Source organism: Dipteris shenzhenensis, chromosome 27, assembly GCF_047967505.1.
Source record: "Dipteris shenzhenensis isolate YYH24624 ecotype China chromosome 27, Dip_SZ_1.0, whole genome shotgun sequence".
In the NCBI taxonomy this organism is placed as follows: Eukaryota; Viridiplantae; Streptophyta; class Polypodiopsida; order Gleicheniales; family Dipteridaceae; genus Dipteris; species Dipteris shenzhenensis.
This window is the reverse complement of record NC_141622.1, coordinates 38,372,587-38,444,354: the sequence shown is the minus strand read 5'-3', so window position 1 is coordinate 38,444,354 and position 71,768 is coordinate 38,372,587. Positions and strand designations below refer to the sequence as shown.

The 71,768-nt window shown below is 43.1% G+C and overlaps 3 protein-coding genes across 4 annotated transcripts; 1 reads left to right on the top strand and 2 right to left on the bottom strand.

Annotated features, from left to right (window-relative positions):
* Positions 1–22,863: 22,863 nt before the first annotated feature.
* LOC147884259 (signal peptide peptidase-like 1) lies at positions 22,864–34,124 on the top strand. The gene is made up of 3 exons (XM_087398918.1): positions 22,864–24,272; positions 24,462–24,659; positions 33,466–34,124. The coding sequence occupies exons 1-3, from the start codon at positions 23,475–23,477 to the stop codon at positions 33,580–33,582; spliced, it is 1,113 nt and encodes a 370-aa protein (XP_087255044.1). The 5' UTR covers positions 22,864–23,474; the 3' UTR covers positions 33,583–34,124.
* A 12,542-nt stretch (positions 34,125–46,666) lies between these two features.
* LOC147884258 (large ribosomal subunit protein eL33z-like) lies at positions 46,667–47,920 on the bottom strand. Its single transcript, XM_087398474.1, has 4 exons — positions 47,764–47,920; positions 47,550–47,585; positions 47,226–47,454; positions 46,667–47,099 (listed from the first exon to the last, which is right to left on the bottom strand). Exons 1-4 carry the CDS (start codon positions 47,790–47,792, stop codon positions 47,058–47,060), a joined length of 336 nt encoding a protein of 111 aa, XP_087254600.1. The 5' UTR covers positions 47,793–47,920; the 3' UTR covers positions 46,667–47,057.
* A 21,129-nt stretch (positions 47,921–69,049) lies between these two features.
* LOC147884257 (elongation factor 1-alpha) lies at positions 69,050–71,636 on the bottom strand. Of its 2 annotated transcripts, none has more exons than XM_087398393.1 (4): positions 71,499–71,636; positions 70,389–70,714; positions 70,171–70,308; positions 69,050–70,090 (listed from the first exon to the last, which is right to left on the bottom strand). In XM_087398393.1, exons 2-4 carry the CDS (start codon positions 70,710–70,712, stop codon positions 69,209–69,211), a joined length of 1,344 nt encoding a protein of 447 aa, XP_087254519.1. In that variant the 5' UTR covers positions 70,713–70,714; positions 71,499–71,636; the 3' UTR covers positions 69,050–69,208. The 2 variants fall into 2 exon arrangements, with proteins under 2 accessions (XP_087254519.1, XP_087254520.1); XM_087398394.1 differs by having other exon boundaries at positions 71,524–71,624.
* Positions 71,637–71,768: the final 132 nt, after the last annotated feature.

Below are 71,768 nucleotides of genomic sequence, written 5' to 3'. Positions count from 1 at the left end.
TTGGTCGAGGAGATTAGACGGAAGTCTATGGATGGCAACAAGCAGGATGCAGCCTTAAATGTGCAAAGGGGCAGATCACAGTTCAGGGGGAAGTCACAAGAAAGAGGGAAGTCTCGTAGCAAATCCAGGGCACCATTGTGGCAAGAAGGGCCATATGAAAAAGGATTGCTACAAGCTGAAAAGAGAGCAAAAGGATAAGAAAAAGAATGCAAATTGGGGTGCAAATCAAAAGGAAGAGAGTCCAAGGGAGGACAAAGGAAAAGTGAAGATCGAGGAGATCAATGCAGTCACATGTGATAGTGACAATGATGTTCTCTTCATGTCTAGTTTATCTGCAGAGTTGCTTACCACTTCAAATGATGCATATTCCTAGGATTGGATTTTGGATTCTGGTGCTTCATTCCATGTTACTCCCCTTAGGGAATGGTTCTCCACTTATGATAGTGGAAAGACAGGTTGTGTGCATCTTGGAAATGACTATGCATGTGACATAGTGGGAGCAGGTGACATAAAGTTTTCTTTTGCAAATGGGTCTGCATTTGTTTTGAAACATGTGAGACATGTGCCTAAGCTGACCAAGAGTCTTATTTCAGTGGGTCAGCTAGATGATGCTGGTTTTCACACCACTTTTGGCTTTCAGAGTTGGAAAATTCAGAAGGGCTCTATGCTTTTGGCCAGGGGTGCCAAGTGTGGGACTTTGTATCCCTTACATGTATCAGGGGTATTTGATCATGTTGTTGCAATAACCGAGCAGCCAAGCACTTCTTTGTGGCATTGCAGGTTGGGGCACATGAGCCAGAATGGAATGAAACTCTTATGCCGTTTGGGTTATGTTACCGCATTTGAGTTTCTCTGATTTTGAATTTTGTGAGCATTGTCTCTATGGGAAGCAGACTAAATCAGCCCATAAAAGAAGGGGAAAGAAAGACTTTGAAATGCTTGATTTGGTGCATTCAGACGTATGTGGTCCCATGCCTACACGGTCATTAGGCGGGGCTGAATACTATGTGACATTCATTGATGATGCAACTAGGAAAGTGTGGGCTTATGCTATAGCTCGGAAGAGTGATGTGTTCCAGGTATTTCAGAAATGGCTGGCCTTGGTTGAGAATCAGTCAGGTAGAACGCTTAAATGCCTACGGACTGACAATGGTGGAGAGTATCTCTCTCATGACTTTCAGCATTTCTGTGATACTCGTGGGATTAAGAGGGAGCTTACATCCCCTCGTACTCTAGAGCAAAATCCAGTTGCAGAAAAGATGAACCATACCATTCAAGAAAGGTTGCAATGCATGCTTTCCAATGCAAGTCTTTCTAGTGGTTTTTGGGCTGAGGCAATGAAGATTGCAGTGCATGTGATCAATAGATCACCTAGTAAGAGTTTGGATGGTGGTATTCCTGAAGAGGCGTGGAGTGGAAAGAAGCCCTCTTACTCTCATTTGCGTATATTTGGGTGTGAGGCATATGCACATGTGCCAAAAGAGCTTCGAAAGAAGCTAGATCCTAAGTCTAGGAAATGCATCTTTCTAGGTTATGGTGAAAGTGGAGAGATGGGCTATCGTCTCTGGGATCCAGAAGCAAAAAAAGATCATACGCAGCCATGATGTGGTCTTCAATGAGAAGAAGATGCATAAGGCACCCATGAGGGATGTGGAAATGAGGAGAATCACTTTCCAGGATGTGAATCCACCTGCATATGTTGATAGACAGCAAGCTGTCCATGCACCAAATGTGCAAGAAATGGTACAACCAAGTACTCCCACAGGTATACAATCAAGGGTAGATGATGGATCATCTATTGGTGGAAATGATGAGCCAAATGTGGCTGATATGCAAGTGGGACAGCAAGCTGAAATGCCCTTGAGAAGATCATCTAGAGTGTCTAAACCGCCTAATAGGTTTGTTCCAGGGGTAGACTATGTGATGCTTATTGATTGCGGGGAGCCTTCTTGCTACAAAGAGGCTATGATGCGTGAGGATCAACGCAAGTGGGAGTATGCTATGCAATCAGAGATGAGTTCACTTATGAAGAATAAGACTTGGGACTTGGTTTCTTTGCCACATGGAAAGAAAGCATTGCCATGTAAATGGGTCTACAAAATGAAGGTCACAGGTGATGATGTGCCTAGGTACAAGGCCCGATTGGTTGCTAAAGCGTTCAAGCAAGAGAAGGGTGTGGACTTTGATGAGATATTCTCTCCGGTTGTGAAGATGACCACACTTAGATGCATGCTTGGACTAGTGGCAGTAGAGGATATGGAGCTTATGCAAATGGATGTCAAGACAGCTTTCTTGCATGGGGATTTGCATGAGGACATTTACATGGTGCAGCCGGAAGGCTTTGAAGAAAAGGGCAAAGAGCATTTAGTTTGCAAGCTGAAAAAGAGTCTCTATGGTCTTAAGCAAGCACCTAGAGAATGGTATCAGAAGTTTGATGCTTTCATTCGGTCCCAGGGTTTTAGAAGGAGTGAAATTGATCACTGCCTCTACACTAAAAGGGCTAAGGATAATAGCCTAATAATCCTGGCACTATATGTGGATGATATGCTATTGGCTAGCAAGAATACTTATGAGCTAGATGCATTAAAGGCCAAGTTGCATGAGGCCTTTGATATGAAGGATTTGGGACTTGCAGGTCATATTCTTGGTATGCGCATCACGCGTGATCAGAGTAGGAAACTCCTTTGGCTTTCACAAAAAGAGTATGTTACAAAAGTATTGCAGCGTTTCAATATGGAGGGGGGGAAGGCAGTGAGTACTCCATTGCCTCCATATGTGAAACTGAGTCATACAGATAGTCCCAAATCAGATGAGGAGAGGGCCATGATGGCCAAGGTTCCTTATGCATCAGCAGTTGGGAGTCTTATGTATGCTATGATAGCTACTAGACCAGACATTGCATTTGCAGTGGGAGTTGTTAGCCGGTATATGGCTAATCCAGGAAAGAGGCATTGGGAGGCAGTTAAGTGCATCATGAGGTACATGAAGGGTACCAAGGAGATGTGCATCTGCTTTGGTAAAGGAGACATGCGTGTACTTGGGTACACAGATTTAGACTATGCAGGGCATGTGGATAGTAGGAGATCCACTTCTGGTTATGTGTTCACCTTTGCAGGTGGTGCAGTGTCGTGGATGTCTCGTGCACAGAAGTGCGTGGCTTTGTCTACCACAGAGGCTGAGTATGTTGCAGCCACAGAGGGTTGCAAGGAGGCTATATGGCTTGATCGGCTAGTGGGAGATTTGGGGATTCATACAGGTGTACCGACATTGCATAGTGATTCCATGAGTGCTATTCAGCTAGCACGGAATCCGGTCTTTCATGCAAAGACCAAACACATTGAGGTCAGGTATCATTTCATCAGGGAGGTACTTGAGGACAAGCGCATAGAGCTTGTCAAGGTTCATACAGATGATAACCCTGCAGATATGCTGACGAAGAGTCTACCTAGTCAGCGGTTTGAGTATTGTCGTGTATTGATGGGCATTGGATAGTATGCTCACTGGTTGTTCTCCCTTAAAGGCACATTGTCCTTTAAGTGGGAGGTTGTGGGGGTTAAAGGTCACTGTGCCTTAACCCCAGTTATGTACAATACTCAAACACATATATAAATGAATGAAAAAGAAGATTAGGGTGGTTCTGCACCCACCAAACTTGTGTGGCTCTCTGTCTCTCTCTCTTGCTCTCTCTCCTTCTTCCATTCTTGCTTCCGTTGAGAGCACTCTCAACTGGTACCTATACTTAAGTTTGTGCTTGGTGTTGCGGATGCTATAGAGGAGTGCCATGTCCCCCTCCTCAAGGTCTTTATTCATGAGGTTGCGGTCGAGCCATTTTTTATGCCTTGCCTTCTGCACTCAAAGGCAATACACTGCGTGCAATCTGGTATCATCTAGTCGTTCAAGATTGATTACTCAACTAAAGCATTTTTGGTGAGCCTTTCCTTGACTGTGATGCCAAGGCTGGGCACTAGATACTCCATTGCCATAACTGCCTCCACTAAGATGAAGGGGGTGCAGTTTGTTGCCACTTTGTAAGAAGCTCGATAGGCCCACAATGCTGCGATGAGCTTATGCTCACAGTCAGTACGATTGGCTTCAACTATACAAGTTATAATTAGGCAACACGTTTTGTTTAAGCTTTCAGCTAGGCTGTTTGCTCTAGGATAATGCGGCATAGATTTCCTATGTATGATCATGAACTTGCTAGTCAGGATCGCTATTGTTTCATTAAGGAAATGAGTTCCTCGATCATTGACTAGTTCTAAGGGACAACCAAACCATGTGATTACTTGTTCATATGACCGCACATCAGCTTTCTTTGTGGCTCACGGTCCTCCACCCATTTGGTGAAATAATCTATAGCCAAGATGACATACTTGGCCATATCACTCTCTGGCAGGGATCGCATCGCTTGACAAACTCAACTGCATCCCCAAAGAGGGTTGGCTTGCCTAGAGCACCTTACGTGTTGTAATGTAAGCGATGAAGTGATCAGCTACTATTCTCAAATGTGCTTCCTTGAGCATTTCCACATACTCGTGTCCACACATGCATCTACGCATGATGCCATATTTTCCCATGTGATAGAGTTGGCCTACGATTAGTTGGTACGATGATGCATCTCAATAAGTCACCCATTCGCTAGGCAGTGTCCTATTTCAATTGCCCATTCCAAAATTGTGTCAATGAGAAATAAGGGAGCATCTTGAAGGTCATCCTTGACTCCTGTTGGAGATTCTCCATTGGGAATCCTTAAGAGGTGGTCGTCTAGGAAGTGGGTCTTTCCTTTATGTACCGTGGTTGTGAAGTCAAACTCCAAGAGGATTAGCATCCACCTTGCTATGCCTCCCATTATGCAGGGCTTATTAACTAGATATAGTGGGGCCTGATGATCAACAAAAAAGACAAACTTGTTGGCTAACAAGTAATGCCTAAACTTCTTAATTGCATAAACCATGGCTAAACCTTCCCTCTCTATTGTAGTGTAATTAACCTTGGTATCATTTGATTGTCGACGGTTGGCAAAGTACACGAGGTAGTCCAATTTGTACTCCCCTGATTGGGCTAACATGCACCTGATGGCAAAGTTTGAGGCATCTATGTGGACATGGAATATTAGATTCCAGTCTCGGGCCTGCAATGCTAGTGTTGTAGCTAGAGCTAGCTTGAGGGCTTTGAAGGATCTTTGACATTCTTCGGTCCAGTCAAAGACTCTACCAACAACTTATATAATGGCAGGGATATGTCTGCATAGAATATGATGAATCTTCGATAGTAACCTGTATGGCCAGTAAACCGCTGCACTTCCTTGATGTTTGTAGGTGGGGGTAGCTCTAGAATGAACTTGATCTTATTGTAATCCACAGATATCACATTATTGGACACTATGTGTCCAAGGACCACTCTGTGTTTAACCCAAAATTGACACGAGAGGATTTAGGGACATACGATACAACCTACACCTCTCAAGGACTAACTTCAGGTATTTCATATGATCATCCCATTTTGAATTCACACACAAGTCATCCAAGAAGACTTTTATGAAGTCCCTTAAGTACTCCTTGAAGGTGGTGATCATCAATCCTTGCTAAAATGTGGCGGGCACATTGGTGAGTCCATGCACACTCAAAATTTTCCATTCTTCTTTAGGACTATCACAATGGGCGACACCCATTCTGTATGCTCTATCTCATAGATGAATCCCACATCTATGAGTTTTTTGATCTCCTCCCTCACTATGAGTGCATATTTTGGGGTTCATAGGGTAGGGATGTTGTTGCACTAGCCTGATGTCATCTACCATGGGTATAGTGTGTTGCACGACTTTAGCAAGCACACCCTTCATGTCTATATACTTCCAAGCCATGCAATCCTTATACTCTTGTAGGAGGACAATTAAGGCCTTCTCCTCATTAGGGGTGAGGTCATCTGCTGTATATACTGGTTGTGGCTCCGCCCCTTCTAGTGCCAGGGTTCACTTCCTTAACTTTGGTCAAGCTGTTGTATCCTTGGAAGCAACCTTCTTCTTGGGTTCCCTTGGCCTACTGGTCTAAGATTTTGCGGTCTTCTATTGTGTAGGAATTATAATGCAAAGGAACCTACCGTAGATCCTCCTTTTCTTCATCCTCCTCCTCCATCACTTTTTGGGTGGCTTCTCCCTTACCCTTGGTGGAAGCCTTCGGGCTTTTGGAACTTTGGAGCTTCAAATCTGAAGGAAGCTCCTCCATGGCAATTATGAAGCCTATTGGAGAGGTGACCCTACTCAACCGAGATCCCCAATTGGAGGAAAACTCATGGTGAGTAGTAGTGGCCCCCACATATGTCAACCAAATGGAGATCCGATTTGACTCTAACTTCCCCCTTTCTCACCTCGCGAGGTTTGGGCACGTTAAAACATTCCGAGGGACACCACCATATTCCAAGGGACACCACCATATTCAACTCTTCATGCTCAAGGGTTGTTATTTGGAACCCTATTCTTTTTAGGACACCAATTTTTGCTAGAATGTGCATCCAATTTTGACAGAAATTTGGCTTGGGGAGAGGCGCATACCAAAGCTCATCGGCCTCCTCGTCACATTCTCTCTCACAAGTTTGGAATAGTTTCAGGGATTCTCTCCTATCTGTTGTGTCAGGTTCTGCGGCAAATAGGTGTCTTGATAGTGGGTGGACCTTGTAGGTGCACAGGTTCACTCACACAATTTGCTCCTCATGGCATAAATAGATGTTGTTCATGCACCAATCATGTACGACTCCGGACATTCATAGGAAGGGCCTACCTAGGATGACTTCATATCCTGTGAGAACTCCCACGGGTTCAGCAGTTCTACCATCGTCTAGCTTCACTACCATATGGGTTCGCTCGAGAGAAGTTTTCCCCCACTTTTCTCAACATTGTTTGATGTAGACACTTACACCTGCTCCCCCATCTAGGATGGCATCAACCTTTTAGTTCTGGTTGGTTATGGCGATAGTTGCATGTGTCATCCCCTTCGAAGTATTGGCCAAATTTATTGATGGGAACCCTAGGAGGTTCCGGCCCTCCTCCTATGGTTGGTTTTCTTCGTGGTTGGTAGGTTCTTGGGCCAGGATTTGCCCATTTATCTAGCTTGAGAGGTCTCAGAGGGTAGGATTCACTCGTAGCAAGGATGCAATTGGCATTCTAACCTCTATGGAGAGGAAGGCCGCTAACCCAGCAATATCACGTGGTTCCTAAGAGGTCTCCCTCCCCACTGATAGTGGCTCCTCAAAATTGTAGAGGTCTTCCTCTCTCAGGTTCTACAACATTGGGCCCTCTTGAAACATCCATTGCATCAAGTTCGGTACCTCTGAGTTATCGGAGTCGAGTGGTTCCTCTTCTTCTACTCTCTCTGGCACCCTAAGACCTTCACTCCTCTATGAGTTGTTAGGTGGTCAGGGTGTATGGTATTTAACCCCCTGTTGACCTTGAGTCTATGCTCAAATTTCTCTTGGCATTCCCGTACCAAGTTTTGAGCATCTACTAAGTATTTTTTCTCTAAGACTGGGGGTCTAGATAAGCTCCCTTCTGAGCAGGTGGAGATGTGAGGCCTTGGGCCCACACTGGTTTGTTTACCTTCGAATATGGGGGCACACTAGGATCATCTAGGGAAGGGGCTCATTCAGATGTAGAGGAGGTGGCAAGGGTGGCTATGTCCTCATCTGAACCATCTTGGATGAGCACTTGATTTTGTTCCTTCACCCACCCTGGTGACCTTCTTAGGCTTGATCTTTGGGGACTGGTGTTCCTTGGGGATTGGAGATGTGGAAGCCCTATCTTTCCTTGCCTACTTCTCCATCTCCTTGCCTGGGTACTTTGCCTGCATCCTTGTGATGACCTTCAAGGGCACCGTTGCTACTTGACCTTGTTCTATGCTTAGCAAATTGATGCTTGAGTGGCATGGTCGGAGTCCCTGGCCTCCTCAGGGGATAATTTTTTAAATAAGTGCTCCAGTCCACATCCAGCAAATAGGGGTGTGGGCCTGGTTGAAGGGGGTACTACTGGGGTGAGATCTCTGTAAGGACAATCCTTTAAAAAGTGTGGCCCTTGGCATTTAAAGCATGATACAGGAGGGTTTGCTGCACCATTATATGGGCATTTGCTTGCCCTATGTGGACCTTGACATGTATAGCATTGGATCGGGGGCCTTCATGCCAAGGAATTCATGTCTCTTGCCCTCAAGACCACGGGCATTGTCTGATATACTAGGACATGCTAGTCCTCATGTAAAAGGTAGTGACTTATGATGCCACTTCCTTCCTCATGGGGATGATAGTTAGGATGACTAAGATCATGCTCAGGATCTTTCCAATCACTAGGAAGTTTCTCCACTTGGTTGACTGGAGTTATACAAGGTGGGGGTGGTTGAGGACCTAGTATGGGTGGTGGTAATGGAGCATGTTGTGCCCTATATTACCTTAGATTGGATAGAGGGGCTCCTTGTGCATTCATTGGGTTGGGTGGGGCCATTACAGCCATTTGGGGCCTTGGTTTGTAGCTCGATTGGGGAAGGATCTTCAGAAACTAGCACTGAGAGGTGTCGTGGTTCCAACATCTTTAGTAGTGTGCATGATAGAGTGCTTGCGTTGCTCGGAGCTGGGGGCACTCATTTGAGGGGTGATTGCCATTGCATTCCCCACAACAAACATTGTCCCTTCTCGAAAATAAGTGGGAGTTACTTGTAAATTCACGGAAATGAGGGGGAATTTTCTATTCTACACGTGTATTCACAACTAATAAATGAATGGCTTTACACCCATCCCGAGGGATTGTTTCCAATGCATCTGTCATTACTACATAAACCAAGTCTTATCGGGGAAGCATCATCCCACCAATAAATCAAGATACCATTTGTGAGACTCCAATTCACAGTGGAAAAAAAGATGGGTGGGTTCATCGAATTTTCTATTTCTCAAATTACTTCCCGCCTGCTCATAGCAGTGACAGATGATTCGGATGATTGGCTTCAAGGTTTCCACCGCTTGTATTCCTTCTGAAAGTACATCAAAATATGGATCTGTTTTGGAAATACCAAAGTTCCTTGGAGGTTCCTACTTTCCATTGCTAGCTTAGCTAATTCAGTAGATTAGATGCCAAATCACCCATATCTAATCATGTTGAATCACCCATATCTAATCACACCAAATCACCCATATCTAAACCCTTAAACTCTTTATCCTCCTTCTTGGTAGGCTCCGTACTGGAATACCTTACCGATTGCAATACCTCAGATGGAGTTGTAGTTTTGTCCTTGGTGTCTTTGTCCATCATGTTGTCACTTATATGGATGGCTACCTTGTTGCTACAAAGTTCAAAGGAAGTTGGATTCATAACCATTAAATGGTCATGCAGCTTCCAGTCTGCCAATCTGACGAGGAAGCATGGCAATAGTCGCTATCGCTCATCCTCTCATGTGGTTCGCATCGGGAATTGAGGTGTTTGATCCTAGCAATGCAGTCTTGAAGGGATTCCTTCTCATCTGTTTCACCTCAGACAACTGATTAATTGGGCTCCACTTGTGACCACTGGGGGCGAACCCTTGGGGGCGAACCCTATGATGGAGGCTTTTTGTAACACATCCTATTTGACTTTTTCCTCAAGTTTGAGGGCCCTATACCATTGGCCTACCTTGCCATCTAGGCTGAGGCCGAATGCGTTGATCATTCCTAGATCCTTGAGAGCACCAAATGCTTCGCTTATTTGCTCAAATTGCTCCACGTGGGAGACTGGATCTCCTTCCTGAGAAATTTAGTTATTAGCTTAGAGATGGCTATGGGTTGACTCCTTGAGGGATTGGTGTTCCCTGCTAGAAATACAAGTATAACCAGGGGTGGAGTGGCCCCCCTTCCTAGTGCGTCCACTAGGATGTGCATCACCTCATCAGGGCCTCATCAGATAGCATTGTTTGGGAAGCTTGAGGAGGCGGCACTGTTGTGGGCCTAATAGGACATAAAGGTGGCCTCAAGCCTTGCCCTGATTTAGCGAGATCCATTGGTTCGGCGGTGTTGATGTTGGGGCTATAAAGCCTACTCCCCTGAACATCGAGGTTGTAACTATGGGGGTAAACTATCAGACTCCTTAAGGGAGCAGGTTGCCAGGCATCTGCATGGATGCTCCTTGCATTGGACTGTATGGTGGGACTTGGAAGGGCACATAGCCGATGGCTTGTGGCCTAATGGCTAATGTTGGGGCACCTAGAAGGTCACGGGCTCATAAGGGGTTCCCTCTTGGGTGTCCCATGAGTTTCCAAGCCTAGGGTTTTGTCTAGCATAGTCTTACATCCACGGGTCCTCATCTTCCATGCACTCTGGGTCAAGGTGTCCAGTGAAGTTTGTGGGTCCTGAGAGTCCACAAAATTGGGCTCACTCCTTCCCTATACGAAGCAAGGCCTAGTTGTCACTGGCCCTCCCTTTCCGTAGGCATATTGGAGGAAGGGTTCTCCATTTCTGCTGAATCCATTTGGCCTAACTGCCCGAACATGTTGGATATAGTCCTCCTTAGTCTAGAGGCTACAAAAGGAGCAGAAGAATGAGGTAGATCTATGCTAATGTAGGAGGATTCGGAGGCCCTCGAGCCAATTGGTTCTTGCATTTCCTCGTTGAAGCTCTCAGTCTCGTTTGAAGCTCTCAGTCTCGTTTGAACTGGAGGGATCACTACATCGGGGACCTAACACTGAATGAGAGCTAGGAATTGAATTCCTTGTTGGAGTTAAACCAAAATTGGGGCGAAGGGTGGGCTACATGTAGTTTGAAATGCTGTCCTCAAGCTCAGGCTCCTTGGATAAAATTCTCCTGGACCTCAAGTGCATGTATGAGATCCCCGCGAAAGTACACCCTACCTCATAAAAGTAAGCTTTTCTACTGGTGGGCTACATGTAGTTTGAAATGCTGTCCTCAAGCTCAGGCTCCTTGGATAAAATTCTCCTGGACCTCAAGTGCATGTATGAGATCCCCGCGAAAGTACACCCTACCTCATAAAAGTAAGCTTTTCTACTCTAAAATCACTATTTCTTCATTCTTTTTTGCTTCAAATCCACTTCTAATCCCCACTAACAAGGCCTAAGGACATGTGCAATGGGTTGTTTATGAGATGAAGTTAAACAAATGCAAAAGCATACCTCGTATCTCCCCGACAGTGGCACTAAAGATGTGTTGTCTGGTGGAGACATACGTGTCATGGGGATGATGGAAGTGTGCGGACGGAGCTCCTAACTCCCGTGCTGCTCCTTGTGGGAGCCTTCGTAGTAGTGAAGCCTTCACTCGTGTCCCTTGAGTGCCTACCGGATTCTTACAATGGGGTTTCCACCGAGAAGAAGAGAAGAGGGGGAGGGAAGAAGGGGAGGGGTGGAGAAGGAGATGAAGGTGAAGGGGAATTATGGAAAACACCAAAGGCAAACAAGGTGAGCAAGCAAACCTCCATCTCAACACATGAGCAAGAAGAGAACCTGTATTTCTCTAAGGTTGCATACAACAATGAAGACCAAAGTCAACCACTTGGCCTTTTACACAGGGAGAGCCAACCCTATTCCTTGTACCACTCTCTCTCTCTCTTTTGTTACAACCACTTGGGCCCATATGGCACCAAGGCATATGTTGATTCTCACAGCCTTCTCTCCTTGCCAATTTGGGCCATCCCAGAGACTACTTCAAAATTGAGCCATTTGTGACTCAAAACCCGTAGGGTTTGGATGGGCCAGATCTGTTAGCATGCTCAATGGCTATTAACACAACTATAGAGATGTACCCTGGAGCATGGAGGAGAGTGCCGCAAGGAATTGAGCCTGCACAACCCGAGATGTAGGAGAGAGGAGCTGAGTGGTAGTAGGAACACTTGCACCACTAGTGGATGCACCCACTGTGGGAGGCATATGCTCATGTTGAGTAGCCTCATCACTATCATGTAGTGCCTCCTGAATATGAGGGACACACTTGTCTACCATGGAGAACTATCATGGGAGAATGTAGATAAAGCTAGCTTCGTACAAGAAAGTTATAATCTGGAAGACACAACTGCCCCACAAGCGAGTGCAAATGCAAGAAAATAAAAGAAGCTAACTCGAGAAATAGGTGAGTACTTTATATAGTAAATAGAACCACGAAAAATGTTAATGGAGAAGCTCGGGAGGAAGGTTGACAAAGACGCTTCAAAATGAAGCCCGAATGAGCCCAGAGACTAGAAAAAGCTCTCTTCCTTGGGCTTTTTTTGTTTTTTTAAAAGGAGGGGATCCTTTGTCACCTAGGACAAGTGGGAAGCCCTAACCTAAGACTTCTAGGATAGTTAGTAGAGGTAGTTAGTCTAACCTAACCAAACCATGATTGAGTCTAGCCCAAGTTAGTTTGGCAAATGCAGGAAAATAAAAGAAGCTAGCTCGAGAAATAGGTGAGTACTTTATATAGTAAATAGAACCACTAAAAATGTTGATGGAGAAGCTCGGGAGGAAGGTTGACGAAGATGCTTCAAAATGGAGCCCGAATGAGCCCATATGGGGCTGTGAAAAACCTTGGAAAGAGGCTAGAAAAAGCTGTCTTCCTTGGGCTTTTTTTGTTTTTATAAAGGGGGGGGATCCTTTGTCACCGAGGACAAGTGGGAAGCCCTAACCTAAGACTTCTAGGATAGTCAGTAGAGGTAGTTAGTCTAACCTAACCAAACCATGATTGAGTCTAGCCCAAGTTAGTTTGGCCTAACCTAATCCCAATCTAATTAACCTAATTTGGAAACACAAATCCCAATTTGCTTACGAAGCATGCGAACTCCCTCAGATCTTGAGCTCACAGATTGTATTTTGGTGCTATTGTCAGGAAACCCAATTTGTAGAGTGGCAGCATGGCAAAAGCCCTTGCCAATGTTGGTGTCAAATGCTTGCTGGGTTGATTTTTCAATCGCATGCCTGGGATGACAGCCACACCTTGTGCACTCAATTATGAAGTTCTTACTTTAGGCTATAAGATGTGCAACTGGTGTGTGAGCTACTTTTTTTGCACACCAACCTGTGTTTGTTGGTGTTTCTCTTCTTGCACATAAGTCTATCGCTGTTGTAGCGTTGCGTGAGAGGTATCCATTGGCTATGGCAAAGTATCTAGAATTTTGAATGAAGGATGAAGGGGAAGCATGTTAGAAAATACCCAACAGAGGGTACACGCAGTGGAAGACTTATAGTAATGCCCAGGAGCTCACACAATGTGCGGTGTGGGTGTGGAATCACAAACTTCTTTACTTAATATGCATAAAATAGCTGTGCAGACTCATCAATAGACAATGAACCAGCCAGATATAGAAGACACCAAAATATATATATTTTTGTCCAAAACTATGGACACAATACAAAATAGATAGATCCAGAGTCCCACCAATGGTGTGGTCCTCTGATCTAACCACAAGGTCCTTCTCCAATCTGCTGGCTATCTCTAGACTTGAGTCCGCGTGCTCCACCTCGAGCGTCTGTAAACTTTCCGTCCAGTGTGTTCTCCACCTTACTGCTTGTGAATCAGCCTAGGTGGGCAACCCCTGCCAAGCTTTGTCTGCAGCGCACAGGTCCCTGTTCCACTGCTCCAACCTGCTTGTGAATGGCTGCTCCAGAAGGTATAATGATCACAACACCTTGCTGCCCTAGAAGATAGCCAAGGTCCCAGCCCTTAGGAAACTCAGTCTGCAGCACTCCTTCAACTTTCCTTTACCTCCAAGATGAGGCCAAAGGGAATGCCTTCAGGCTGCTCCTGTATGCCCCACTTTCTGCTGGATGTTGGAGGAATAATGGGGCATGAATCCCCTCCTTTTATAGGCCTAGAGACTTGTCAAAAACCCAACCAATTTGTCCCAATCTGGGACGACTGGATAGACCAGGTTGGCTGGCCCAACCGACCTGGTTGGCTCAGCCCAACCAGCCCTTTAAGGGATCACAAAACTAGGGCCCTTTGGCCCACACTTCTAGGGATTTTGGCCCTCCAATCAAGGCAAGGGCCAGCCTATATAAGACATGCCACTGCCCACTGGTAGCCCCATTTGCTACTCTACCAGGCCCCATGCAGCCTTGTACACCTGCACTCCTGACCTGCCATGTCAGCGCCTGTTTGTCCTGCTGGTTCTGCCCTCTGCTATGCCACTCGTATGTAGCACTATACTGTTTCGTACATTGCTGATGTCATTGTGCCTTTTGTAGGGTCCTGCTGCAGTCCACTGAGTGCCTCATGCCAGGCCTGATCCAAGAGACTGTGTCCCCGCCATCTTCTTGCACATGAGCTGCTCTTGATGTAGCCTTTCATCCTTGGGATACCCCACCAACCATGAATGCTCCAGATCTGTCCCAGATCCACACATCTAGGTAATCTCTCTTTGGGCACATCCTGCCCTAGGTCTCCCTCCCCCACGCTCTCCTCATTTGGGGGCTTACAGATGGGGAGGTGACCTTTCCAACACCCCCTCTCACCGACACATCTCGGCCCAATGCTAACGATGAAGATGCTCCAGTAACTCCCTGGTCATAGTCCTCTGGAACTTTTCGGTGTCAAAATCTTTTCCTGGCTTTTCATCCAGTGGCTCCTGCTCCACCAGGTCTGGTTTCGCTTCCGCACACCATCCTGGTACACAGGTCCATCTCTGGTAGCACATCTTGGCACCACCCCCTTCCGTCACATTCTTGCCTTCAAATTCAAGCAACCCAACCTCCACAATACTCCAGTTGTCCCCCTCATAATGAGTGAACAACCTGGAGTCTTCCAGGCAACATGCTTTGAGGGTCTATTTCAACCCGTCCTTCCTTTGGCAAGGTCTGCAACAAAAGTACATCTCCAGATCACCTGGATTGCGAACTTTAAATGCACCTGACTGGAACCTGAGTCACCCTCCTTCTTGCAAGGGCACAATCCTTCAGTCGTGGAAGTCGATTCCCAAGAGCTTCTGAATCAGGGTCATCCTTCAGCAAGGTCCCTGCCTTCAGGCTCCCACACCTGTGAGCCTCCTATTTGGGCTCTGATACCATGTTAGAAAATACCCAACAGAGGGTACACACAGCGGAAGACTTATAGTAATGCCCAGGAGCTCACATAGTGTGCGGTGTGGGTGTGGAATCACAAACTTCTTTACTTAATGTGCATAAAATAGGTGTGCAGACTCATCAATAGACAATGAACCAGCCAATATAGAAGACACCAAACTATATATATTTCCGTCCAAAACTATGGACACAATACAAAATAGATAGATCCAAAGTCCCACCAATGGTGTGGTCCTCTGATCTAACCACAAGGTCCTTCTCCAATCTACTGGCTATCTCTAGACTCGAGTCCGCGTGCTCCACCTCGAGCATCTGTAGACTTTCTGTCTAGTGTGTTCTTCTCCACCTTACTGCCTGTGAATCAGCCTAGGTGGGCAGCCCTTGCCAAGCTTTGTATGCAGCACACAGGTCCCTGTTCCACTGCTCCAACCTACTTGTGAATGGCTGCTCCAGAAGATATAATGATCACAACACCTTGCTGCCCTAGAAGACAGCCAAGGTCCCAGCCCTTAGGGGACTCAGTCTGCAGCACTCCTTCAACTCTCCTTTACCTCCAAGATGAGGCCAAAGGGAATGCCTTCAGGCTACTCCCGTCTGCTCCACTTTCTGCTAGATGTTGGATGAATAATGGGGCATGAAGCCCCTCCTTTTATAGGCCTAGGGGCCTGTCAAAAACCTGACCAGTCTGTCCCAATTTGGGCCGACTAGACAGACCAAGTTGGCTGGCCCAACCGACCTGGTTGGATCAGCCCAACCAGCCCTTTAAGGTCTCAAAAAACTAGGGCCCTTTGGCCCACACTTCTAGGGCTTTTGGCCCTCCAATCAAGGCAGGGGCCAGCCTATATAAGGCATGCCACTGCCCACTGGCAGCCCCATTTGCTGCTCTACTAGGCCCCATGTAGCCCTGTACACCTGCGCTCCTGACCTGCCATGTCAGCGCCTGTTTGTCCTGCTGGTTGAGCCCTCTACTGCGCCACTCGTATGCAGTGCCGTACTATTCCATACATTGCTGATGTCATCGTGCCTTTCGTAGGGTCCTGCTGTAGTCCACTGAGTGCCTCATGCCAGGCCTGATCCAAGACACTGTGTCCCCGCCATCTTCCTGCACATGAGCTGCTCCTGATGCAGCCTTTCATCCTTGGGATACCCCACCAACCATGAATGCTCCAAATCTGTCCCAGATCCACACATCTAGATAATCTCTCTTTGGGCACATCCTGCCCTAGGTCTCCCTCCCCCACGCTCTCCTCATTTGGGGGCTTACAAATGGGGAGGTGACCTTTCCAACAAAGCAAAGGTGCCAAAGATCATAGCTCTGTACCAATGTTAGAAAAGGGGTAGGGAATAGATTAGGGAAAAGGATTTGAGGACAAGAAGGGAGAGAAAGGAAGGAGAGAAGAGAGGAGAAGGGGTTGGAGAGAGAGGAAGAGAGAGAGAGAGAGAGAGAGAGAGAGAGAGAGAGAGAGAGAGAGAGAGAAGGCTACAAGGAGGAAGGAGGGGGGGGTAGATAGTATTAGATGTCACATCAAAAAGTGTTACAAGAGTGGAGAGCTTTAGTCCCCTCCATTATCCCCATTAATCCTCACTAAAGCACCCTAAATTGAACCCTTTTCCCCCTTCATTACATTTGTGATTACCTGAACCCTTTTGGGGTCCAAAATACAAATATTGGATTTCCATCAGACCAAACTCAATTTTTTTGGCATTTAGATATAACAGATTGTCATGTAGAAGCTAAAGATCTTTCCGCACATCCCTTAATTGTTGCTTTGCTATGGCTATGAAGATCAATATATCATAAAAAAGATGAATAAGCACACTCCTATATGCTCAACACACACCTGCAACATTATTTTATTGAATGTTGGTACTGCTGCAACATTATTTTATTGAATGTTGGTACTGCATTTTTAAGACCATTGACAATGAACTCGTAATGAGCTCACTCTATCCTGAACAATGTCTTTGGGATATAAGCATTGAATATGTGGACCTGATAAATAACCGCTCTTAAGGTCTACCTTAGAAAAATATTTGGCACCATTCAAGCACTCTAAGATGTACTCTATGCAAGGCATTGGGAATTTATTGCTCATTGTAATCTTATTGAGTGCCCCATAGTCAACGCATAGTCATGATGATGACTTAAGCTTTTTCTAGACAAATAAAATTAGAGCCACAAAAGGTGATGAGGAAACCCAGCCTACAATAACTGAGTGGGATGTTATTCTAACTCTACCTCCATAGACTTAGATAATCAATTAGAAACTTACTGGGAGGGGTAGGGTTTGAGACTAATTCAATTTGATGGTCCTCGGGTCTGTGATGAGGAGGAAGTTATGGTGGTAGATCATCCCACATCATGATATTTGAAACTCCTAGATTATATTGGCCATGGCTTGCCCCAAAGGAGAACATGGCGGCAATGAATTTAGCTGGCAGCAGACATCTTGGATGTGGGAAATCAAAGGAATACCAAGAATACTTATGTCCCTATGGATCATGGTCGGATCAAGAAGTCCTTCAACAATTGGAAGGAATTCTGCCACCAATCGAGCAAAGGTGAATATTATCAAAACCACTGGATCCCTAGTATCATGTCACATCCTAATAATGGTGCGAGGATGAAGTCCTACTAAAAAGAGGCCTTTGAAGCATGAAAGCAAATTTTACGGCCTTGTGTGTGATTTGAGTGGGTAGCCCGGATGTGAACTGGTCCACCACAAGCTAATGAGGCACTAAAGTGCGCCCCATTTTCTTGGTGAGCGGAGGGCATCTTTTGAACTCCTCATGTCATAAAAGACAACAAACCATTTCCCTTTAGCTGTGTCATAGGCTCTGATGAGGGCCTTCTTTTTCTCATCGAGCACACCCTCCTTCTTACCTTGAAAGACCACCAATGAAACGGTGTTCAAAGTAGATAGAACTGCATTTGTAGCTTGAGGTAGGTGGGGCTAGAAGTGCCAAAGTAGTGGTGATGGTAGAAGCCAATGCTTTTGTAGCCTTTTGGCCAACCACTTTGGGTAGTGTTTCTTTCCATGCTATGCATTATGGTGGCAATGGAAACAGTGATGCTCTGTGTGGTACCACTTTTGTTCATCGGGCTGCAGGGCTTTGGCATCTGGTTGGACCTACTTAGGCTTTTCCCATTTCTTGATTTTGAACCAGGGTAAGCGCAAGCTCGTAGGTGAGCACGCTAGAATTTTGAATAGGAAAGCGAATGTTAGAGTCCGACCGCCTAATGAACTACTTCAGCTTATTGGTCTAGAACATGCCTCACTCTCCTACACGCTCTACTTAATTAAATTCTAGTAATTAGTCCCTCGCCCTTCACTCACACTAAGCTCGCTTTTTGCTATAGCTACCTTGCCCACTCTACCCTCGTTGTCCTCCCTCTCCTCCCTTGCTCGGCGCCCTACTTCTCCCCTCACTTTTGCCTCTCCTATGCATCCCCCCTCTACCTCCCCTTCCCTCTCTCCCTGCACTATTCCTCCACTCTCCCTCCCACTCGCCCTCCTCTCCCCTTTCCTCTCTTTATAGAGGTGCATGGGTGATCCACAAGGATTTGGCTCTTGAGGTCAACTGACAAGTTGTAGATCTTTCTACCAGCTACAACTTTGCTGTTTATAGCTTTGGCATCCGGTCTTTCAATGAAAAGATATCGCTGTTCAAAGACAGGGACAGCGTGTTATTTTGCCCAAAGTGGCTGTGAGGTATTGTTGTAGGGATTTCTCTTGCACAACAGTGAATTGGGAACTCACAGTAAATTATATAAAGTGATTGGGATCTCACTTCAGTCCAAGGGCATTATTGGCATTTTGGCAAGTCACTTTGGCACATTTGGCAAGTGGTGAATGCTTGATTTTGTTGCCAAAGGATTGCGCGCTTGAGGTGATGCATTGGTGATGCAGTAAATGCCATTTCGATGCATTATGGATTTGCATTAATGGATGCCGCACTGATGTGTATGGATAGTTATGCTGGGCTCTCTGGAAGGTTCTTGACTAAGTGCTCTCTCTTGAAAGTTTGCCAACCCACGCGCGCCGGATTAATGCCCATATATGCTTAGCTTGATATAAACCTCATTATGGGTGCCTACTTGGTCTCGAACATGCCTAATTGTTGGGCTAGGGTAATAACATTGTTGATGTAGGTTAGCACCGGTAGACCATTCTAGGCTAGACAAGAAAACTCACCTTCTAGATTCAGTAGAGGTATTGAGGTGGTAGAAACCAAGCTTTGATGATGATGGACATAAATGTATCCCATTTGAAACTCACGACATGCATGGTTGGGTTAATATAACTACTAGACCAATGCTGCCACCAGGTAAGCACCTCACCAATCAAATGAGGGGCAGGCAAAAGGACTTTGCCTTATTCATCCTAAATGCATGCTAATTGAAAGTGAGCAACAAACTAGTGAACAAATTTTAAAATAGTTGAGTGGTCGCTATTATTTCATGAAGTTCAACATGGACTAGGTGAGTGGAGTAACCTTTGTTGATGTCGAACCCAATGGGAAAGCTTACTCTTTTGAATATATGAATGATAATGAATGAAGGAGGAAATGAAGGAAACACCCAAAAAAAACAAGGTCCAAACAATTACCTAGCAATTTTCTTCTTTTAGATGTTTGTACCATGTATGTTTCTTTTGTCAAATGCAAAGGAAGTGGTTACACCAACCAAAAAGCACATAGAAGAATATACAATAGGATCACCCCTATATATTGCATCCTAATATATTCTCGTTTTGGGAACTTTTGGGGCAACAAACACATGTTTATATTCACATTACCTTTTCCCTTATATTATTAACAACAAAGATCATAGAGACAATGAATTTTTGACTTTTCTCAATATGCAATATCTAAATCACATTTTCAATGCTTTGATAACGCATTCCAATGAGGCAAGGCAAGGATTGCTTTACAAAGTTGATTTGGTATATACATCATAGCAAATACCTTAGCAATTCAATTTCGAAGGATAGTTTAAATTTAAAAAAGACAAAAAAAAAACGCAGTTGTCATGAATGTGGCATGGTTTTGGTGAAACATACATTCCTTCATAAATTACTGTGGTGTTGTTCTAGTGAAACATACATTTCTTCATAAATTAAAATTTCCAAGAAAAATTGTGTTATTGAAATAGCTATAGTTCTTGGTTGAAATCTAGGATAACTTTCAAAAGTCAACAACATGCAAACTTTTTGGATGATGAAAATGGGGTGAGAATATAAAGAAGGGCTAAAAGTACAAAACAAGCGTCATTCCTTTTGAATATGGGGATGCAAATAAAGCTGCAAAGTCTAATACAAATGAGCTCCTAGAGGGCTTGGGAATCTATCAAAGCTTGCAACTCATAGGGGCTTTTGGGATCCAAACAAGTTGTCAAAGTTTGTGTCACGTGAAGACCTATGAATCCCTAGACGCTTTGGGAATCTTAGCAAGTTGTGAAAGTCAATGTCACAAAGCTTTTAGGGGCTAGAAATGTTGTTAAAATCTTGACATTGTGAGAACTCTTAGGAAAATTGAGGAGTGTGTTTGGTAGGAAGACTTTGTATTTAATTAAATATATTCGCGCTTGATGCTATGGTAAGTTTTAGAAAGAGTAAGGAGTGTCATAAGTTTTGGTTGGTGATCTTTTAGAAATGTAGGGACATACCCTTTTCACATGGTGTCTTTCTATGCACACTTGATGCTCTGAACAGTTTTAGAATTAGCAAAAAGTGTGTTTACAGACTACAACCACCCATGCCCGCCCATGGTGCATTGAATGCATTTGGGCCATGGGCTGAATCTGGGTGGGCAATCTTGCTTGTCCATTATGTGTGGGCGGTGCCCATGGTGCACTAGTTTGTAAACAAGGAAAGCTTTGGTAAGTGAACCTTTTAGAAAAGCTAGGGACATACAAGACCCTTTGCACATGGGAAAGAAACCATCCATGGTGTCATCCATGTGAGAAACCATCCATGGTGCCCATGGCTTTCCCTTGCCTAGATAACTAAATGAGTATGAATGTAACTAGTCACCCAAAACCTGACCCCAAGTTTTGAGTAGGTGTCATGCTATACAAAAGTTCTCAAGTAGGGGTAGGGAAGAGGCTTGCACATTTAACGAAGGTCACGGATGTACACTTGCATGTGAACAGACACATGCACACGCATGCATGTGCACATGCTTGCATGCATGTGCACACACAACACATAATTCTCATATTTGATATGCATTTGGCTAATGCCCAATGGGACATGACCTAAACAAATATAGATGCTAGCCTAGGGCTACTTTCAACGATTTAAGCATATGGTTAATCCTATGGGTAACCATGCACCAAAGTCACATAGCTACTTTTGATAACATGATGATCTTCGCATGTATCAACCATCAAGGGAACAGAGACGACCTATAATGGGAATGGAAGTTTGGTGCAATAGAGCCTTGAAGCACAAACGTGGGGTGAAGGTTGTGCTAAAAGATTCTATGAGGGTACTAGTTCTTTTTTTATTGTAACCATGTGTGTGTGGGAGTCAAGGATTCTATGTGGAGGATTTCCATGTTTGGTAGTTAGGGATGGGGATGAGACATCATTCCCATCCTAAACGAGACCATGTTCTAGTAGTAGTAGCATGGGCTAGTTTAGTGCGAAGGTCCTTAGCTAAGCTAAGACTTAGGAGGGTGGATGGGACCAAGCAACGATGACAAAGGCTTATCGTGATGAATGGCCCACCAATGTCAATTAATAAGGGCTCTTGATCATGATGGCAAAGTTTAAACTTCCGAGTACTTGATCTCTCAATTATTCACAACAGGTCTCAAACCCACAACTCAAAGTATTTGATCTCTCAATTATTCATCAATAGTTCTGGAATCCCCAACCTACTCTATCACATATGAGAGCCTTTACAGACCAAGCACCCAAGTATGGGCAATGCCTTGATGTGGCCGCCACTCCATTGGCTGCACAAAAAGGGGAGCGCTTATTAGTGTGGGTAGTCTCAACCCCCCGCCTAAGCCCCGCCCATCCAAAAATGTTGTTGACATAACCCCTCCATTGCCAATCGAAAGGCTCCGTTTTTAGGTACGCTTTATGTCAATCCACACATGGGGACCTAGTGTGCAACCGCACGTCTTCTCTCGCGAGCCAAAATTTACACGAGAGGGCACTGGGCAATTTTTTCCACCTTCAGAGTTTTAAGAACAGCTTCGTGTGCTATTGTTGGAGTTGGAGAGCTAGCATTGGGGTTGCTAGGAGTGGTTCTGCTTTCCACGCGCCATGTGTGACTATTGAACAAAAATTGTGGCTTGAAATGGGCTCCCTTGCCTCTCCTTGGAACTTGGTCACTGTTTTCACCAATGAAAAGCTTATGTGCAGGATCTCTCCTCGAGGTTGTGAAATAATGGGCTAGTTGCAAAATGCTACAATAACTACGGCAAATATATTGGGGGCACTCATCCCTTTGTTGCTAGTGCTGCTAGACTAACGCTACTGGTGCACGTGGGGAGCTGCTCTAACCATTGGCCCATCTGGCATCTTGCGATCTGTGCCATGTATCCGATGTGTGGTGGCCCTGTCTAGCATCCTTAAAGGGGATCCTCGTAGCGCTAGCTAGGTTGGAGTAGGGGAATTCGGCCCAGCAGACGAATGCTGGACTAGTTGAACCAGTGAAACATCTTTGAAACAAATAACCCCTCCACTCTCTCTATCCCGCCTTCATTGCAAACTTGTCGAGCCGGTTGTAGACTGTGCAATTCGTGGCAGTGTGACACCCGGATCAAATAAGTTAGGGCCTGAACTGATGACCCTAACTCTAGGAAACCCATCTCTTAGTTAACCCTCTCGGAGCAGATCATTCTGCGTGTAGAGGCAAGTTCCCCTTTGAGCTGGAAAGATGGTTTGATGGATCCAATGCTCTTAAGCATCCTTATAAATATGGATGGCTATGGCTTCAAAGTTCTCAAAGCATGGCCTCTGTCTCTTAGGGTTACTTTTTCTTCTTCTGCTTCATCGCCATAGCCACCAAGCTTCATCCCGCATGCTCCAGACCACGCTCCTAGCATTGCTGCATCCCCGGTCTTCAATCACTTCGCGTGCACATCCTTGAATTCCGCGGACTCACAACAGTTTGCAGCAGGAAACTTATGCAAAAACTTTTTCTGGAAGGATCTTGCAGTGCCAGACCGAAGATCGTGGACAAATTTTTTTCGCAAGAGAGCAGAAGTGGTGGATCTCGGTGAGCGTTTCGGCTTCATCCGAACTGCAAATTGAGTCCGTTTCTGCCCCCGGATTGCCCTATGCGAGTCGGCCGTCAATGCGTTTCGTCACGTATTCTTGTTGTGACCCTGAGTAGGCTGTAGCAGCTGAAATATTTGTGGTTGTGTTTACAACATTTCGTTTGAGCATGCTCTGATATTGGAGCTTCCAATGGGACATGCGCTCTGCGGAGCAGAGTAGTATTTCTTGAGATGGAACCGCTATGGAAGTTGGCTTACTTGCTGGAACCTGCATCGCTAGTGTTGATCTCCACCGCAGTGCTGGTGGTCTATTCTTCAGCCCAGCGCGCCCTCAATTATGAGAGGGAAATGGAGAGACACCGTGATTTGGTAGACTCGTCGATAACCTTGGACAGCTCCCAGGCCCTAATGATCCCGGTGGCGAGCTCATGCAGTCTGCTCCTGATGTTCTATCTTTTTGCGTCTATGTCGCAAGTCATCACGGTTTTTACCGCAATTGCATCGGCATCCTCCTTTGCTTTCTGCCTGGCTCCATATGCTGCGTCGATTAATTCACAACTAGGGCTTGCAGATCCGATCATAACTCGGTGCTGTTGGTGGCACTTAACTCGCAGTCAGGTGATACTAGCTGTGATGAGTGCTGGGGCGGTGGGAGCTTGGCTTTTTTCAGGGCACTGGTTTCTGAACAATATCCTCGGCATCTCCATTTGCATCGCTTTCGTTAGTCACGTCCGACTGCCCAATATCAAGATCTGTGCATTGCTTCTAGTGTGCCTCTTTGCGTACGACATCTTTTGGGTGTTTTTCTCTGAGCGTTTCTTTGGAGCCAATGTAATGGTCTCTGTAGCTCTGCAACAGGCATCCAATCCAATGCACACGGTTGCCAAGTCTTTAAAACTCCCTGGTTCTCAGGCTATCACGAAGAAGCTAGAGTTACCTGTCAAGCTCGTGTTTCCAAGGAACTTATTAGGAGGGTTCGTGCCTGGGAGCACGGGAATGGAGTTTATGATGCTCGGCCTCGGTGATATGGTTTGTTATGCTGTTACCACTCTCTTTTAAATCTAATGTTTGCAATGCTCCTACTTGTTGGATCTGTAAAGCTCGTTCAAGGGGTTACTGGGTCAAGTCTTTATTTTTGCTGTTCGACTCTTCCCTTCTTTCTATTAAGCATTTTGCAGTCTGAAAGACTCGGTAAAGCTTGAAAATGTTGTTATGCAGGCCATACCTGGAATGCTTCTTGCACTTGTGCTTTGTTTTGACAATCGGAAAATCAAAGATGCCAGCAACGATACCAGTACTTTATATAAGGGCCAGAAGTATATTTGGTATGCCCTATCAGGGTATTCAGCAGGCCTGATTGCTGCTCTTGCTGCTGGGGTGCTCACCCGCTCTCCCCAACCGGCTCTCCTTTATCTGGTATAGTAGATAGTAAGCAGATAACATGGGATCAATACTTGGCTTTGACGTTTTTTAATTTGCCTGAACTTGTCTTTCGGCTGTGCAACATCAGAAGATAGCGTGAATGATCATGTGCAATGCTTAGAAACAGTTGGAACTGAATATGAAAAAGTTGTATGGCATGATGTGTGAGTCAAAAATAATCACACGTCTTGTAATATCTAAAGCTGGCAAAATTGATGGGAAATCTCTGCCTACAAGGCGTGCTAAGAAGGGGCATTATGCAGAGGACTCTTTGTGTGTGAAAGACTAATGAAGTAATCTCCTTGAGAAGAAACCTTATCATCAAATTCTTAAGATGATTGAACTCTTATGGGACCAAATTTACTCTTCATTCCTGGAGGTTTGCAGTACAGTATCTTAGAAATCATCACAGAGGGGCGGACGACTGATAGAGCACCCAGGAATTCATACAGAAGAGTTTGACTAGTAAATAGACAATGCTCCAAGAGAGATATCGAACCAACAATAGCTATATTTCCCTCCAATGGACACAATACAAAAGAGTCGAGAGCGTGGTCCTCTTTCCTCACCAAAATGTTGTCCTACTACCTCCTTGGCACTTCTAGATCCCTCAGCCAGCGTCCTCGTCAAGCTTCTGTAGACTTTATTCACTGTGCCTTCATCCCTGCACCTTGCTGCCCTGAATGTCAGCCTAGGTGTGCAGCCCCTTTCTAAGCTATGTTTGCAGCACTCAGCTCATCCTGGTCCTCCTGGATGTAGGCCCAAGGCCTGCTGCTCTGCTGCTCCAGTGTGCTTTTCAAATGCTGCTCTAGTGGATGCCTTATGAGCCCCACTGTATGGCCGACCCCTGGTCTGTCTAAATTGATGAGCAGGCAGCCTATATTCTGCCCCTTGCTGGTCCACCTGGCCACGTGGCAGGCAGCCACTACAAGCACTTATCTGCCATAGTCGGGGTATATGCAGGCCCCTGCCTGCTGTCAAACTTGTTCCATGTAGGCGCCGTCCTGCACCTGCTATTCCGCCTCTGCCCAGATCCTTTCTAGCCCACGCCATAGATCCGTAGAGCCAGCTCCACTGCTCCGTACAGGTCTGCACCTCTGCACCAGCCTTCCGTAAACCTTCTACAGGCTCCGGGATGCTGACATCAGACTCCAGACCTGCAGATCTGCTGCTGACAGTTGAAAGCATCCCCTTCCTGCCAGCTATGTCCTCCGTGCTGCCCTCATGGCAGCTTATGTGCCGCCCATGTGGCAGCCCCATGCTTCCATCTTTTATTGTTTGTATGCTGTCCACATAGCAGCCAATATGCTGCCCCTGTATGAATCCTAAGTAAGCCTCCCCCATGCTCTCCTCATATGGGGGCTCACAGATGGGGAGTTGACTTTTCCAACAAAGGACCTGTGCACACATCTATGTAGATACATGTTCATGTAATGCAGCAGCATCTTTCCTTTGTGAGCAAGGATATGCACCTGAATGTTAAGGATATTTAATCCTCTGTGGTTTTTTGGTGAACAGAGATGCTGTAAAGAGAGTAATCTCAAACGCTTCCTGCCATGTTTCGAACACCAAAATGTTGTCATAAAACTGCATACCGGGTGTTCCTCTCATACGATGGGTTTGGTAGGTAGACATTGTCACCTCCTGCCACAGCCTTAGAAAAGGCCTATCTCTGCAATAAAATTACATGGTGACTGCTCCTTGTGTTAGCACCTCGAATAATGTTACCAGATAACTTAAATTTTTGATAGTGTTACACAACAAGTTTTTAAAATGCCAATCATGTGAGCTGATCTTTCGCTCTCAGTAGCTGTACGTCCATGATCAGCTATTGAAAGATCTGTAATAAGACGTTCTTGAACATGTTGGAGGCGTTCTTTGCAGTTGGACACTTCATGAACTTGTCCGACTTGGACTGGCTCATCTTTGATCAGCTCTGTTATTGAACCTTGATATGATTTATCCAACATGAAACACCTTTTAGGCAATTGTGTTGCAAAGGCCGATGTCACTTCCCCTTGAAAGCCATCCATGCCCTCAAGAATCTAAAAGAGCAACATAGACTCACTGATTGTTGTGCATGCTGTTGTGTACTTTGCAAGAGTATGAGTCTCTCGATTGCTCCTTGTTTAGCCACGATGTGCCATTGATCCCAACAAGAAACGATATCTTGTAGTAGACTGTATGGTATCTGGCATAGAAGTCTAGGGAAAATCAAACAAAATCCTTCAAGAGAAGTGTTGTATGGAGGTTTTGGAAAGATTTAAGATGGAGAATTGCATGGAGGTCGTGACTCTAATGGATGGTGGAGCCAAGCTGAGCATTGAAGACACCTCAGTTAGTTGACAATATCTAATATGGGTAGTTTGATCTACTTAATCGGTACTCAACTAGACATCACTTTCTTACTGGGGTTAGTATCCAAGCGAACAGTGGCTCACTAGAAGAAGAGCATAAGGGTACTCAGTTATGTCAAAGGTAGATGTAGTTATGGGATCATGTCATAGATAGGTATGACGTTGGATGGGTACTATGGCTAGAGATTGGAAGGAAGTAGAATAAAAGCCACTATGCTCAGTGCATGGTGCCCACAACTTCAAACACAGGTCTTTCATATTGCATTTATCCTTTGTGAATGGGATACCTTTGTGAAGGTGACAACATTGCCCTTATCATGATTAATGGATAGTGAGTTAAACGATTGTTTTGACTTGTCATATGGGTGCTTGCACCTGATTTAATGAACTAAACATAGGTCTTTGTGCTCTCATAGTGGACAGATTTTGAAATAGGAACAGAAATTCATGACACCATCGGATTCACCAGAAGCAAAACCATGTATGGAAATGCAAGGGAACATGTAAAGAAAGAAATGTGGTAGTGGGTCCAATCTGTCCTCTTTAGATGGTGGTGCTAGCTCCCCATCTAGAATATTTAGAATGTTTCATTGAAAAGAAGAGACAATAACAATATATCTAGAATTATCCCTTCTTCACAACTAGAGGGATTCTCAACATTGCTACACATGCTTAAAAGTAATTCAAGGCTTCTATGCGTTCATCAATCTTTTTGCCCATGTCTTATAGTTACAATACAAATACCAAAATATGGCACATGGCCAGCTTAATAGTTATTGTTCAGGTCTCTCATGTGCATAGGCTTCATTTCAATTTAACATACACATTTATCTTGAGAAGGCACATGTGCATATGCCAAGCAACCAAAAGTCCTCATGTGAGAAATCCTGCGCTTATGGCTTGTCCAAGCCTCATAAAGTGTGATGGTTTTCAAGGCCTTGGTTGTATAGTTTGCACACATGACGGCATCCAACCACAATTTGTTAGGCAAGTGCTTGCCTTTTAACTTGGCCATCTCCATGACTGATCTATTATTTCTCTTAGCCACGGGATTCTGCTAAGGAGTATAAGGCACGGTGTATTGATGATGTATGCCATGTGAGGCTAAAAAATACAAGGGAGTATCAACCGGCTGAGATGTGTCGTGAACACTTAGCTTGAGCCCGACCTCCATGGGAGTTAATGCTGTTCTACAATCCTCCATCTGAAATCTCTTTAGAATTTCTCTGCAATATTTCTCCTGTGAAATGAAGATCCTGTCTTTGGCCTGCTTTACTTCAATCCCAAGGAAGTAATGTAATAACCCAAGGTCAGTCATCTCAAACTCAGACATGAGTAGTTCCTTAACCTGTGAAATCTTCTTGACATGATCACCTGTCAAGATAAGATCATCAACATAGAGGATGAGTACCAGTCGCAATCCCTTCTCAATGAACAAGTAAAGGTTTGCCTCAGAAGGACTCCGACTGAGCCCTATCTTCTGAAAGAATATATCAATCCTCTGGTACCAAGCTCTGGGGGCCTGTTTCAGCCCGTATAACGCCTTCTTCAACCTGCAGACCTTTAATGGGGACCCCGGATCTTGAAAGCCCGGTGGCTGCTCCACGTATACCTCCTCCTCGAGGGTTCCATTAAGGAATGCGGACTTCACATCCATTTGAAAAATAGGCCATTGGAATTGGGCAGCAAGAGCAATCACTGTTCGGATAGTAACCATGCGGGCAGTGGGAGCAAAAGTTTCATCAAAATCCATGCCTTCAGTTTGAGCAAAACCTTTCACCACCAACCTTGCTTTATACTCATCCAAGCTGCCATCGGATTTGTATTTAAGTTTGTATACCCACTTAGTGCCGATAACTTTCCGTCGCAAGGGCCTGGTCACTAAGTCCCATGTATTGTTCTTCAGGATAGCATCCATCTCTGCCTTCATGGCAGCCTGCCATTTTGGATTGTCCTTCGCCTCCTCGAAGGTCCTTGGCTCATCAAGCTGAGCCACCAAAGCAAAATTCACGGATGGGGCCTTTTGAAGACGTTGAGACCGACGCAATCCGGAACTGCTACTCTCAGGTAATGCGGTGATCCGAGACTCTTTCAATGTCCGTAGGTACCATTGGGGCAACCTTTTCTGCTTCTCTGTGGGAGGAGGAATGGGAACTTCTTTTGGAACATCTTGCTCTTCCTGAGTATCTTGTGGAACTTTTGCTTCTGATTTTGTCACCTCTTGGATGGTCAACCTGGGACGGGGTGGGTTTGGGGGTTGAACAATCTCCTCCTCCTCAATCTGAGGCTCCTCTTGGGGTTCAGGTTCCTTTTCCACGAAGACAACATCCCGACGGATGAGTATTTGCTTCTTTACGGGGTCAAAGAGGCGGTAGGCCTTGGATTCTTCACTATACCCAACAAAGATACATTGTCTGCTTCGGGAATCAAGCTTGATCTTGTCTTCCTTGTGCACATGCACCCATGCGTTAGAACCAAAAATGCGAAGATGAGAGATAGAGGGCTTCTTACCATAAAATGCCTCATATGGAGTCTTGTCCTTGACGGCCCTCGTCTTGGTCCGGTTGAGAATGTGTACGGCTGTATTGATAGCTTCACTCCAATAGGCTTTAGAAAGATTCCTCCCGCGGAGCCCCGTCTCTGTGGTGGTTCTATGCTTCCTCTCGGCTACCCCGTTTTGTTGAGAAGTATGTGCCGTGGTGAGTTGTTGCTTGATCCTATGCTTGCGACAAAATGTGTTGAACTCACTTGAGGTGAATTCTCCCTCCCTGTCTGTGCGGAATGTCTTGACATCCTCCCCTGTCTCCTTTTCAACTCTGGCCTTCCAGTCTTTGAATTTCTCGAAAGCCTGAGACTTTTTAGCCAAACAATATACCCAGGTCATTCTACTGAAATCATCCACAAAGAGAAGTGAGTACCTGGATCCTGCCCACGATGCTGTAGACATTGGACCACAAATGTCGGTGTGAACCAACTCCAGTGGTTTGCTGGCCCGAAACGAGGCCTCTTGTGGGAACTTATCCCTGTGCTGCTTGCCTTCTAAACAAGCCCTACAGACATCATGCTTGCCTGTAATTGGTGGAAGTCCATCCACCATCTTCAACTTTGACATTTCAGCCAAGATTCCATAGCTGACATGACCGAAGCGCTCATGCCAAAGTTTGGACTTTCCGTTGTCTTCATGAACCAACATTGCATTGAGACGGTACAGTCCATTCTCTTCAACGCCTTGAGCCACCAGCTGCCCATTGCCTTTGGATGTTACGGTGACCTTGCCATCTTGAAAGAGAACTGCCATGTTTTTGTCCATCTGACTTACAGACAGTAAATTCTTGCAAAGATCGGGTACATAAAGTACTCCAGAGATATCCTTCTCCTCACCTGCCATTGTAATGAAAGGAATGCTACCGATGCCCTTCACAGGACATGTCCGGCTATCCGCGACAGAAACTTTGGAACCCGGGTGTGTACTTTCCATGGTTTTGAACCAAGACCTTCTGTTGGACATGTGCTTGGAAGCACCACTGTCAACATACCAACCCTCTTTACCTTCACTGATTGCATATGCTGAACAATGTTCACTGAGTAAAAATAACTGTCCAGTCATAACATTGGCAGAATCTTCTTAGGCTCTTCTTTGTTCTTGGCTTCTCTCTTCCGCTTTTGATCCGCCTTCTTCTTTTGGCATTCTTTGGCGGAGTGACCAAGCTTTTCACAGTAAAAGCACTTCATTTTCTTCTTGTGTTCAGCATCCTCTGATTTCTTGGAATCCTTTGGCTTGCCTTTTCCAGGCTTGTCTTTGGCAACTAATGCCTTCTCGTCGATTTGCGTAAAGTTTTTATCTCGAGCCTCCTCCTGAAGCAGGAGTGGACCAAGCTCCTCAAAGGTGATTGGCTTAGTCCGTTGACCCGTAGTGACCGTAGTCACAAAACTTTTGAAACTCCATGGCAATTTGTGGAGTGTGAGCAATGCCAATTGACTCGTGTCCACCTTCTGACCAACCGCTGCGAGCTGGTCCCGCACAACTTTCACCTTTGTCAGGTGATCATGCACACTATCACCCTCATTCATATCAAGATTATAAAGCTGATGCTGAAGTGATACGAGCTGTATTATCGGTTTCATACAGCTGCTTCAGTATAGTCCACGCCTCTGAAGATGTCTCTGCCAACTGGAATCACAGCATCTGCTGTCGTGCCTATAAGCATTGCTAAGGCTTGAGCATCCCTCTCCTCCCATGCACAGAGTTCATCCACATCTGCTTCAACTAAAACTTCACCTCTTTTGTCCACAAGGTCCACCGGCTTCTCTTCGGTCCCATTCACAATCTTCCACAACCTCCGTGCCAACAGATGGCTTCGGATCTTGGCTTTTCAGATTGGAAAGTTCGTTCCATCGAGCTTTCCAGCTTCACCGAAATCGGGGATAAATGAAGAAGGAAGATGACTGGAGGAGGAGGAAGGACGAGCAATGGATGTAGAGGCTTCTGAACGCTGATCCATCTTGGTGAATAGCAGAACTGAATAACTGCAACAGAAATAAATGAACTGACCTGAGCTGAAAACAGAGTCGCCTTACTCCCAAGGGACTCCTTCCCTCAGAGAGTGCTTTGATGAGGAAGAGTCGAGAGCCTATAGCTCTGATACCATGTTGAAAAAATAGAAAGGAATGAATCACTCAAACCTCCAGCCAAGATCTCTCCCGCTCTTCTTGACACTCAACTCAGATAACTGATCACAGATGCAATAAACACTCACTCAGAGATAACTTAGACAGAGAGAGAATATATTCATCCACCGGATGGTGGGCAGAAAACTGGCTCCAGGGGAGCAATACAAAACTCAGCCAAGTGCTGAGGAGAACTGAAGGAACTCTCTCTGTCAGAAGAGACCAGCTCTGAGTGCACAGCACAGCCTATGACTGAGGCTTTCTGTCCTGCACTGGATGCTGGAATGGAGGAAAGTGTGGGCCTTTTATAGGCACTGCCCAGGCCTTCTGGACTGGCCGACCAGCAGGGTCAGTCCCCTGACTGGTGGCCGACCAGAACAATCTGGAAATCCGCCGACCAGGGTCGGCCCTGGTCGGTGGCCCTGGTTGGGCCGACTGGCCCGAGGGAGCCCTGTGCAGCCAGTCCATGAGACTGTTTGATGCTTCCAGGGAGGCACAGGGCCCCCCCCCCCTTAATTTCTGCAGTTTGCAGACAGCAACCAGCCCGTGTGCTGGTTGCCTATGATGTCTGTCTGGGTCTCTCTTTCCCATCCCTCCTACCTCTCACTGCCCCTTGTCCCCTCAAAACAGGGGCTCACAGGTGGGCACAGTGAGTCTCTAACAAGTCCGTCTTCTCCCTGCTCTGCAATGTGTCACCTTCAATGTCATAGATTACCTCCCCTCAACTAGTGTTGATTTGAAAGTGGATTTTTGTGTGAATGAATGTTCTTGGGATTGTTCTATTATTGATAGTATGTATTGGCGACTCGAAAATCCAGAAGTGCTAGTAAGGTCATTAGTAGGAGGCTTGGCAGGGGAGTAATCTGTTAGTACAATAGGATACTACGATAGAATAGCTACGCATGGTAGATTACCCATTTCCTACATTTTTTACTCTCTGCGTTCATGCCATCGACGTCTCTACCCTTCGCTGAAATGCATTGCAACTGTCTCTAATGTGCAAATTTTAGAAGATGCTTGCTGTGTAGGCTGTGTCAAGTCTATGATAGATTACCCCTGGGCCCTGTCCTACATGTCTTACTCTGTGCGCTGATCCAATCAACGCCTGTACCCATTTGGACAAAAGATCACCATTCTAGGTGGACCTCTTTGGAAAGGTGACAGGTCGATTGATTGATGATCAATCCACAAAACAAGGGAAGTGATCTCCTAGTGTAGTGCTTATTATGGCCTGTTTTGATGGTGGATTACACATATAAGTGTGCCCTGGTCTAATTTGTGTACGTTGTATGGTTTGCTGCCCAGTATATTTGGCTGGCTTTGCAGCCTGGATCCATGACAGACTGATTTTGCTGTTATGACAGATATGAGAGCCAGCTTTGCTGTTAAAGCATTGCATGTTTCATAATTGCCACGTTATGGATTGTTCCACAAATAAGCAGTGCACCTACTGCTGTGTTTCATACATATATAAAAACAGGCTACCTCATTTGTTAGACTGAGTGTACTGCTAATATATTCTGTAGACTCCCTGGCGGGTGTACATTTCATAAACTATCCATCAGCAGAAAATTGCTCCCAGATTTTAGCAGTGCAGCGTTACTGAATCTTTGACTTCAATTTGGAAGTTTTAGGCCTGTGATTATTTTTCGATTGTATACTGATTTCATTGCAAGTAAACCTTTATTTATCGTTCATTTATGTATTTGACTTTTGTGGCAACAATTGGCCAAACTCGTCTGACCAACTTGTCATATCCCGATGAGCGTTTGCAGGTTCCTTTGACTCTAGGCCCAGTTGTCTGCTCTGCATGGCTTAGGGGTGAGCTACAGGAACTGTGGAATGGACCAAGGCCAGTTGTTACCGAAAAAGCCCGGATGATGGAGGTCTGAGTCTTCAATTTTATTTATATTCCCATGGAATTATGTTTATCACAAAAAGTGATTATCTGCTTTTTTGCCAACTCTATTTAAAGTGCTTTTGGAGGAAAGTGAAGGAATGGGGTTCCATTTTTAGGAGGTTAAGCCCCTGAAAGGCTCACAATCATACAATCCAGAAATATATGTGAAGGGATCAGAGCTGCTGTAAAGAGCATGGCTGTGAAAGTGAAACTGCGTATGCACAAAGGCTCCCTCTCCATTACAGCTGAATCTCAATTAAAATTTCTCCATCTGCAGTTTTGAGCCTGATCTTCATGAAGGCAAATGAAAATCAAACTGTCTGGCATGTGAAAGATTGTTCTCTTGTACTAAAGATGTTGGCAGGGAATGAAACATCTAGATGTTCAACCCATGATTGTATCCTTCAAGTTGTGAAAGAGCCATGATTGCAAATGATCGCAATGAAATAATTGACTTCATCAGAAGCCTAGCATTTCTATCCAAAACTGGAGGATCTTTGTCTGCCTTTTCCACGAGTCTTGTCTAACTTTTAAAGATTGCATTAAGGATGCTACTCGGCATTCCATTGTGAGAGGGCTATTTATTGGACTCCACTCAGTTATGCTCTTCGGTGGGGTAGACTAGGTTCTTGTGGGGTGGTTTGTTAATTTGTTTATCCTTTCCTTAAGATGCAATGGGAACACACGTACATGCTAATTAGTAAATGTAGCCATAGGCATTAAGATGCAATGGGAACACACGTACATGCTAATTAGTAAATGTAGCCATAGGCATTAAAGCTGGTCATCCCCATGCCTATGTATTAAAGCTGGTCAAGGAATTAATAAGGGTGGGCACGTTTGAATGAACGTTGGGTGCCACCGTACCAAGAAAAAGATTAGGTATCCCTGAAGGACGAACTTGTCAAACTAGAGTCTAAATTCCAACTGCCCATCAATGACCATGTTGAGGACTCAACAATAGACCATGCTTGTGAACTAGTTGATAGGGAGTGGAGTTCAAACTCTTGAACTCATCTGGCCAATCTTTTTATCCATTCCACTCAACATGGAACTAAGGAATCAATGTAGAACTTAAGAAGGAAAATAATATTCAGGAGGTGTCAACATATCTCTAGACCACTTTTCTAGAAACACTCGCCAAACTTTTATCACTCTAGGACTTAAGAGGAACACATGGCTTCATCATGGCCCTCAACATGGCAAAGAACATATATTACAGAATGCATTGCCTCTTGGTACATGAGGAAACATTGACATGTAAACTCCTTTGTGAGTGCAATAAACTCCCAATTCCTTGATGGACAGGTAGCATGCATCGCTAGTTCCAGGACAAGCAAAGGGAGATCCAAGCCACGAGGACACGAATTGAAATAGAGTTGGGACCAATGGTTAAACCTGGAATGGAATTTTTTGCAATTCAACTAAGGCCAAAAGAAAATGATTGCAATGACAACTAATGAGCAATTGGGCGAAGGCTGAAGCAACGTGGGAAGTAGTTGTTTACCTCGCTATCAACATTTGTATTGGATGCCTAGTCCTCCATATACAATGCTATGCAACAAAGCAAGGTGGAGCTATGTGACAAATTGAGGTGTCAAAGGACCCCTATTGTCAAATCTGAGGTTCATGTAGAAAATAGAGGCGCCAAACTCTAAGAGCTAGATGATTATGAAAATAGAATCCACGAATGTGAAATTTGTCAGAAGGTCTAATTTGATGTAATGGCACTTACCCCTTCTAACAAGTAGGTGTAAGGCCCCCATATGAGGAGAAGTCATGTGTGAGCCCGAGACATTGGATGGATCCTGACTTGCATGTCAGATGAGGCCATTGATGGTAGAAAGGTGATTGTATGGGAGCCCCTTATTCTTGCTGGGGCTAGACCCCCTAGCTAGTGGCCCCCCTGGTGGGAGTTCAGGGGCGAGAGCCCCCAAAGCGACGGTATAGGGAATATTTCCTAAATATTCCATGGACAACTAGTCGGTTCCACCGACAGTTGACTGGTCGGCTCCATCGACTAGGTTGATTGGTTGACTCCACCGACTACGTTGATCCGACTACTGCCCTCATAGCTATAAAGAGGCGACCTCCCCAGTCCATTGTATTAGATCAGTTCAGATCAGATCAGATTAGATCTTCCAACTTGTAGCTCTTCACCTAGTATCTATCTAGATTTCCATCTAAGCTCCATTGTGGGAGCGCACAGGCGGACGGAGCCATCATCTGTACTACATCAGTATTGAAGGAAAATTTTGTTCGTCTCCAGTTTGCTATGTACTCTCTATTCTTTGTTCAGTTTTTGTTCTGCTACGCCGTGTAATTTAACATGGTATCAGAGCCCATGCAGCTCTAAGGATCGAAGAATAGAAGAGAGGCAAGGGCTTTTACAGCATACAAAGTGATGGCAACACGAAGCGTCAGCAGCTGCTGCTGCACCAACAATCCAAGCATTGAGGATTCGCCCACCAACCTTCACTGAAGGCAAGCTAGATGGTATGAACTACACTCTGTGGAAGTTTAAAATTATTGCTATTTTGGATTCATATGAGCTTCTGGAGGTAGTAGTGGGGACCACTGACCTAGAACCACAAGGAACCCTCGACCCAACAAATTTGGGGAGTATGATACCTCCTAATTTCGACCTTCTACGAGCTTGGAAACGTAGGAATGCAGATGCTCTGTGTGCCCTAGTTACAAAGTACTATTAATAGTGTTTTGACCTTGATTCAACATACATCTAAGGCAACTATGGCCTGGAACATATTGAAGAGTCAGTATGAGACGCGGAATCAGAGAAGGATCCAGAACCTGGAGAATCAGCTTGCAGTTAAGAAGTTTAATGAAGGAGAGACAGCGGAGGCATTCATAACCCAAATCAAAAATCTGTGTGACCAGATGGTTGGTGCTAGGATACAAAAGACTAGCAAAGATCTAGCTCGGCGATGTCTCCAGATATGTCCACCAAGGTTTGATGGATTGGTAACAGCGCTTAACACTCAGGTGAGACCCCAACCATTGTCATTTGAGGAGTTCTGTGCTTTACTTATGAAGGAGGAATTGAGGCTTAAAGCTTAGATGGAGGTGGCAATGGTGTGGGGGTTAAAGGTCACTGTGCCTTTACCCCGATTATGTACAATACTCAAACACATACATAAATGAATGAAAAAGAAGATTAGGGTGGTTCTGCACCCACCAAAACTTGTGTGGCTCTCTATCTCTCTCTCTCCCTCTTCCGTTCTTGCTTCCATTGTGAGCACTCTCAACTGGTATCAGAGCCCGGGTGATCTAGCTGAGCGTGGGTGAATGCTTAGAAGCTCAGCAGCTCTGTGGGAGGAAGGAGAAGCTCTATAGGAAGCCTTTACCCCGATTATGTACAATACTCAAACACATACATAAATGAATGAAAAAGAAGATTAGGGTGGTTCTGCACCCACCAAAACTTGTGTGGCTCTCTATCTCTCTCTCTCCCTCTTCCGTTCTTGCTTCCATTGTGAGCACTCTCAACTGGTATCAGAGCCCGGGTGATCTAGCTGAGCGTGGGTGAATGCTTAGAAGCTCAGCAGCTCTGTGGGAGGAAGGAGAAGCTCTATAGGAAGCTTTGTGGGTGACTTTACTCGCATCTGAGTGTGCAGAGACCTTGAAGGAACCTTTCGAAAAGTCAATTTGGTTTTGCAAAGTGGTTTTGAGAGCCTCTTAAGAGTTTTCAAAGAAAAAGTCGTTTTTTGAGCTTTTCCCTGTTCTGTTCGATGACAGAGACTCCATATTGACTTGTAGAGGCAACTATTGCTTGCTTTTGGTATCCACTTCACTTCAGGAGCTTGGAAACACCTTCATTCTTGAATCTGGGATCATTTCATTGGATTTCTGACTCACTGTGTCAGTTTCTGCGTTTTTTGCCCGGGTGTTGGAACTCAAGTTTGGAGCAACCATTTGTAGATCTGTCAGTTTCGATGGACTTAGGAGGTCCTAAAACTTCTATGTTGCTCATCATTTGCACTCCGGTGGAGTTTACAAACAGCTCTGTTTCCAAAAACGTTTTTCAGTCCGTGTATTGGACCTAGATTGAGACCACGGTTTTCAAAATCATCTGTCCCATTGCGTTCCAGACGCCCAAAAACCCCTACCTGTCAGTTCTTGCGCAATTCGGTGGAGGATTTTCAGAGTTATAGATCTCTGTGTATTCGATTTTGTCTCTCTGTTATGCATTTTTTCATTCTAAGGTTTTGAAACTTAGATTTATGCCACATGGCAGTGGATAAGTGTTGACTCCCATTTCTCACTCATCGGTTGGGATTTTGGAGTTCTGGCAGAAGAGAGATATTTGCAGATTTTCTTGCTGATTCCGATTATGCAATGGCGCCCATGTTTTGAGGCATCTCAGGTTCTATTTTTAGTAGCGGTCATTACCGTGGGACTATGATTTCTTGAGCATACCTTATGCAGATCACTCTGGTTACAGTTTGAGCAGTGTAGTTTGAGCAGTGTGTGCTCATTCGTGGTGTGCATTGGGTTGCAGTGGATGATTTATAGGCCATTTGGATGCATTACGGTCCTTATTGGATGCGCTGATAGGCCCAAATTGCCTTGTGGGATGCTATTTTTTATGGACGCTTTGCACATGGATGCTATTTTATGCTGAGGGACAGCTTTGACACATTGCAGGTGATGCACTGATAGTGCTATGCTCTCTTGGATGAGATATTATTGATGCATATGCCAGTGGACGGTGTTTATGCTTGAGTCATTTGGCACTTATTGGCATTTTGGATTGCCATTGCAGTTGGCATTTTCTTTTGGGCCAGATTTGCTCATATGGATGCATAGTATATGCACATGAGTCAGATGCATCTTTTGATGCTTTGAGCTTTGAGTTTTGGTGATATTTCACTTTATTGTGGCATACACATTTGGGTGCACCTGGTGTGATTCTCTCTTATAGGCACTAGCATTTGGGATTTTGCTTTATTTGCATCATGGCATCCTCTTCCATGTCTGAAAAGGAGTTTTTCAGCATTAAAAAGTTTGATGGGACAAATTTTTCTTTGTGGAAAGAACAAATAAGGGATGTGCTTATTCAAAAGAAGCAGATTAAACCCTTGGCAGGGATTGAAGCTAAGCTTGCAAATATGTCTGAGGATGATTGGAATGAGTTGGATGCATTAGCAAAGTCTACTATTAGACTTCATCTTGCAGAGTCAGTTTATTTCACAGTAGTAAATGAGCAGACTACGGAAGATTTGTGGAAGAAACTGTGTGCCACTTATGAGAAGGAAACTGCCTCTAATAAAGTTTACCTCATGAAGAGGTTGTTTGAGCTGCAGATGAAGGAAGGGGTCTCCATTGCTTCTCACTTGAATGAATTCAATATTATTTTCAGCCAGCTTCAGGCTCAGAAGATGAATTTTGATGTGGAGACTAAGGCAATATTTCTCTTATGTTCATTGCCATCCTCATGGGATACCTTCCGTACAGCTGTCACTAACTCTACACCTAGTGGAGTACTGAAATTTGATGATGTTGTGTGTAGCTTGTTGGCCGAGGAGATTAGACGGAAGTCTATGGATGGCAACAAGCAGGATGCAGCCTTAAATGTGCAAAGGGACAGATCACAGTTCAGAGGGAAGTCCCAAGAAAGAGGGAAGTCTCGTAGCAAATCTAGGGCACGGAACATTGAGTGTTACCATTGTGGCAAGAAGGGCCATATGAAAAAGGATTGCTACAAGCTAAAAAGAGAGCAAAAGGATAAGAAAAAGAATGCAAATTGGCGTGCAAATCAAAAGGAAGAGAGTCCAAGGGAGGACAAAGGAAAAGTGAAGATCGAGGAGATCAATGCAGTCACACATGATAGTGACAATGACGTTCTCTTCATGTCTAGTTTATCTGCATAGTTGCTTACCACTTCAGATGATGCATATTCCTTGGATTGGATTTTGGATTCTGGTGCTTCATTCCATGTTACTCCCCATAGGGAATGGTTCTCCACTTATGACAGTAGAAAGACAGGTTGTGTGCATCTTGGAAATGACTATGCATGTGACATAGTGGGAGCAGGTGACATAAAGTTTTCTTTTGCAAATGGGTCTGCATTTGTTTTGAAACATGTGAGACATGTACCTAAGTTGACTAAGAGTCTTATTTCAGTGGGTCAGCTAGATGATGCTGGTTTTCACACCACTTTTGGCTTTTAGACTTGGAAAATTCAGAAGGGCTCTATGCTTTTGGCGAGGGGTGCCAAGTGTGGGACTTTGTATCCCTTACATGTATCAGGGGTATTTGATCATGTTGTTGCAATAACCGAGCAACCAAGCACTTCTTTGTGGCATTGCAGGTTGGGGCACATGAGCTAGAATGGAATGAAACTCTTATGCCGTTTGGGTTATGTACCGCATTTGAGTTTCTCTGATTTTGAATTTTGTGAGCATTGTCTCTATGGAAAGCAGACTAAATCAGCCCATAAAAGAAGGGGAAAGAAAGAGTTTGAAATGCTTGATTTGATGCATTTAGACGTATGTGGTCCCATGCCTACACGATCATTAGGCGGGGCTGAATACTATGTGACATTCATTGATGATGCAACTAGGAAAGTGTGGGCTTATGCTATAGCTCGGAAGAGTGATGTGTTCCAGGTATTTCAAAAATGGCTGGCCTTGGTTGAGAATCAGTCAGGTAGAACGTTTAAATGCCTACGGACTGACAATGGTGGAGAGTATCTCTCTCATGACTTTCAACATTTCTGTGATACACATGGGATTAAGAGGGAGCTCATATCCCCTCATCCTCCAGAGCAAAATCCAGTTGCAAAAAAGATGAACCGTACCATTCAAGAAAGGTTGCAATGCATGCTTTCCAATGCAAGTCTTTCTGGTGGTTTTTGGGCTGAGGCAATGAAGACTGCAGTGCATGTGATCAATAGCTCACCTAGTAAGAGTTTGGATGGTGGTATTCCTGAAGAGGCATGGAGTGGCAAGAAGCCCTCTTACTCTCATTTGCGTATATTTGGGTGTGAGGCATATGCACATGTGCCAAAAGAGCTTCGAAAGAAGCTAGATCCTAAGTCTAGGAAATGCATCTTTCTGGGTTATGGTGAAAGTGGAGGGATGGCTATTGTCTCTGGGATCCAGAAGCAAAGAAGATCATACGCAACCATGATGTAGTCTTCAATGAGAAGAAGATGCATAAGGCACCCATGAGGGATGTGGAAATGAGGAGAATCACTTTTCAGGATGTGAATCCACCTGCATATGTTGATAGACAGTAAGCTGTCCATGCACCAAATGTGCAAGAAATGGTACCACCAAGTACTCCCACAGGTATACAATCAAGGGTAGATGATGGATCATCTATTGGTGGAAATGATGAGCCAAATGTGGCTGATATGCAGATGGGACAGCAAGCTGAAATGCCCTTGAGAAGATCTTCTAGAGTGTCTAGACCGCCTGATAAGTTTATTCCAGGGGTAGACTATGTGATGCTTACTGATTGCGGGGAGCCTTCTTGCTACAAAGAGGCTATGATGCGCGAGGATCAACGCAAGTGGGAGTATGCTATGCAATCAGAGATGAGTTCACTTATGAAGAATAAGACTTGGGACTTGGTTTCTTTGCCACATGGAAAGAAAGCATTGCCATGTAAATGGGTCTACAAGATGACGGTCACAGGTGATGATGTGCCTAGGTACAAGGCCAGTTTGGTTGCTAAAGGGTTCAAGCAAGAGAAGGGTGTGGACTTTGATGAGATATTCTCTCCGGTTGTGAAGATGACCACACTTAGATGCATGCTTGGACTAGTGGCAGTAGAGGATATGGAGCTTATGCAGATGGATGTCAAGACAGCTTTCTTGCATGGGGATTTGCATGAGGAAATTTACATGGTGCAACCGGAAGGCTTTGAAGAAAAGGGCAAAGAGCATTTAGTTTGCAAGCTGAAGAAGAGTCTCTATGGTCTTAAGCAAGCGCCTAGAGAATGGTATTAGAAGTTTGATGCTTTCATTCGGTCCCAGGGTTTTAGAAGGAGTGAAATTGATCACTGCCTCTAGACTAAAAGGGCTAAGGATAATACCCTGATAATCCTGGCACTATATGTGGATTATATGCTATTGGCTAGCAAGAATACTTATGAGCTAGATGCATTAAAGGCCAAGTTGCATGAGGCCTTTGATATGAAGGATTTGGGACTTACAGGTCATATTCTTGGTATGCGCATCACGCGTGATCGGAGTAGGAAACTCCTTTGGCTTTCACAAAAAGAGTATGTTACAAAAGTATTGCAGCGTTTTAATATGGAGGGGGGGAAGGCAGTGAGTACTCCATTGCCTCCATATGTGAAACTGAGTCATACAGATAGTCCCAAATCAGATGAGGAAAGAGCCATGATGGCCAAGGTTCCTTATGCATCAGCAGTTGGGAGTCTTATGTATGCTATGATAGCTACTAGACCAGACATTGCATTTGCAGTGGGAGTTGTTAGCCGGTATAATCCAGGAAAGAGGCATTGGGAGGCAGTTAAGTGCATCATGAGGTACATGAAGGGTACCAAGGAGATGTGCATCTGCTTTGGTAGAGGAGACATGTGTGTACTTGGGTACATAGATTCAGACTATGTAGGGCATGTGGATAGTAGGAGATCCACTTTTGGTTATGTGTTCACCTTTGCAGGTGGTGCAGTGTCGTGGATGTCTCGCGCACAGAAGTGCGTTGCTTTGTCTACCACAGAAGCTGAGTATGTTGCAGCCACAGAGGGTTGCAAGGAGGCTATATGGCTTGATCGGCTAGTGGGAGATTTGGGGATTCATACAGGTGTACCGGCATTGCATAGTGATTCCATGAGTGCTATTCAGTTAGCACGGAATCCGATCTTTCATGCAAAGACTAAACACATTGAGGTCAGGTACCACTTCATTAGGGAGGTACTTGAGGACAAGCGCATAGAGCTTGTCAAGGTTCATACAGATGATAACCCTGCAGATATGCTGACGAAGAGTCTACCTAGTCAGCAGTTTGAGTATTGTCGTGTATGTATGGGCATTGGATAGTATGCTCACTAGTTGTTCTCCCGTAAAGGCACATTGTCCTTTAAGTGGGAGGTTGTGGGGGTTAAAGGTCACTGTGCCTTTACCCCGGTTATATACAATACTCAAACACATATATAAATGAATGAAAAAGAAGATTAGGGTGGTTTTGCACCCACCAAAACTTGTGTGGCTCTCTGTCTCTCTCTCTCTCTCTTCCGTTCTTGCTTCCGTTGTGAGCACTCTCAAATGGGGATGCTACGTTCTTTACCGCTGCGAAAGGCAAAGGTGGTTCCTCCACCAAAGGTGAGTCCTCTACTAGTGGTGATAAAAAGAAGAAGGGCAGCAAGAAGAAGTTTCAGGGAGAATGCTTCTACTGCAAGAAGAAGGGCCATGTGATTGTAGATTGCCGGGCCAAGAAAGTAGATGAAAAGAATGGTACCCTGAAGAAGACAGATAAGGGGAAAGAGACAACTAACACAATGGAAGCAAAGTTGGATATATTTCTAGCCATTGAGGAAGAGTGTCCCTCAGTTCAAGAAGCGTCAACCACTGATTCATGGGTGTTGGATAGTGGTGCCTCCCATCACATGACCTGCAAGAAGGGTCTATATTGTTCCATGTAGCCTCTACAGGAACCCATCACTGTGACAGTTGGAAATAACGCAAAATGCCCTATTGAGGGTACAGGTACGGTTTCATTTGTTTCTGTAAATGGAGATGTTAAGAAACTATCTAATGTGCTGTATGTTCCACAAATAAAGAGAAATTTGCTATCAGTTGCTTCCATAACTGACCTTGACCATGAGGTGAGGTTCAACAAGATAGGAGCAAAAATTCTGGATAGTGCTGGCAATCTTGTTGGCACAGGAGTAAGGAGGAACAACCTGTATGAGCTAAGTGCTCTTACAGCCACTGCCGGAGTGGGCACAAGCAGACTTTGGCACGAAAGATTTGGCCACATCAGATTTGCAGTGCTGAAGGAGATGCAGAAGCAAGGTATGGTTGCTCACTTACCTGCAGTAATAGAAATCAAAGAACCGTGTCAAGCTTGCATGATGGGCAAGCAACAGAGAAAGGCATTCTCAGAAGAAAGCAAGAATAGAGCAAGCGCTCCTCTAGAGTTGGTGCATGTTGACTTTTGCAGTAAGATGCCTACACAAGCCTTAGGGGGATCTTTCTATTTTTTATTGATTGTCGACGACTATAGTAGGAAGATGTGGGTGTAGTTTCTTCATGAAAAGGCTCAAGCTTTTGGTAAATTGAAAGAATGGCTACAGCTTGTTGAAAATGAAACAGGGAGAAAAGTGAAGAAAATCAGATTGGATGGTGGTGGTGAGTTTGTTTCTACAGAGTTTGAAGATTTTTGCAAGAGCAAAGGGATCGAGCGACAAGCGATGACACCACATACGCCTCAGCAAAATTCAGTTTTTGAATGCCGAATGTGGACCATCGTGGAGATGGGGAGGTGTATGTTAAGGAGTTAGGGATAGCATTGGTCACATCAAATGCCACAATAGATTTCTCAGGTATCTATCAACCATTAATAAACTTGACTAAAAAGGATGTTCCTTATATAGGGATCGATAAACAACCCAAGAAATTTCATTTGTTGAAGAAAGCGTTGATAGTAGCTCTAATTCTATAATCTCCATACTATGAATTACATTTATGAATTTTTGTGGATGCCTCAAGTGGCAATTGAAGCAAATCATGTCAAGTAAAACAAAGATTTTGTACAAACCAATCTCCTATGCAAGTACAATGATGAACAAAGATGAATAGAATTATTCAATAATTGAAAGAAAAGGATTGGTTATTGTTGGGAAGAAAATCTCTTGGAAAACAAAATCATCTTCCATGTGGATCATCAAGCTTTAATTTACTTGGTCGACAAACAACAATTATCTACCAGATTTACTAGATGAATACTTTTATTGCAAAAAATTGATTATACAATTATTCATACTCTAAGTTCAACAATATGATATTACAAATTATCTAAGTAGACTTACTTGAAGGCATCTGTGATCAATTACCTGATGCATCACTTTTTCACATCGAGTTTGCTTAACTGTGATAACTACTATGATCAAATGTTTCCAAAATCTAGATCCAAAGATCAAATAAGAAGCTTGCTTTGGGAATCAAGTTCTTTTAAGTAATCTTTTGCTGGTGTTTTTGTATAAGTAAGCTATTGAACAAGTAATAAAGTATGTATTCTTGACTTTGAAAATGATGTAGCTCTTTTTAATTTCTAAACTAGGCTAGCTTAGATTTAATGTGATTATCCTAACCAGCCCAATGCTTGGAACATCATTTAAGTGTTTAATTTCTACGCTAGATTAGCTTAGACTTAATGTGATTATACTAACCAGCCCGATCCTTACCGTGATGATTTTAAATCTCTTTAATACAATGAAAGCACACAAAATGAAGGAGCCTAAAATTGATAATGCTCTCTTGTTGAAATTAAAGTCAATAGTACATCCAAAGCCACAAATCTCTTGGTGAAGGGGTCAACAACAACTTGATCTTCCTTGCTATAGCACTTCATGCGCTCTTTAATGAGACATTGTTTTATAAGAACCTCTTGTGCACACTCTGCCTCCACCCCTCACCATCATAAAGAATAGAAAGAGAATCACCATATACCCACCACTATTCAACACAAGCAATCTCAGAGCAGCTCTTTGCAAGATTCTACACCCATTTTTGGGAATCAGTAGAGCTAACCAAGTTACATACTTTCTTTGGCTTACCATTCATAGCAGCATCTAGTGGGCTCATGGTTACTACAGATGGGTAGACCTTCTCTTGGTATGAGATGGCAGCTTGTGGGCTCATGATTACAACAAATGGGTAGACCTCTTGGTATGGGATGGCAGCTTGTAGAGGAATCTTGCAAGCATTTCTTGTGGATCTGTCACATTGCCAGGGTGCAGCAGAGAAAGGGTTGAGAAGCAGGGCCAAGGGATAAGGGGGATGGGCATCAGCTCTCAACGAATCCTCAAACCTTGCAAGCATCAGCTCTCAGGTTAAGCACTATCCAAACCATCAAAACAAGAGAGAAAGCAGTTCTAATACTTCTTAAACGCTGGCTCAAAAGCTCCTCGAAGTTGCACATCCTGGCTCAGACTGGACATAGCCAGGATGCACATCCTTTGCTAAAAGGAGACCTGACCTTGGATAATGCAAAGCACATGCAACCAGCCTGTAACTCAAAGGCAGGGGTTGCCCATGCTGACTTCTCCAAACCAAAAATTAACAGATTCTGAATTCTATTTAGAGTCCCATGCTTGTAACATTGGGCCATCACAAGTCTTGAGGTTGCCCGTGGTGACATTGTTGAGGGCCTCTAATTCCTATGTTCATATTTGGAACCTGACACTGAATGGTAGACAGCAGGAAAGCCTTTCTGGGCTCTTGAAATGCCAATCCTGAAACGTTTCACGAATGTTCATTGCATGGGTGTAGTCTAAAAGCTCCAAGATGGGACTAAACCTGACCGCAATATCTGAGAATATATCCTATGGTATTAAGAAGGTTAGTTGTTTGGGAGATCAGGTGGCCAAGTCAGGCCCAGGCATTCGCCATGCATGAAAAGGAATGCTTATGATCTAAAAGGCACCCAATCCAAGGTCTGCCACTCCACTACTGCAACAGTAAATAACTATTTATTACCTTGACAACGAGTACCTTTGCATTCCACATAAGACCTTCATCAACATAAATATTCCACATATGCAATCAATTGACATCACAAAGTTCGTGCAATAAGGCTTTCTGAAAGCCATTGACAGCATCTAAATGGACAAAAGTCAGAGGACAGACCCTGCACCACTGTGAGACTTTCTGACTCGCACAACTTTGAGCTATAGATCGTAAACAAAAAGTAAGCAAAGAATTTCATCGAGCCAAACATACGCCATCCCCCTCTCTTCATGGCAGACAATAAACATAACAAGAAACATAATTTGAAATGCGTAGAAATGGAGATAGATTTACCAAGACAAGTCTCTAGTCTTCGTATGCGCATAGGAAGGACGTCAATACTGAGTCCAAGTGCACATGCAATAAGTTCCGCCGTTTATGTTCAAAATACCCGACAATCCGTACGATGAGATGACAAAATTTGAGATCCTGAAGACGCCACAGGCGTGCTCGAGGAGTGTACTATGACCAGGGCTAAGCTGACGTACTTCCAAAAATAGGCCTAACCTCAAGGTCGGCCCCCGAATTCTGAGTCACTGGAGTTTGGAAAAGGTAAATTTCCAAAGCTCAAAAACAAGGGATACATAAACCGAACATAACCTAAACATAAAACTTCCAGTAGATCCTGCGAAGGTTTTTCAAGCTCAGGTGAAGTTTAATAACCCGGTACTTCTACAAGAACGGAATCCTCGTTCATTGCGTGACTTCGATTGACCAGCAACTGTGTGAACAGCCATCTTCTATCAAATGCGACTAGGATACATAAATACTCGAACTCTTCCACCCTGCATAGCCAACATGCACAATTCTTCAGGAACCTGAGGAATCTGTTCTGTTTACACAAATCTACCAAATCACAAAACAATCCTCGAAATCACCATTAACATAAAATATATCAGCTTAATAAGTACCAGGGAGGAAGGAGGTAAGTTCTTCCGGAACTTGGCACGGACAACCCCGCTGTTCCCGTGAGGCTTCGTTACCCTGCCCCAGATTGCACGGTATAGAGTTCCATTCTTCTTGGTTCTCGCCTTGTAAACGTATGCAATCCTCTTCCCGAGATACCAATTCACCTCTTCAACTGTGTTGACACCCTCTATCTGAAGAAGAGAGGTACTCGGGTACTGGTTGGACTTCGACCTAATCAAAACGCACAGCAAAAAGAGAAATGAGGTCTAGCGGAAAGCTGCTAGTAAGGTCGTGAAAATTTGCAAATTCACCGGGTCGCAGCGCACCTTTTGTACCCGAGGATATTACCCCGCACGTATAATCTGCAAAAACGAAGTCGATCCGTGGGAACATGAGCACTTATAAAGTGGTTACGTGCGATGTCTGAAGAAACAAAGAAATGAGCAAAACTGCGTTAGGACCTATTGTTGTTGCTGCGCAAGATGCTGAAATTAACGAAAGAGCTACTCGCAATCCTGCAAGAACAGGATAGAGGAGGACCTGACGCGTTCACCCTGGTGCGCGGGCATGGTGGAATTGATGATTCTCCGGGGATTGAAATGGAAAACCAAGCTCCGAAATCGATCTCAACACGCAGACGATAAAGAAGATGAAGATGAAGATGAAGATGAAGAAGAAGCAGCCCCAAACCCTAACTCAACCAAATACTCTAACCTACGTTACCTCTCACCCTTGGCAACTTGCTGACAGTTGTTGCATAACTAGTGTGTATGTGCCAGTCCTGAGTTCAAAGCCCCACGCGCAGCCGAAGCAAAAGGTATTCATGTGGCAATGTCTATGCTTGGGGTTTTACCGGTGGGGACCACAATGGTCAAATGTCATATTGCACCTACACATTGCTTGCACTGCTCTTGTCCTTTGATGATCTTATCATGTTTTGTGTTGTTCATATATTCTCTTCCTAATTTAGGTTCTCTTGTACAATCTAAACACACACACAAATATTGCCATCAAGGCTGATACCTCGAATATATGACTAATACTACATTGTTTGATTATCTTTTAGATGGCTCTTGAATGGAACTCTGATATGGTTAGCCTGGGATACTTTGATGATCTACCTATTTCTAGTTAGGTGGTGCAAGCCACTCTTGCACTTATTGACAACAAAGACATCCATAAAAATACCATTGAGCATGATTTATTGGCTAAGGAACTTGGTAATAATACGTTGTTGCAATGGATACTTACCTTGGTACTACAAAAGTAACTAAGACCCATGCAATGCTTTGGGAAATGGGAAATATGATTGATGTGATTAGTTCTAATGATGGGAGAAATGTTTTTCATCATGAAAAATGCTTCAAGGATGGAAAAATATATGGCTTCCATAGATGTAATACAAGATGTTACTAAAGACCTCCCATGGTTTAACCTCTCCACATTACTTAACGAATTCAATGGAGCAAGAAGCCAAAGATAACCCTCAGTACTCCTCAATGGTCTACATGCATTCCAGCATTGTCCACTAGAGAGGTTGAGTGAGTTTGATGTTTCACATCAAACTCATCAAAACAAAATGTGGACACTTAATAACCTCAATTTACTAGCCTCATTGAGTATCGACATCCATAAAATTTGCGATCTCTTTCAAATGCAGAGGTGGGAAAATGTTGACAAAGTAGCTCTTCAAGGATTTTCACTTAGAGCCTTCAAAAAATTAGGCATTTTATGTACTCTATCCTTATCTTCACTTGAGGTTAGCAAATGTCCCGATGCAAAAGTCTAACTTATGGTGTATGGTGGATGCAATTCTATCAAAAGTCCTACTTATGGTGTATGGTGTATGCAAAAGTCCTACTTATGGTGTATGGTGGATTCAATTCTTTCATCCTCTGTCATCCTCTGACATGTTTACAATAGTTATGAATATTTTAAGGAGTATCTTATTACTTTCCCATATCTCAAACTTACAAAAAAGAAATTGTGGATTTCTCTTAGGGCCCCAAAATGAGCTCCCTTTTTTCCTAATGCAATGAGAGCAATTTTTTGTGCTGATTGTGGTCACACAAGAACTCACTTATTCCGTGACAAAAGATCTCCTTGCAAAGGATCGTCACTGCTCCAATGCACCTCTGGAAACCAGAATGAGACATAAGTTAGACACATGCTCTACATGGCTGTTAACATGCTATGCGGCGGTGTGAAATTTGTCTCCACTACATTCCACATGATCATTGAGTTCAGAGCTAGGTGAGTCTGTATGGTAGGCATGTCACCACGATGCACCCGCAGCTCACAAGTCACCTCCTTGCACATACACATATTCACGGTTAGCACTAAGTGATTATGGTTAGTACGTCCACTTTGCTTCCATTCTTGTGATAAATGAATCTAATTGATCATCAAACACTAGCCATTTGGAAGGAAATCGCTACTTTTATTGCATGATACTTGAGTATCAATCTGCTTTGAATGCTCACATTGAATATCAATCTGCTACACATGGTCACAAGTGTTGGAGTGTTTAAAAAATTGCCTCTTCCACTTATTTCCTATTAAAATTCTTAGGCCAGTAGCTTCCTTGGAGCTGCTACTTTGTACTTGCACTCCTAACAATCTTTCAAAAGCTTGTCATCATATTTATCAAACTACCGGAGCCCTTATTCAAAGATAGTAGAAAGCATCGCTGGTGACAGACATGAAACATGGCAATTATCTTCTTTAGACCTTCTTTCCTCCCTCAGCTATAGTCATGATATGTATGAGGTCTCAGTCGTCATCTTGCAGCTATAGCTTGATGCTTCCAAGCCGTTCTACCACTTTTTATTCTCTTTTATGTCTTGGGAAAAAAGGTGACTACTATATAAACTGTCTAGCAATCCTTTAAACCACACTACACGGTCTTATATGGAAGGTCCTATAGGATTCTCTTTCAAAACAATGTCAAAAATGATTTTGGGTGCTTGGTCATGCCATAATGGTTGCCAAGAGCTGCTCCTTTCCTACTTTGATACCACTATTATGCCCCACTCAACAAGGAGGGGTCATGACTCTTTTTCACCTAGCCATGATTTCCAAATTGAGCTCCTTGGATTCATCATGCCCGTCAACTCCATCCCATTACTTCTCTCTCTCCCTCTAATTCTTTCCATCTCGAGCTCTCTCTCTCTAGAAATCTTCCCCAAGCCTAGTGCATGCCATGTGGACCTCTTGGATGCCAAGTGTCCTTCCAAATACCTTAATCACTTACCCCTTCTTGTAGTCCCTCTCTAATGCTAGGCCTATATTTTTGTAGGTATAAATCTTGTGTGTCACTGCTACACTGTTAAGCCCTCTTAGTTTCTCGCCTCGCCATAACTAAGCTTCTAACTTTTGTGATTATGGTTGATGTAAAAGCCACTGCATTATCAAGGACACAAGCACATGTTAGACAAGGGTGCACCCAATAGTCTAATCTGTGATGAAGTGACCTGTAAGACATTGAAGAAGATCATGTCATCCCAAGGTCTAAGTACATTAGAAAAAAGCCACAGCATCAAATCTTTTTTTGGCCTCTTATTCTTTAAGGTTTTTCATCACTTTCTTTCCAAAGTCTCAAAGATTTCAAAACTTTTCCTCTTTTGAAGGCCCCAAGGGGCCCCAACCTTTTTAGCCTCACTGAGTTCAAAGGAAGAGCTCGAAGATCAAATGAAGGAGATTGAACTCGTAGATAAAGTAATATCAAAGAGCAGTATCAAAAGCAAAGGTCATAAAGTATCGAGTGAGATGACTTTGGATCTAAATTCCAAAACCTCGAACAAATATTTGAGAAGTGGCCCATCATATTTTTCTCTTGATAAAGCCTTTTGCTTTATAATATCTAGAAAATTCTCATTTTTAAAATGATGAGTCCAGAAAGAGAGGAGATGATCAGGGAGAGAGAAGAAAGGGCTAGAAAAGGAAAAGCAATAGTTGAAGAGGAAATACATGAGGAAGCACATAACGAAATTCAAGAGGATAATATGGAAATGGAGGATGTTGATTACGGTGATTATGGAATTCCGTATTCTGAATTCATTAAACTAGGAATTTGAACTCAAAATATAGAAAGGCAATTAGGGACAATTAATGATACATTAAAAGTTCTAACTAAAGCCATATCTAAGTTATATGATTCTCAATCGATAGCTTTTATGGTGCAATCATCGGCTCCTCCTAGTCAAGTTGAGAGGGCCTCTCAACTTAAAGAAACCTCTAACATTGTTAAAGACTTAAAACCAACAACTTTCAATGGAAAAGAGAAAGAATGCAACAAGGACACAATAAATACATTCTTGCAAAAATGGCAAGACTTCATTGACTCATGAATACCCCTCGAAGTGAGTTTTTCCCTTGGAAATAAGGCCTATAAATGGTGGATGAGCCTCAAGGAAAATGATAGGATCCCTATGTATTGGGTTGAATTTTAACAAGCTTTCTTAAAAGAGTTTTTAAAAAATGAGCTAGTAAGAGCTTGATAATCTTGGGATAATTGTAGCATGGGTAAGAATACTTTAGTTCAATACATAGTGAGCTACAGGGAGGTAGTCCTTAAGTTGAAAGGAATCGATGAGTTCCAAAAGATAAGGGGTTTTGTGAGAGGTCTAAAAGACATCTACAAGGTTGAGGTGAAAAGAAATTCTCCCAAGACCTTTGAAGAAGAAATTAAATATGCCCAAATATATGATGATATGATGGACAAATCCAAAGCTAGAAATTTGGAACAAACTATTTTTGTTCCTAAGTTCAACAAATTTCCCAATTTGAAAAGGAAGGCGCACTTCAAGAAGGAGTATTCTCAAGCACCACCTAATAAACCTCAAACCCAAAAATATCATGTCCTAAAGAAAGAGGATTATGAAAGGGCCAAGCAAGAAAATCTTTGCTTTAAATGTTTGGGCAAAGACCATGCTGCTTGGAACTACCCTAAAAATAAACAAGTGAGAGCTAAAGGAAAAAAAAACAAACAAACAAGTGGGAGCTAAATCCCCAAATAAACCTCCACCAAAACAGTATATACCATGTAGGTGTTGCTGCTTAATGGTACTAAAAAGTACACTGAGGTAGGGGTTTATCTTATGAGGACAACACCCAGATGTGTTGCCTATCATCGGCAATGTGGCAGCCCACTTGGTCCTCATGACTTAATGAGGATGCATGGAAAAGTTAAGGGGCAACGAGTAAGAGTGATGGTTGATCCTAGTGCCACACACAATTTTTTAAACTATTATTCATTAATTATGAAATTGAAGTTGCGAGAAAGTCCAAGTGCCCATAACTATGTGGTCTCTAGCAAAGGGTAGTGATATAAAGTTTTGGGGCACCATGATTCATGGTGTAGAGGTGGATATCCAGGGTTATTAGAATGCTTTGGATTTCCAAAATATGCATCTCGATCGAACAAATGTTGTTCTTGGTCAAGAATGGTTGTATAGTCTTGGGCTAGCTTACAATAGAGTTATTTAAATAACACCATTATGTTTGAAAAAGATGGTAGAGTCTTCTAGGTTTAGGGATAACATGATGTACCCAACTCTCCCCTTATTTGTTCAATGGAATGGGAATGACTTCTAATACAACAATAATGTGGGATATATCTCTTTGAGCTTACTTTTATGGTGATTTTATTTTTGCTACATTTGAAAAGAATAAAGTTTCTCTTGATGTGATTAAAATGTATGAATCTTATGTTTGAAAAAGATGGTAGAGTCTTCCAGGTTCAAAGAGAACATGATGTACCCAACTCTCCCCTTATTTGTTCAATGGAATGGGAATGACTTCTAATACAACAACGATGCATGGTATATCTCTGTGAGCTTACTTTTATTGGTTATTTTATTTTTGCTACATCTAAAAAGAATAAAGTTTCTCTTGATGTGATTAAAACGTATGAATCTTCATTTAATGATTTAATGGTTGAATTTAAAGATGTTTTTACGTGTGATTTGCTTAATGGTTTACCTCTCGAGCTAGATGTAGATCATAAAATAAACATAATTCTTGGATCTAGCCCTATTTGTAAACCACCTTGTGCACTTAGTCAAATGGAAGAACGTGAGGTTGAAAGATAACTAGTTGAATTCCTTAGGAAGGGCCAAATTCAACCTAGTTATTCATCACCATGCTCATCACCAGTTTTACTCGTAAAGAAAAAAGATGGCATTATGCATTTCCAAGCATCCTATGCCTCGCATTGATGAGCTCTTTAATCAATTGCAAGGGGCAAAATATTTTACTAAAATTGACTTAAGGATGTCCCTAAGACATCATTTCATATTAGATATGGGCCTTATCAGTTTGCAGTAATGCCATTTGGTTTAACTAACACTCTAGCCACTTTGACACTTATGAACAAGTCTTGAGGCCATATTTAGGAAAATTTGCCGTAGTATTCTTAGATGATATCCTCATCTATAGTAAAACTAGGAAAAAGCATATGGAATTGAGAAAAGTGTTCCAATTTCTTAGAGATAACTCTCTTTTTTTTAAAGAATCCAAATGTGAATTCGTTGCAAAAGAATTGAAGTGCTTGGGACATATTGTATCCCAAGGAGGGGATTCATATGGATCCCAAAAAATGTAAATTGGAATGGCCACATCCTACAAACCTACAAGAATTGCAAACATTCTTAGATTTGCCTAGGCTTTATAGGAGATTCATCCAATACTATTTCTAGATTGTTATTCCGATGACAGACTAGCTTAAGGGGAAGGGAAGTACCTTCATATTAGATGAATCTCAAAAGAATAGTTTTGAGAAATTAAAAGTGAGTATAGGATCTGCCCTTGTCTTAAAGGTAGTGGATCCCAATGAACCATTCATGGTTGAAATAGATGCCACTGATTTTGTTGTTGGTGCGGCACTTCTACAAAAGGGTCAACCAGTGGCTTTTGAAAGCAAAAAGTTAGGCCGTTCCCAACGGAATTACTTGACATATGAGAAGGAACTGTATGCGATAGTCTATGCTTTGATGTATGGTGCCAAATTTGAGATCATGTTTTATCAAGAAAGCAATAAGTCAATTTGCAATCAGCCAGACCTTAAAGGTAGAAAAGCTAGGTGGGCTGAAATAATGCAAGAGTTTGATATCCAATTGACATATTGGAAGGAGAAGTTCAATGTGGTAGTAGACTCCCTAAGCCAAATGCCAATTGTTAAATAATTGAGTTTTACTCAATTCTAGAATGATTTCCTAGAGTCCTTAAAAGGAAACTGTGAGTTTGATCCTCACTTTTCTAAAATATAGAAAGAAATTAAGAAGAGGGGTCTAACTAATCAAGGAGCTTTCACTGAGGAGTCACACGGAAATGGTGACACACCACAGGTTAGTGATAAAGGACTCAAATGGAAAAAGTATACTGTTGAAGATGGTTACTTGCTCTACAAGGGTAGAGTATGTGTCCTAAATATAATGACATTAGGCACCAAATTCTTTTCGAGTGTCATCATAGTCCAAGTGCTAGACACCCAGGAATTCAGAAGACATATGAGCTTCTAAAGAGGCACTTCTTTTGGCCTGGAATAGATAATGATGTCCAAGACCGTGTATTAAAGTGCCAAAAATGCCAGGTCAATAATGATGAACGCCTTAGCGCAGGAGGTCTTCTACACCCAGAGATTCCATCTAGTAAATGGGAAAGTATCTCCAGAGGTTTTATTGTTGGGTTACCTAAGACACAGAGGGGGGAAACTGTATGGGTAATTGTGGATCGGTTGACCACGATGGCTCACTTTATTCTAACCAATGAAGAGGTTAAAACTCTAGAAATAGATAGGCTGTTTGTGGAGCATATTTATAAATTGTATGGGCTACCAACTGGTATTATTAGTGATAAGGATAGAAATTTTAACTACCACTTTTGGAGGGTTGTGTTGACGAGGTTGGAAACCTCCTTGAATATGAGAATTGTGGATTATCCACAGAGTGATGGTCAAACTGAAAGGGTCAATCAGGTCATTGAGGATATGCTTTAAGCATATGTAAGTATATGGCAAACTAAATTGGTAGTAGTATTTGACCATATTAGAATTTGCAAGAAGTTATGTAAACCCCTACCATAGGTTAGAGCTTGAAGTAAATGAGAAAGTCTATCTTAGGGGACCTGAATCTTCAAAATCCCTAAAGATAGGTAAATGTCCAAATTTGTCTCCTAGATATTGTGGACCATTCATAATACTTAAAAGAATTCGAGAAATTGCTTACAAATTAGCTCCACATGGAAAGAATTAGAGGGGGAGAGAGAAGTAACGGGATGGAGTTGACGGGCATGAGGAATCAGGGGAGCTCAATTTGGAATCATGGTGGTTGGATGGAAAAGAGTCATGAGACCTCCTTGTTAAATGGGGTTTAATAATGGCTCTCTTATGTAGGCTGATCATATTATTTGCTACATGGTCAATCACTTGGATATCTTTTACCTAGGTACGAGTATTGCATCCTCCACCACATTTCTTATCTTGAGAAATGGACCTAGCACCTATCATTGAAATTCTCACCTGTTTTACCTTTAAAGAGAGCTCATGATCAAAGGGAAACTGTAATGTGGAAAACCCGAGAGCAAAACTTTTTTCCTCAATGGAAAATGATCCAAGCCTCTATCATCAAACACTAATTAGTATCTGACCTCGCTCTGATTAATCTCTCTCAATCAGTCTTCTAATCTCTGAACTCTCTGTTTTTGGGCCTTTGCAGCTCTTTTCCTGATGGCTTTCAAAAATATCTTGGTCCTCTATATGGCTCAAATCCATTTGTCTGTGTTGCTTGTCGTCCCCTAAAAGTCTACCATCCAAACTCTCCTTACCTTATCTTGAACATAAGAAAGCTAAAAGAAGGGGTTCACCTTGAACCAAGATTTTATCTTTCTACCTTCTCCTCTATCCATCACCATTAAAATTGGCTTGTGGTCTAAGAACAGCAAAGAAGGCAATGATTTGTACGTACATAACATCAATTGATCACATAAGATTTTAGAGACATATAACCTGCCAATCGTAGATTTTCTATGGTTTGGGCCTGTGATTATTAGTCCACATGAATGAGGTGTCTTTTTCCTCTTGCCATGCCAAGGATTCCCTCCCCCTTATTACATTACCCAATCTCTACCAATAGTCACTGCTTGACTTGACCAAGTTGTAATCTCCCATGCCGCCAATGGTTTGGGCACAAAGGGGGCAATTGTCCCAAAGGATGCTCCTATCTCTAACAAAATTGGGAGCATAAATCAAGAAGATCAAGCAAGATGACTTCTTGTGACAAAACCCCACTCTATTACCACTCACTCCCAATTTTGGTAGGCTGCGAATGCAGCAACCTCCCAAGCCCACACCTCCTCTACCTACATCCTAGTTTGTAACAAACTAGTTTGTTACAAATTACCCTTATCCTACCCTCATCCTAGTTTGTAACAAACCATTTCCTCTTACTATCTATCTATTTTAACCACCCCCTCAACTTGTCAATGCTAGCTTTTAGCTCCTAGTGAGTAAGAAAATTTGGCTGTAGCCATCTTCTGAATGGAACTCCCTTAAACTCATTTGTTATCCCCTCAACATTTATGCTAAGGAAAGAAAATTTATCCTTGGTGTCGTCTTGCACCATATCTATGTGTTTTTGTTCTTCTTCTTCTTGAATTTTGCTAGACTTTACTGTAGAGAGAGAAAAACCCCTCTCGACATCCTCCTCTTCTCCCTAGCTTCTGGCACGTTTGGTCCCTTTTGTGTTCCTTTTGAGCCACTAGTATTTTATTTTGCTTCTTTTCTTGCCACCTGCATCATCCTTTTCCCCCCAACCACAATGAAGGGTGGCCTTTCAGCCTCAATAGTAGCCTTGTCTGCATTAAGTAGCTACTCCTCAAAGGTGTGGGTGTTGGGTACAGCTTCTTTATTTGATTTATCAAAATCCAGATGTACTACCCTTAGAACCTCAAAAGCATTACTAGATTCTACAACCTTACCTATGTCTTTCCAATCTCTCACCTTCTCTTGGGTATCTCTAGTTTCTTGAATCTTCTCAGTCTCCTCCTGGGAAGCTGGCCTTCTCACCTCCTCCTTTTCCTCCCCTCCCTTACATCCTAATATGGAGGGGAAGTCTTTAATAAAATGGCCTCAAAACCTATAGAGAAGACACGAGTTGAGTATGATCTTGTAGAAGACTTATTGAATAAGTTCACACCCATCCCTATCCACTATTTGATTGAATAGGTGCTTTGATTGAGGTAGCACTTGGTTCTTTGCCACCACCTGAACTCGCTTTGGGAGCAGGTCTAAAAAAATTTCTTGCTCTGGTACTGAAGATCTCCCAGGAAAGAATCTGAAATATTGATAGACAGCTAGTACATAACTTTTATGGCTCTCTCATGCCAGCCTTTAAATGCCTGCAACTCCTGTTGATTGGGAACATTAGGAATAACTGGTTCTTGTTCAGCTCCAGTAATGAACTCCCAATAGCCTTTTCCCTTAAGGAAATTCATCATTCTAAACTTCCATGCTTGGAAGTTGTTCTTGTTAAGCTTTTCACTGACTATCTATGAAAGAGCATTAGATGCCATTACAGAACACTGCAAAAAACGCAACTTTTTCCTCACAAGGGCAAATCTACAAAACTAACGAAAGTGGTATTTGACCACACAGTCACTTCCCAATGACAATTTTGCATCAACATGCAATAAGAATGATTCTGTCACTCCCAATATCTTTGCGCACAGGCATACGATGCAATTTCTGTGGCAGCTTTTCACCGACCTACAGAACAGTGGTCGCACAGCAAAAACAAGGCACTTTCTTGAGTGCCTGCAGAAAACTTTTACCACCAAAACGGGCCCTGAAATGGCCCCGAAAACTCTCGCAGCATATACTACCCTCTCGCCACACTGCGAAGGGCATCCCAATCTGAGACACAGTGCACTCTTGCACTTTCTGGCTATGCTACCTGTAGAGATTTGCTCCCAAACTCGAAAAAAGGAAAGCAACACTGATCCTCTTACTAGGACACCGCAAACTTGGTTTGCTTTCTTGAGCTCCTTACCATGAACCGAGCTCTGATACCATGTGAAGAGAGTGGGAGAGAAGGAAGGAGTCTCACTTGCAGCTTTTTCACATACACAATGGCGGAATATACACAAAGGTGGAGGCTGAAAACAGTTTTCCTCTTCTTAGTTGTGAAAGCCAAAAGAACTCTCTAAGTACAAAAGGAATAGGTGAACCCTATATATGGGTCTCAAACCAAACTCAGCTAACTAAGGTGGCATACTAACTGAGCCACTAAATAGAGTATGTAAGGATAGTTGTCATCCAGCTATTATTCATGGGCGGTGTACCAACCACATCTGCAGCTAACAAGTCAGTGACATAAATGCACAACAGTCACCCTGGCATATCACGAGTGGAGCTCGATATCTCAACATGGTGTTTGACTCAGCTCTACGAATAGGTTCCCTATAGGTAATATCTTTATTACTTCTTATACAATTTTCTTCCACACTATGCTTATAGCATTGCAATCTCTATATCATCACCTTCTTTAGTTCCTTCTCATATGCCTAGTAATTTCATAGAGCGCGGTCTACCTTCTTTCTTTCATCATCCATTAGTTGACCCTTTGTAAAATACTACCCCAATAGAAAAATTATTGGGGTTTGTTTCAACCATGAATGGTTCATTAGGATCCACTATACCTTTATGATATGAGGTACAACTTTAGCAAGTACATCTTTCATATCCAAATCTGTAGACAATAGGTCCTCCATAGGTTGCAGCTGCAGTTGCGGTGACACCAGACGGTCCCTGGTTCTAGCCAGTGGTATTGTGCCAAAATTTCCACAACATCAACTGTAAACAGTGGCACCAGGTCTGGGTTGTTGTGTAGAAACTCCGGTGAGTTTGACCACATGGGAAGTGATGTTCATTTTAAGCCATCCCCACTTTTCCTAGCACTTCTTAATGATTATGCTCACACCTTCTCCTTCATCCAAGATTAGGATAACGTTCTTATCATGGTTGGATATGGGTAGCAAGTGGGTGGCATAACAATTGTGTTATCACCCTCGAAGTATTGTCCCAATTTGTTAACTCATACCTTAGGAAGATTTTGGTCAACAACTGGGAATTCCACTAATTCTGATTGCAATGGTCCTTGTGTCAGCATTTTCCCATTCATCCAATCAGACAGATCCCTCCAAAGAGTAGGGTTTCCTCTTAATAATGTCGCAATGGGCATTAAATTTAGTTTGGTTGAGAGAAATGCATCCAGACCAGCTACATCTAAAGGCTACATGACAGACCGACTATGGCTCTTCAAATCTATAGAATGACATGTTGTCCTCTTCTTTTACTATGAGACTTTCAACTATATAAAAACCTATTTTTCATAATGTTTTTCAAATAACATTAAAAATACCAATATAGACCAACCTTATGGTCTTATGTGAATGTGACACTTTAAACAGGCTTAGTATGTGCCTCATCTACCTTACCATGTATGGTTTTTTTCTCACAAGAGAGATGGATTTGGGGAGTGATTCATCACATACACCATCACCATTGCCTATATTTGTGCACCCTAGTGATGGGATCATCTTAAATCCTTACAATTTATAGATAAGGGGTTTTAATAATACCCCTTGAATGCACCTTTCAAGTAGTGACCCTCTGAAGGCTCAGGGGGACAGTCAACCCATCTCCTCCCCCTGAACCCATGCTTGACTCTCCCTAATCTGCCAAGCACTTTGCACCTACCCTCTTCATCAATGCCATGGTGGGACCCTTTACTACTCTAGCCCAATGCTCTTCTGTCCTCTCCTCTGCTTTTGTTCCAATAACAAATTTCAAGAGCCATGGGTGGTAATGGCTAAAACCCTCAGAGGTGCACGGTAAGACCAATATTGATAGTACATGTTGGGATGTAGTGCCAAAGAAGCTATGGGATTTCATTTCTCATGTCTTAGACTCCATTGATCGATAGGGTCATAAAGGTTAAAGGTTAAAGACTGGGTTTTTCACAACATGTGGCATTCAGTCTTCTTTCAATTTTTCAAATAGATAGGTTTTGTGGCATATTTAGTTAACTAGGAATGCCTTCATACTTGATGCAAAAGTTTGTAATAGATCCCACATAAGTCATATAAAATGGACATTATTGTGGCTACTCATTTGGTGATCATGACATGGATAATGGTACTCAAAGCTACACATATGGTTCAAAGTAATTAGTGAGGGAAAGCTTGTACATCACATGAAACCCATGTGACCATTTGTTATCTTCTATTACGAAGAGAGAGAGAGAGAGAGAGAGAGAGAGAGAGAGAGAGAGAGAGTGGGGGAGGGGGGGGGGACACACTGTTAATATGTTTGCATAACCAAGTTGCCATACAATCTTTTTTCCAGAGACAATTTCTCCACCGCACTTGATACATAGACTACATGAGGTGGATTCTCAAGATATTATCACACCAAATCCATGCCAGCATCTAATGTCACAATTGCAATGGGTGGTAAAAAGTGTTTGCTTTCTATAAGACAAAAGGATGCCATGGCTTGCATTGCCACACCTTAAAGACTTGCCAAATTGAAAGTCATCTCTATGTCCTTCACTCAACGAAAGGACGCTGCGCAAACCTAGAGAAAGGAGGAGGAGACAAGTCCCAAGAGGTTTGCTAATGATTCCTTTGGCAAAGAAAGAGAGAGAGACCTTATAGAAACAATAATGATAAATGGAAAAATCCCGACCCTCACTTTGACAACACATGATCAATGCATCTACTTGCACACTAAGGATGTCAAGTGTTTCTCTTTGCTCACCATTACCTTCATTGCAATACCATCGATGATGGATCTCTTCCTCATGTAGAGTATCTCTTGGTGGTATAAGAAGATGAAAAGAAGTGACATGAGACACTTGAAACAAGGTGAAAATTTCACTAGCCATGCCAAAGAGCTGGAGAGATGTGCAGTTGCATGAAAGGTGTTGTTACGGTTTTGGAAGCATGTACAAGAAGTCTTTCTAGTGCAAGAGGATCTACCCGCTATTATTGCACGGGTGCTATTAGGGTCATGACAGTATGTGCTAGAAGGCTTTGTAGCGTAAGAGGACCCACGCGCTATGCTTGCATGTTTTGGCAATCCTACTAGAGTTTTTAGAGGACTCTAGGGGATATGTAGCTACATTGGGCTAGATTTTGTAATGGCACATATGCGAACGCAAGGCGTTTCTTTAGCAGGGGAATGTATGTGGAGTGGTCAGACCAGTAGTAATGGTTTGTGTTGCCTGATAATATTGTAGCGTCTTTGATGTTGCTCCAAATGTGATCCAAGGTTGATTGGTAAATTGTCATTGGTGGCTGGTCGATTATTTGAGTGCACGATGTTTTCCAAAGCGTTTTCGCCAAAATGCTCGACGTGTGTCCTAATTTTGACCAGTCGATGTTGAAGTCGCCAAGTACAATGGTTGGGTGGCTAGTTTTTACAATTGTTAGGGTGTCTTCCAGGCTCATGATAAAGTGATGGATCTTGCCCTTAGTGATTTGTAGGCTACTATTATGTTCAACTCATTGTGTTCTCATTATGGAAGGCTGCGCTTATTAGATCAATGTCGGTCAGGGCACCTGTCGAGTGTGCAAGAAAAGTTTGTGACTTCTTGTACAGGAGTGAGAGGTCGTGCCCTCCGTGGCAGCATATCTGCTCGAAGATAAATAAACTGGAATTGGTTCCTAGGCACTGTTTTGTTTCTTAGAGGCATAGAATGTCAACAGCCATGATGCTTTTATTGCTAAGTATGTCCTGCAAATGCGCATTTAGTGATACTATGTTGAGCGATGAGATCCCCTTGTGGGTGTTGCTGTATGCTGATAAGTTGCATTGTAAGCAAGTCCACTTTACTCCTGTTTGTAGGTGCATTATTTCTTGTAGAACAACTACATCAACTTTGATATGTTTTCTTTCCAATTTGCTAAGGAGGAAAAGATTTTTTGTGGATGAGATGCGAGAGAGAGTCATGTATGCCAAACCATGAGTTCGCATGTTTTATAGGTCAAAAGCGATGCTTGTCGTTATCAATCCTTGTAAACGATGTATTGTTCTTGCATTGGTTGGTTGTATTGGGAACTCTTTTCATGTGATCATATTGAGCAAATTCTTGCCGAATTGAAATTATTTCGTGATTTGTTGTATTGCTGTCCACTGGTCGAGATTATGTCGTCATATAGGCGTTGGTTCTCATAGCGTGCCTTGGAGCCAATGCTGTTGTTGTGGAAGTCTACCCACACAATTGTTTGCTGGCTGCAGGTGCTAACATGTTGGAATGTGCCATCTATGCCATTGACTAGCCCGTCGGGTACGTCTATGTTCCCACTAAAGATCTCGCCTATTATACCTTGCTTCAACACGACAGAGTTGCATGCAAGCCAGTAGTTGCTTGTGGGTTTGTGGGAGATTTGATTTTCTTGCCACATGTTTTGCTTCTTTTGTCAACAACTATGTGCAAGATATGGGCAGTTTTAGGAAAGTTGTCAAAGACGTGATTGTGTTTCTCTTTCTATGCATTTGTGTAAAAAATATGAGGAGTCTCAGTGGCATCTAGTGGGGTTGACGAAGGAAAGTGTCATTTAGGTATTGCAAGTCACTATCATCATGGCATGTGGTTTTGATTCGATTTAGCACCTCTATGGATTTTTAATCCATTTGTCACATTATTGTTCGCAATTCTTAGCATCGAATCTTCTCTTCCTATGACAATTGGAATAGACTTGTTGAAGTCTTGGGTTTTTGAATATCCAAGAGTCTCTAACTAGGCTTGCTTGGCATAGTTCGCCACAAAATATAACGTCCAACCTGCCAAATGGGTTTGAATAATTGTGTTTAATTGATCAGAGTCTCAAATCAATTAGGTTCAGTAAGCTTTGCCCAATTAGAGATGCTTCGTCGAACACCACTAGTATTAGGTTTTTGTATTGTGCACTAAGGTTGTCAAGGCTTTCTCTTGTGAGATTTGTTGTAGAATGTGTCATAAGAGGTAAGTGTAAAGTTGAGTGGATGGTTGTACCACCTACATGAAATGTGGCCTACCTATCTACACCATCAGTAATGCGTTCGGTAGCTCGATATTGGACTCGGTTGACCTTGGATAGTGACAGAGCAGGCCGTGAATGTTTTGCTAGTCCCAACACCTCTTGTAAGGAAGAGGTGGATGGATTCCTTGGACTGCAGTATCTTCCATAGCATGATGTCATCATGCAATAGCCATTGTTTCGCACTTGGTTTTCTGATTGCGTCATGATAATCCTTGTTCGGCATTACTTTGTACGTTTTGTGTAGAGAGAATGGCTATGCATTGACTGGCTTTTGGGTTGTGCTAAGTCTATTCCGATGTTGTAGCTATAGTGGCTGGTCATAGATGACTTGGGTGTTTCAAATGAGTGGTTGCTACTGCTGGTCGTTGTGGGATTGCTGCCTTGGTGAATTTGTCTCTGTTTGTGCTGTTGGTTGCTATGTGTTCATGGTACGCATCTACCCACATTTTGTTTGTTGCTATGATTGTATTCTTAGACTCTTGGAAGGGTATGTAAAGAAGGGAGCTCTCATGGTAGAATTGTGTTGGATCTTTGTGTTGTTTGAAGTGCACAAATCATATGATTTGCTCCTTCTTTGCTTTGACTTGTCTCCCTATGACGTGCAATATGTTGCTGCACTGTGGGGGTTCAAGATGAATTGTATATCAGTGTTTGCATCCCATAACGCTACGAGGCCAAGATTGAAGTTGTTTGTGTATATGTATTTTGGCTCTCTTTTCATTAGGATCAGCGGTTTTTTAATTGAGCTTTGGATTGCTTCAATTTAAACCTCCTCGAGGATGTCCAAAAGTGCCAACCATTAGTCAAAGGAAATAGTTGTGCCACGTTCCAAACTTTCCAATGCTATGTTGATTCTCTTTGCTAGTGCTTTGTTGTCTATGCTATTGGGATCTTCATCAAGTGTACTTTCGTCCACAGAAACGATGGTGTCGATGAAGGAGTTTATGTTATCCATGGATGATTGCCCAAACTTTGGAGCATCCTTAATCCATATTAGTCCATGGGCGTGCTGGTTGCCGTGATGTTGATATTCAGTGACAAAGAAGAAGTCCATGGTCTCGTCAAGAAGCCGCTTGTTCCTTTTCAACTCACTCTTGATTGCTTGGAATCTATGAATGTAATAGCGTGCGGCTGTGATCGGATCTGAGTAGAACAGGTGACGCATATGCAGGGACTCATCAGTGCCTTCTGGTCAACGTATATGTGGATTGATCTTTTGCAAGCATTGGAGGAGGCTTGGCGAGCGCTTCTTACCGTAGGAAAAGGTGACCAAAAACGTTGGAGGACCGAGTTGTCGTATCATAGCAGAGATATTTTTCTTCAATTTATCTAGTCTGGCGATGTGCATAGTGCCTCAAAGTCCTGATACCCTATTCTTGAGCTTAGTATCTATTCGGTATTTGTATTCTGATGAATGTCCTTCGTGCATAGGGTAGCTGAGCTTTCCATAGGCATGCCCAGGAGGATGACAATACTTTCATGACCAGTATCTTCATTCTTTTAAAGAACAAATTCTCTATGTTTTGAGCAAAGCGCTTATTTTCGTAGTTCCCACTTTGCAATCGTTTGGTAATTGCGGTTGCATAGCTCATGGTATGCCCTACGCTTACCAAAGAATACCTTTGGGAGGCACATTTCCTCGTAGTAGGAGTCCCTAAAGAGACTTAGAGGATGATGCCCTTTGAAAGGCGCAACATGGACAAAAGAATCATTGTAGTCAATGAAGCACCTCCCTTGGGGGCTGCTGCAACTTCAGAAAGGAACTCGTTGATGGTTTTTTTTGGGAGAAATTTGATTTCGTATGGGAACGGTTCGGCTTTTATGATGATAGTGGTAGCATCAACATATAGGGACAGATTACAAGTTCCACCGTCGTCATGATTTCTTGGCTGCAAAACACCTCCTTCTATGTGCAAGAAGGCATCAACTTCCATAGCATCTGAAAATCTTGGCAAAAAGACCTCCTGGACAACCAAAGTAATAGTCTCTTCTGCGTTGTGATCAGTCAAACCAGCTTTGAATAGCTTAGGCCAAGGACCCTTTGGTGCACGGAAAGTGCCATACTTAACCAAAACTTTGCCTTCGAATGCAAATCTGACGGCACTATCTGAAAGTTGACTTATTCCAAGAATAGGAAATGCCTCATAAGATTGCAATGGATGAATTGACTCAACAATAGCTGTCACTCTTTCCTGCAAGCATTCAAAGTCTTAGAGATAGCAAATCAAAGCTTTACCAAGCTTGAAGCCATTGCTATTGAAAATTGCAAGTGCTCGCCTTCTTTTGTTGTAGCATTCTTTTGCTTGAATGCATCAGCAAATTTCACATACCCAGGATAAAGTCCATCCCTATTTGGATTTTGTCTCTTTGATGAAATCTTATGAGGAGTTACAGGAGAGCTAGACTCTCCTTTTGGAAATGCAGTCTTTGATCCTAAGGCATAAGCTATCTCTAGATTTGTCTTAGATGGAGTATTCAAAGATATTATCAAAATCTGATAAGAAAAGTTTTTATAAGTTCGTGAAGTTCGTAAGCGAAGCTAAGCTTTGGTATAAGAAATTCAAAATATAGTTTCTAGTTTTCTCTTAAAATCTCACCATAGATTATATCCATTGGCTGGACATCATCAAAGGTTTCAGGCTTCTTTGCTACCATGAAATCTTGATCTTTTTTATCTTCCATAAAATGCAAACTGCAAGGATTGGATTGGAATCAATAGTTTCAACCTAACAACTAGTGCTTATTTCCATTCTTTGATCATCGTAGAAGTGCTAAGTAAATATCAAACTGTGAGAACAACATTGCAAACGATTTTGAGACTCAAAACGTAATACTATTGATTCATCAATTTTGAACATCAATTAAATCTTCTTTGTTTATTTCTTTCCCCTCAAAGAAAGCAATGAAATGAGCAATAATTACTTCCTGTTTTTGAATTTTCTTTCCTCTCAAAGAAACTTGTCAAAACACCAAATCCTTTTTACAACTCAAATCATATCTAACGGTAAGGTTGAGTTCTTCAGATTTGCAAGAAAATCTCAAAAGAAACAGAATCGCAAACTAATTTGCAAAATGAAGAGATCAGCAATATGCTACATCCATTTGTAACCTCCAAAGCTAAGAGCTTCCCAGAATTCCATCAAGAAAGTGTGCTTTCAAAAAAGCATTTCTCCAAGATATTAGAAAGACGCATTCATGTGCTTTTTAAAAAGCATTTTTCCAATAGTGTAATAAAAGGTGCATTACTTTCTCTTTTGTTAGTGTAAATGTATATGTATATGTATATATATGGACGGACACACAAACACACACACACGCACACACACACACCACAAAGCTAGAGACCGTCAATAATAGCTAGTTAGCCAAATACCCCAACTAGACACACAATCGAAGAAGTGAACCTCTTTGTATATTTCAACGAAAATATACAACATTGCAACATTGGAATTGGAAAGGAATTTGAAATAGGGAATCTTTCGACCTTTCGAACGAGAGTTGACAAAAAATCTTTTGTACTTAGAAAGGAAACGATTAAAACGAGCCGAGTAGTGTTCTCATGGACAAGAATACCAAAACATTATGCCCATCTGATCAACATTCGTAGAACCATGAGATCATCTTAGGGTTACCCAATGAGGAGAAGCCATGAGAACCCTAGGGAGGGTTATCCTAGGATAACCCTAAGATAAACCTCCTGGGGTTCAAATTAGGATAACCCTAGGGAGGGTTATCCTAATGAGAACCCTAGAAATCCTTCCACCACTCTCCACTCCACCTCACGTGGACACAAAGCTAATATCACTCCCCCCTTCCTGCCTCCTCCATACAATCATTTTGCATATACTCTCCCCCCTAACGTTCCACATCCATACCCATAATGCAACGTTTTACTATCTTAATATGATCAAACGTTCAACCAACTGAAGACGAACAATAGCTTAATAGCTTAGGCTTTTGCCTTAAACATGCCTAAAAAAGTGTGATCTTGAACAAGCGAATGGATAGTCATTGCATCAAGCGAAAGCTCAGTCTACTGCTATACTGTGTTGTGTAGGAAGCTCAGTCTACTGCTATACTGTGTTGTGTAGGATACCACTGCTCAGTCTATTGCTATAATGTGTTATGTAGGATACCATTATACGCAAGTTGAGTTTTTCTTTCAAAGGAGGTGCTAGATGCTTTCATCCAACGGGAGGTCTTTTTTCATAGCGTGGTACAATGCTTCATTGTATGACTCTGCATAATTTCATTTTATAGTTATGGAGCAATTGTACACTCGACAAATTATGGACCAGTCATTGATTATTGAAATGATGCACGCTTCCAACAAGCAGCTGGTGGGGTGACAACCCTAGGGCATACAACTCTGTTATTTCACAAATCCATCTATTAGAATAAATCTACTAGAATAAAAGGGACTTAGTAAAAGCCTCGTTTCCACAAAGGATATAACCAAAGCAGCAATACTTCAATGTCACTTAAGTAATGGAAGGACCCTACTGAGTAAGAATATTATAGCCCAAGCAGCAATGCTACTATGTAGCTTACAGTAATGGAAGGACTTTATTGGGTTAGTAATCTTAGGACCTTATTGGGCATATTGCCAATATACCCAAAAAAATTATTGCTGTTCTGATAGCTATATTGAAGCGACCAAAGAAACTATTGACTTAGGTGTATAGCTAATAGAAGCAACCTTTTAAAAAATTTTTAGTTACAACCAAAGACACTATTGATCTAGCTAGAGGACTATTGATTGCTTAATATAGTTATTGGTCTTGTAACAGCCATATTGCAAATATTCCAATATAGCAATTAGAAGCACCTAAGACTCTTTTCAATTAGCAAAAAGGTACATTACGGTTCTTACAAGCAACCTTATAACCTATATTGACCTTGCTAGAGTTCTCTTGATTGCTAAAAGCCTTTGATAGCTAGAGGGCTATTAATTGGGACGCCCATCTCTACCCTTCGGAAACCATTTTTGAATTGTGAGGGAGGCTAAAGAGCATGTACCCTATTAGCACGTGAAACCATATTTCCTTGCTATTCCCAGCTGTACTTACCATCCTAGTAAATCAAGCACAATGCCCACTAGCATCATGCAAGTGAGGGGACACTCGTGGAAAAATCATGCAAGGCAACATAATGCAAGCCAGGGGACACTCGTGGTAAGGCAGCATAATGCATACATATGGTCAGGAGAGAGAGAGAGATGCAAAATCAAGGAGTAACCACTACAATAATGGAAAATTAAGGACCATAACTATGCAGAAAATAAGAAACTACTGTTTAAAGGTCGCAGCTGCACAAGCTTCTTAAAGAGTTATAACTCATCTGATAATCAACTTTCAAACAGACTTCGCAACATAATGCAAGCCAGGGGACACTCGTGGTAAGGCAGCATAATGCATACATATGGTCAGGAGGGAGAGAGAGAGAGAGAGAGAGAGAGAGAGAGAGAGAGAGAGAGAGAGAGAGAAATGGAAAATAAAGGAGTTACCACTACAATAATGGAAAATTAAGGACCATAACTATGCAGAAAATAAGAAACTACTGTTTAAAGGTCTAATGCAGCTGCACAAGCTTTTTAAAGAGTTATAACTCATCTGATAATAAACTTTCAAGCAGACTTCACAGGAACTTCATCAAATTCATACAGTATATCTGGAGTTTAATCCTTCCATATGTGAATGACTTCAACAAATAATCAAAGTTTCAACTCAAATGGATTCAGGAATTCAACCGTTCAATGTCTTGCTTTCACATAATAAACTAAAAGCAAGAATGAACATGGAGGCAAAAGCGATAGATCCTCTACTATTATCAAATAAGGGTCTACAGGAAACTGCCAATGAGAGCAGCAGCACACACTTTTAACTACCATAATCAAAACCATTTACTTCTTCTTGATTGCTGCCTTGGTAACCTTTGCTCCTGTGGGCTCTTTCTTCTCAACACTCTTAATAACACCCACAGCCACTGTCTGCCGCATGTCCCGAACAGCAAAACGGCCAAGAGGAGGATACTCAGCAAAAGTCTCCACAGTCATGGGCTTAGTAGGAATCATTTTTACGAAGCAAGCATCACCATTCTTCACGAACTTAGGCTCCTTCTCCAGCTCCTTTCCAGAGCGTCGATCAATCTTTGTCAGAATCTCAGCAAACTTCACTGCAATATGGGAGGTATGACAATCCAGCACAGGGGCATATCCATTTCCAATCTGCCCAGGATGGTTCATAATTATAACCTGGGCAGTGAAGTTGGCTGCCTCCTTGGCAGGATCATTCTTAGAGTCAGACGCAACAAACCCACGCTTGAGATCCTTTACAGCAACATTCTTAACATTGAACCCAACATTGTCACCAGGTAGAGCCTCCAAGAGAGCCTCATGATGCATTTCTACAGACTTCACCTCAGTAGTCAGACCGGTGGGAGCAAAGGTAACAACCATTCCAGGCTTGATAATCCCAGTCTCCACACGACCAACAGGAACAGTTCCAATGCCACCAATCTTGTACACGTCCTGAAGAGGAAGCCTGAGGGGCTTATCAGAAGGCCTCTTTGGCTCCTGAATCATGTCAAGAGCATCAAGGAGGGTGGGACCTTTGTACCAGTCCAAGTTAGTAGACCTTTCAATCATGTTGTCTCCCTCAAATCCAGATATTGGGACAAAAGGAATTTTGTCTGGGTTGTAACCAACTTTTTTCAAGTATGCAGACACTTCCTTGGTGATTTCATCATACCGAGCCTTTGAATACTTGGGTGTCGTTGCATCCATCTGATGAGAAAGATATAATATTAGGAAACTCTAGCATGTCAGTCTTACAAAACACTGTACCTTCTAGTCCAAGAAATTACCTTGTTACAGCAGCAAATCATTTGCCTGACTCCAAGAGTGAATGCAAGGAGAGCATGCTCACGGGTCTGGCCATCCTTGGAAATACCAGCTTCAAATCCACCAGTGGTAGAGTCGATAATAAGCACGGCACAGTCAGCCTGGAAGTGCAAAGGTGATTTAGAGGCAAGCAAAGAATTTTATTGCAAGTTCAAATGAGCGTTGCGGAATAGTAACTCACCTGCGAGGTTCCTGTAATCATGTTCTTAATAAAGTCACGGTGACCAGGTGCGTCGATGACAGTGCAGTAGTACTTAGTGGTCTCGAACTTCCAGAGAGCAATATCAATGGTGATACCACGCTCACGCTCGGCTTTGAGCTTGTCAAGCACCCACGCATACTTGAAAGACCTCTTGTTCATTTCAGCGGCCTCTTTCTCGAACCTCTCGATCACACGCTTGTCAATACCACCAAGCTTATAGATAAGATGACCCGTAGTCGTGGACTTGCCAGAGTCGACATGGCCGATAACCACAATGTTAATGTGAGTCTTTTCCTTTCCCATGGCTGCATCAAGACAAAAACTCTCTTAGACAAGAGTTAGACAAATAAGAACTACTGAAACAAGCGGAGCACGACGTGGCTAAGCCATCTACTGACCACCGACAGGCAAGTTTGACGGTTAGGCAGAGTGGCCATGGAAAGTTAGAAAGCTGTAGCATAAGGACACTAAAAACAGAATACTACGTGTCAACAATGATTCAAAGATGCTCCAGGAGGAACCTGACGTAAAAGATCAGGATAAATCCAGCCCGGATCTGCAAGGGAACAAATCACGCAGGCGAGCAGAACAATATAGCGAGGCAGCAATAAGAGCAGCGCAAGAGAAGAAGACGCTACGCTAGAGAACAAGCCGGCTGAGACAAGAAGCCTGGGACGATCAGCTCGGACATGAGGACAGCCAGAACAACCAAAAGGCAGGGAGGGTCCAGCAAAGCGGATACGCAAGGTTAGAGAAGAGAGGGGGGCAGATCGTGAGAGAAAGGCATCGGAGGAGAGTGGGAAGGCGAAGGATTGGTCGGGAATAGGAGGAGAGGCGGCGCGGAGTCTAGGGGAGCTGAAATACACTACCTTAAGATCCATGTACTGCGACAACAGGTTTGCCAAAGCTATGCCAGAAGGAAAGCTGAGAAAGAGAATCGAAGAAGGAGAAGCAGGGAAGGGAAGCGAGGAGCAACGAAATCCAGCAAGGAGGACGAGGGAAGAAACGAATCGAGCAGGGAAAAACCAGCAAATCGAAGAAACGCAAAGGAAGATCGAAAGGAAAGGAGAAGGAAAAACGAAAACGAACCTGGAGAATGAAGATGGAGAGCTACCCGGGAGCTTGGAGACGGCTCGCTCGCTCGCTCGCTCCGAGAACCACCAACAGCAGCAAAAAATGGCTGTAATGAAAGAGAGAAACAGAACGATGAATGAGGCTATGCTTATACAAACCCCCCAAAACCCTAATCCTAACCTCGCCTCCCGACCGCCCGATCTCCCCTCTAACGGCCCAGATCCTCCTGCCGCCCTCCCTCTTGGACCCTCGCCCCCCCCCCCCCCCCCGCCGTCCGATCTCCTC

Coding starts and splice junctions, on each gene's coding strand:
- LOC147884259 (XM_087398918.1), top strand. CDS start 23,475: ATGGAACCGCTATGGAAGTTGGCTTACTTGCTGGAACCTGCATCGCTA. Junction 24,273..24,461: donor TGCTCGGCCTCGGTGATATG/GTTTGTTATGCT, acceptor GTTGTTATGCAG/GCCATACCTGGAATGCTTCT. Junction 24,660..33,465: donor AACCGGCTCTCCTTTATCTG/GTATAGTAGATA, acceptor GAGCGTTTGCAG/GTTCCTTTGACTCTAGGCCC.
- LOC147884257 (XM_087398393.1), bottom strand. CDS start 70,712: ATGGGAAAGGAAAAGACTCACATTAACATTGTGGTTATCGGCCATGTC. Junction 70,309..70,388: donor TGATTACAGGAACCTCGCAG/GTGAGTTACTAT, acceptor TTGCACTTCCAG/GCTGACTGTGCCGTGCTTAT. Junction 70,091..70,170: donor TGATTTGCTGCTGTAACAAG/GTAATTTCTTGG, acceptor CTTTCTCATCAG/ATGGATGCAACGACACCCAA.
- LOC147884258 (XM_087398474.1), bottom strand. CDS start 47,792: ATGCCCGCGCACCAGGGTGAACGCGTCAG. Junction 47,586..47,763: donor CACCAGGGTGAACGCGTCAG/GTCCTCCTCTAT, acceptor TCGTTTTTGCAG/ATTATACGTGCGGGGTAATA. Junction 47,100..47,225: donor ACTTACCTCCTTCCTCCCTG/GTACTTATTAAG, acceptor TTGGCTATGCAG/GGTGGAAGAGTTCGAGTATT.